The 72,089-nt window shown below is 41.9% G+C and overlaps 2 protein-coding genes across 2 annotated transcripts; both read right to left on the bottom strand.

Moving 5' to 3' along the window:
• Positions 1–2,126: 2,126 nt before the first annotated feature.
• Positions 2,127–17,315, bottom strand: LOC310858040 (uncharacterized protein; the record flags this gene model as incomplete). Its single annotated transcript, XM_083764088.1, has 6 exons — positions 17,181–17,315; positions 16,553–16,635; positions 13,411–13,811; positions 3,331–3,423; positions 2,447–2,883; positions 2,127–2,303 (listed from the first exon to the last, which is right to left on the bottom strand). The coding sequence occupies exons 3-6, from the start codon at positions 13,580–13,582 to the stop codon at positions 2,127–2,129; spliced, it is 879 nt and encodes a 292-aa protein (XP_083620214.1). The 5' UTR covers positions 13,583–13,811; positions 16,553–16,635; positions 17,181–17,315.
• Positions 17,316–26,509: 9,194 nt separating this feature from the next.
• Positions 26,510–52,566, bottom strand: ric8a (RIC8 guanine nucleotide exchange factor A; the record flags this gene model as incomplete). Its single annotated transcript, XM_083764089.1, has 14 exons — positions 26,510–26,654; positions 26,958–27,077; positions 28,143–28,287; positions 28,589–28,733; positions 29,160–29,255; positions 30,394–30,544; positions 31,091–31,185; positions 32,526–32,713; positions 34,325–34,424; positions 34,790–34,870; positions 35,308–35,441; positions 38,288–38,498; positions 44,037–44,084; positions 52,477–52,566. 14 exons carry the CDS (start codon positions 52,564–52,566, stop codon positions 26,510–26,512), a joined length of 1,749 nt encoding a protein of 582 aa, XP_083620215.1.
• Between the last annotated feature and the right edge of the window lie 19,523 nt (positions 52,567–72,089).

Below are 72,089 nucleotides of genomic sequence, written 5' to 3' on the forward strand. Positions count from 1 at the left end.
ACGCGCCTGGACAGGGCAGTCAGTGAAAACCCAATCAAAGCCTCCCTGTTTTCTCAAACAAATTTGACTAAACAAACCCCTCTCTTACCCATGATGCACACAGTGCAGAAACAAATCCTGGCAATGTTAACAGACTGACAAAAAAAACAAAACAAATCAACCTAATGACTGACTAGATCCACATGGTGGTCTCTCTCTCTCTCTCTCTGGTCCACTGGCTAAACACCAGACCGTACATACTTTGGCCCTGAAACACCCGCTTAAGTCCTCAACACACACAGACCACATCTGGGGGAACTTACAACACAAGAGAGAGATGGAAAAACATCTCCGCGTTGGGTTGGCTGGGGTACCTGTAACGACGCAAACGTGTTTCTTTGGAAAAGGTCTATTCTGCAGACCTCTACAAATACTTTCTCTTAATATTAACTTTTTGACTTAAGTACAGAATATCTTGAAGACACATCAACGTGAATCAAAGCTTTTCAGTCAGCAAGATCAATTCTTGTTTATTGTTCGAGAAGTATAAAGGGAATTGCTTTTAAATGGAAAAACAATTTGAGAAAATAAGGGTTTGGCTTGGACTTTCATTACTGAGCAATATTTATGAATACATCTGATCACTTTCAGTAGATTCTTTGATCGACCGCCGTTTGAGTTCAGTAAAAACACATTTGAGATTAATCCCGCAATCAACCAATATATTTGATCTTTTGTTATGCGTCATAATTTCTAGGACTCTTCTGGGACTGAAATGCAAACACTCTTTTATTGTGTCCAAGACCGCTTATTTGGGATGTGCTGACCGAGTGCACATTTCTGTTACTAAGAAGACACACAAACTACACTCCCCGATGTATTGATAAACACCACAGCAAGAGAAAACCACGTCTCCATTATAGAAACAAGTCTGCCGTCAGAGCCAACTATTTTTTCTCTCACTGGCAAATGTGGCAAAAAAAAGGAAAAATAAATAAAAGAAACTCACAGTCCAGAGAAGTCCCTTACTTCTCTACCAGGCTAAATTAAAAAAAGAACAATACTGTCAACAGCCTTATGACATTACATCGCAAAGGACAAAATGTCTTTCCGTTTTATAAATTTTAATTTGAGCCGACCACACCATTTGCTGTGCTTTCTCTCTAACAGACGTTTCGATGACGGTGTCTCCCCAACATTAATTTCATAAGAATCCCCTCCACCCAAATCGGCACAAATTACAAAAGGGAACTGGATAGGAATGTCATCGTGTTGCAAAGGTTTGGCGATGCCGATGTAGAGACCTCAAAAAACAGAACAGTAAAAAGAAGGAAGCCATAAATGGGACAGAAGAAATGCAGCCAGGAGAGAGTGCTCATCTCAAGTCATCCAACCGAGAGGTTCCTCATCCTGGTCTTTTCCCATTGAGGATTCCCCCGAACCATGCAACAGTGGTCCTGAACCAACCAGTGAAGTCTCAACCTCAGCCCACCAAATGAATTGCCCTAGTCAAAGTCAATTTCACCATTTCATGACACAAAACCCACAAAACCCACTTTGTTCTAGGAGAGAACCCTGCAAGTCCCTCCAAAAGCCTTGGTCTGGACATCCATTCCTGAGCACATTCCCAGCCCAAAGCTCAACACAACCGTAAGCCATATTTTATGACACTTTCTCAAAACACGACTTAACCTTCAAATGCGGAGGGCGAGCTCATTCCCCTCCATCACACCCCAGAGTCTGTATACATCCCGTTGATAAGATAATCAACCTGTGTATAGTCCTTCCTGCGATAACTCTCATACGCCTGTTTCGCGAGCACACCGACCGAAACAAGGAAGAAGAGCAGTCCAATAAGCAAGACGGCCAGCAAAGAAGCAGTATCCACCAGGTGGCTGGTCAGATCACCCGCAGTGACCTCTACCATGGCGACCCCACTTCCTGTATTAACCACATGTTTTTTCTGATTGGCGACGGTATTAGCAGTGGTAGTACTGCTTGCAGCATTAGCAACAGTGCTAGCATTCCCCAGAGCAGAACCAGAAGGAGACTGAACTGGTGGCTTGTCAGTAATAGGGGACATTGACGCTCGGGTGGCTACAGATGTTAAAGACGGCTTCTTTGTGGCTGCGGCCGTCACTGTAGTATTAACAGTCGTTGTCGTGGTAAGAGCTGGGGCTGTAGTTACAGCTGTAGGCGTAGTACTTTTTGCTGTTGTCGATACAGTTACTGAAGTAGAAGTGGTATTCTTTGCCGTCGTTGGTAGAGTTGCTGCAGCCGACATGGTAGTTTTTGTCGTCGCTGGCAACGGGGTCGTTGCGTTTCTCGTGGTTGGAGTGTTAGTGGGGGTGGCCACCGATTCGGTTTTATTAGCTTTAGTTGTTGTACCTTGTCCTGGTTGTACGTTTTTTATTATTTTATTATTATTCTCAGGTATAGATGCATTGCTATCAGGCTCTATAGGAACTGAGGCTGTGTTGTTGGGAGACTGGAGAGCAGCGGTAGACAGGTTAACTTGTGGTAAGGAAGGGATAGGTGCTAACTGAGGTAAGACATCTTTAGGCTTTACTGGCTCTTTGCTGGATGGTATTGAAGGTGAGAGAACTTTAGGCGACAGGTCTACTGGCCCTTTGCCAGATGGTGTCGAAGGTGGCAATGTTGGTGGAGGTACACTAGGCTGTTCTCGTAAGGGAGTGAATGGAGGAATGGAGTCGCTTAATGGTTGATTAGTGGACTTACCGTCCGGGTTTAAAGTTTGAACAGTGTTATTGCGTTGTGACTGGTGGAGGTTTGTTTCGTTGTGACCAGAGGATAATAAAGAAGAGGAAGAGGACAATGGGCCGTGTGTCTGTTTCAGAGTTGTCGAAGCAGAACCTGCTCCATTGTTGCCTTGGAAACCACCACCTTTGTGAAGAACAACAGAACACAAGTGTATGAACGTTTGAACACATGAATGAATATAATCATGTTTGAAACGTCTCAAATCTACGATTTCTTTTTGCTAGTAGTCACATACATATTTTGCTGTACAGTAAAGCAGTAAATCCACAGTATAACGAAACTGACCAGCATACTAAATGTTTTGTCTTTGATTTTGATCCAATATATTTATCTCCACCTTATACATCATATCAAGAGTTGAGCCACTGAAAGGAAGCCACAAATCAACCAATTCCCACGTTCGGTGAAGTAAAAGTACAATATTTGGATCCGAGATGTAGTGGAGTAGAAGTAAAGGTATTAGAAATGGGAAATACTCAAGTAAAGTAAAAAAAAAAGAAAGGAAAGGACTTGTACTTAGTTATCTTACACATGAAAACATTGTGGCCTTATATGTTCCTCTGCTCCTACCTGACAGTGGGGGGATGTCTGGCTCTTCACATGGTTCACACCAACAGGTGCCATTCCTGAACGCTCCCTTTTTGCACCCTTCTGTGGCTTGACCTGTGGTGAGGAAGTAAAGATATCAAAGGTGCTCGCCACATGTCCCATAATTCAACGTGGTTTATGACACGTACCCTTTAGCAAACAGTGGGTCACAGACCATTTCTTATGGGTCACGACTCGAGTTAAAATCTATGAATTTCCATAAATACAAATGAATTATAATTAAGAAGTAGTGAAAATAGACGACCTACAAGCTCGCAACGCTGCGCACAACGACACGCAGTGCGCTTGTAGATCTCTAGATTTCTCTAGTTTGGGCCCCGGGCAAACATCCATTCTCTCTTTTGGGTCTCGACCTGAAAAGTCTGGGAATCACTGCTCTATAAAGGAACCAGGTTTTACTCACGGTTTCACGACTAGTACGAATACTTTTTAATCATTTAGCAAAAGTAAGTGGTACTCTGAAAACAGATGCAGTCAATGCTGCTGACAACTTGGTTTTCTAAATTACTAGCAAACATTTCCTGTTACTACTCTGAACAGGCTTTTCTTTGCCAATGTAACTCTGCGTGAAAGCTCCTTGTTTAAACCTTGTTTACTGCTCCAAAAACCTGTAATGGGGAAAAGGACTCAGGAGTACGTCCAACGGCAAAATTAAAACATCTCCTTGACAACAGCGTACAATTCACACAACGGGAACAACACAGATGATGCCGTTTCTCAGCATTCCAGGTGATTCAGTTTTAAATATGTACTGTAATAATATTGAGATTCGCAAAGATCTGTGTTGTCTATGCCTTTTATGCATGCGCTGAAGGCCATAAAGGCCAAAACATGTTTTTATAATTGTTCAAAGATGCACAATCCTTTATAGACCGTCACAGTCGCACCCCCTTTCATGCAGACAACGAGCGGCCCCGGAAGAGAATTTCCCATTCAATTTTCCCCTAGACGTTTCAGAAAGTCATTATTTAAAAGACCTGTAAGCCTCGGACAAAGCCAACTCGGATGGTGACAAATCACGACAATAACATTTTTTTTGGGAACAATAATTAGAAAGAAGAAAAACGAAAAGTGCCCTTTTTTCTTCTAATTATTCGTTCGGCCCAAAATTGAATTTAAAGTCAAGTCATAGACCGTGACGTATGCGGAGTATGCAGAAGTGACGTTTTTGTGGCCGTGATACGTCACCGACTTTACCTCTGCGTTTTCAAACCCAACTTTGTGGGGTGTTCAACTACTGGCCAATCACAGCAGGGCTTTCCTATAGAACTGCAGTGAGATCCATAGTTAACGCGCCACTACGTTTCAAAACCAGCTTTGGCGGCTTCCCTTTCCGTGATGCGATGGACCAATCAGAGCGGCCAGGCCACACAACCTGCCCAGCACGGGGAAAAACACGGTCAGTGGCCTAAAGACAAATCGCTGTCTGCCTTCGTTCTAAATGTACGGTTTGTGTGTCTCACTCAGATCGTACTGCCACATAGACGCATGGCACTAGACGGGACTCATGAGTATTGCACGCACACACACACACACACACACACACACACACACACACACACACACACACGCTAGACTAGTAGACGTGCTCATTCGTGTATACAGCAGCGTGAATGGGCTAAAGGGAGGCATCTTGAAGCAGCCAAACCTCACTCATAACATCCGGATTTGAACGCTTCATGATGTGTGTCTCCTTGCTTTTCTTTCTTTTACTAGTAGTATCTCTCCGTTAAGCCCTCCAGCTCTCCCTCGTGCTTTCTGATGAGGAGACCAGGTGTGTGGAAAAATTAAACTACTGAGCAGACCTTCTCCGGAGACCAAGATGCTTAGAAAATCAGCAACCGAGTGAATAATTTACACTAGCGTTTAGATAACGTCTCCATTCGTTGAACTCCACACTGTCTGCACAAAGGTTAAGGGAACACTTATCCCTTTGAATAATTAGATATTGGAATCTAATCAAAATGACTGATGAAGGCCAATGCAGTCCCTATTTTATGTATTGCATGTACACCAAACCACCATGCTTTGAAATCCAATGCTGGAGAAATGTTACATTATCCAGTTTTAGCGTGACGTTGGCCCTTCGTCCACTATCAGAAGCCATGAGAATATTGCTCATGCCTGCACACATCTATATTGCAGCACTTTTTTCAGGTTTAACTCCACAGCGAATTGAACTAGATATCTTTTTTTTTAAGGCATGACTTTCCCTGGTGTTAATCTCCCATATCAGATGATCCCACTGGTCCCGTAAAATTGGCTCGAGCCGCCTTGCTTTCTGCTTCCAGCCTTTAGTTCAGCAAAACTGAAAAGAGCCCCGCTGAGGTGAACTGACTGAGCCTTCCCGGAATACAGCAAGGTTATTATGAGGTAATTTGCTCATAATACACACTGAAGACACTGAAGAAAATATACCCAGTGAAGGACTAGTGATAACAACGACTTGGTTGTTGCATTTACAAGCACATGATTATTAGAATCCTTAAGATCCGTAAGATCATAATTGTTGCACACGCCTGGTGACTAGCTCTGTGCCCTCTCTGGCCGTGTGAACTTAATTTAGTCAATTTAGCCTGGTTTCACTCGGGTTTTCAAAAGCCTCACATCTTCAATAAAAGTCACATTGGCGGTAGACCTGGAAGCAATGGTGTGGCCTGTCTGTTTCTATTAGCCTCTCGAGACTGACTGTTGACTCCAAACAAATTCAAGGAAAAAGAGGGAACTGTTTTTCCTGTCTTTTTTGACGATGGGTTCTCAGGTTGGTTTCTATAAACGAAACACTGTTATCACTGGTGGTGTGAACAGCTGATGAAATTATGTAGAGGGAAAGAAACAATATTCAGACAAGTGACAACAAATATTCAACTTGTACACTAAACTCAACACGGCGCCAAGGTTATTATAGTTAACTAAATGCCAAAACTCAATTCAAAAACCAATTCAAAGTACATAAATATCATTGTAAAATCAGCTCAGTTTTAGTCCGTCCTCCTCAATTTGCACCGTGGTCGCCAATACCTGGCTTTTCTCAATATGGCAGCTTTAACCTAGATAACACGTTTTGTAAATCTCTTCATGTTATGCCTTCTTTCATCCTGCACCTTTCAGCTTCTTTAAACCACATAATACCTGAAAAACTGAAACTAAGAACAAAACTAAATGAAACACTACGGTAAGCTAAAACTATTCAATTCCTAAAACCAATGAATATTTCAAAACTATATCAGCTCTGGACTGGACTGAATGGAGTGAGACGAAATGTAAATTAGGATAAATACATTTAATAAAGAGAGGCTGCGATCTGAATCAGTTGTTTTTGGCAAAGTGACACAGCTGTGTGACAAAGTATAAATTAGGCTTAATACAGAGAAGCTTTAGTACTACATGGAATGCCAGGGGACTCATGCTTGGTAAATGGTGCATTTATATAGTGCCTTTATCCAAGGCGCTTTACATAGATTGTACATTACATTCACCCACACATTCGTACACCGATGGCGGCAGAAACCATGCGAGGCACCAACCAGCACATTCGGGATCAATTAGGGGTTCAGAGTCTTGCTCAAGGACACCTCGACACCAACTCTGGGGGAGCCCGGGTTCGAACAGGCAACCTTGCGGTTACCATCCGGCCACTCTACCCCTGAGCCACCGCTGCCCCCATTAGCAGAAATGTTACATTACGCTTAATGCAAATGCGAATGAAAATTGCAAATTCAAACTAAGCAAATAAAATGTTCTTAATTTAAATACTATGGTGTCGTGCACTAAAAAAGCTCATCTACAAGCTCACACAACACAAAACGCGTGCTGTGAGTTGTGAGGTTGTAAATCGGCTCATTTGGAAGTGCAACACACCGTTGTACAAGGAAAAGGAATTATAAATCAGGTTTTATTATAGGCTGCTGCTGGTTGGAAGCAGAAGGAAGCTTTGCTGATGAACATGAGGACAGACCTTACAGTAAGTTACACCATGTCTGTTTGTCTCTCTCAACCGTTATCTCTTTCACACTTCCACTCTTTGGGTCTCCCTTTCCCATCCTCTCTCTCTCTCTCTCTCTCTCTCTCTCTATTCCTAGTGAGCTGTTGTGCGCTAATTAGACAGACAGCTGGCTGGTTTAACTGCTTCTGCAGCTGCTCTCTGCTAATGGGCCAGAGACAGAGAGAGCGAGAGAGAGAGAGAGAGAGCGAGCAGTGGAATGTAACTATTTACATTTTTATCATTTACTATGAAAACCTGCATATCTCGTCCGTCAGTTAGTCACCCACGCCTCCATATGGTCACGCCTCGTGACATCACGACTCCATATATGGTCACAGCTCGTGACACTTCACGCCACCATATATGGGCGTTTCCATATATGAAAATCACGACACTGACCTCATCTAACCCTGGATAACCATACATGGAGAAGACTGGATCATCACCTAGATCTGCATAATGTGGAGCCGGCCAGCAACTCTACATCTGACCTCAAACCCTTAGATCTCCATATATGGAGATGACCTGTTCTGGCATTCCATATGTTGATCCCTCCCCACCCATCCTTCCTGTTCTTTTTTTGATTGATTGATGTATTAACAGTTTGCAGAATTACAGTACAACTCCATACAAAAACTGTTAACAGTGAGTGGACGACACCATAAAGCATTACACTCGTTTACAATAGTGCCCACCATTTTCAATTCATCAAAACATTTAGAGACGTACGAATATATATTTTTACTATATAGTAAAAAAATATTCCGGGTGTGTGTGCACGCGACCTCGCCCTCAGTATGCATCTCATCCAGTATCGTCACAAGACTTTCATACATTCTGCATACTGAGAGTACTTTCTACTTGTGTTACTTTAAGTACATCTTGATACCAATACTTTTGTGCTTTTACTTAAGTACATTTTGGATTCCGGAATTTTACTTGCAACAGTATTTCTATATTGCAGACAGTATTGATACTTTTACTTAAGTTAAACATTTGAGTACGTTTTTCCACCACACACAGATAGAGAGAGAGAGAGAGAGAGAGAGAGAGAGAGAGTGGCAGAGAGACAAAGAGGGAGAAAGTGAGAGAGAGATGGATGGGCTCTGCTCAACAGAGGTGTTTTAAAAGTGCTCAGAAAGAGACAGCAGGGGGTTGAAGAAGGCCTGGGGTTAACACATGATAATAAGACTCAGCCATATCTTTGTTTCATCCATTCTCTACTGCACAACTTAATACACACAGCCATGTTCTCTTCACCCACTCTAGACAGACATACAGACAGACAGACGGTATTTAGAGCTGTGGCGTGTGTCATAGCACATATAATTATGACAGGCGGCTAAATCAACCTATGGAAGTGGTTTTCCCATGATAACTATATTGCTATAAATAAAGAGTGTTGGGACGGCATAATGATAGAACTGCTCGTGTGACCTTCTCAATCACGCTGCAGATGTGACACATAATATTGGCAGTGGTGGAAAGTAACTAAGTACATTTACTTTAAGTACTGGTACTTAAGTACAATTTTGAGCCATTTGAACTTTACCATTAGTATTTCCAATACTTTTACTTCTACTCCTGTACATCTCGGATCCAAATGTTGTACTTTTACTTGAACACTTTATTAGTTACTTTGTAGATTTTTTTTTTTTTTTTTTACAAAATATTAACCACTTCAGCCCTATATATATACATTTTAGCAATTCAGCAAAACAAATAGCAGATCTGCAAAATCACAATGCGTCGCGACTCACGTTGCAACGCATTGTGAGCTTGTAAATAATCTGATATTTTCAAAAGATTTGTATAGATTTGAAGACTTGAAATGGGACATTCTGCATTAATGAATACTTTTACTTTTGGTATTTCGATGCAGAGTACATTGAATATTTCCACATTGCAGAAATTCCCTGAAACCTGAATGAGTTGACAGACATAGTCCAGTTCTAACCACAGGATTAGCTTAGTTTAGTTTTACATCAAGAAAGCCACCATATGAGAGTGAGAGAGAGACAGAGAGAGAGAGAGAGAGAGAGAGAGAGAGAGATGGGCCTGGCCAGCGAAAGCACTGCCTGAATCATGGACCATAAACACACACACAAACACACATGCGCGTGTGCACACACACACCAGCGGCGCCTTTCATCCTCAATTAGAAACACATGGCTGCTTTGAAATTATACCTCCACCAAAGGAGGGAGATGCGATTTAGGAAACAGACCAACGGGGACATATGGCTTGAGTTCTTCTTAAAAGAGCGTGATACTAAGCCGCCAGACAACTCCCATATCTTCCAACACATCTCGTCACTCTCCCACCCCATCTGCCCATGCACTCTCACCATCTCCCACCTCCGTCTCCGTCTGTGGCGTGTACCCACCCAAACAACACCACACAAGAGGAGGAGAACCAAACATGCAGGTATGCACATTCCCAAAGGTTGCGGTCCACAGGTCCAGACCAGTGTGTTAGTGTTACACCCATGTCTTTTTCCAATAAAATGATGTTGGTGCACCGCTCACTCATCTGTAGAGAGGACAGTATATATCGTTGTTGCTGTCGGGGCAGAAACCGTGTAAGAAGAATAACCTGTGTTCCATTGGATCCAACAATTATTTTGTCACAAGCTTTTGTTAACATACCATTTGTTGGTTCAATGGTGATAAAATCCACATACACACTAAACGACTTTCACTTTTACAAAGTTTCCAAAATACTACTTTTGCGCATGACATTATGGAGTATGGACATGTGAGGTTTCTGCCTGACAGTCAGCAACCAAATACTGTATAGGAAAAGCTTTTTTTTTCTACCTGGGAACTTCAAAAGACTACCTGAAGTAAAACACTGGAGCACTCTTCCCACAGTAAGATTCTTACTTAGTTAATTTATCAATGTCGAAATGAAAGTATGTACAAATGTAACTTAATGGCTACATTTTTAACGTTTGGTTAAATCAAATTAATAAATTAACCCTAATATTCTTTGGCCATTTTCAGCGAAGATATTTAATGTTAATTGAATGTAGAGAGAAAACAGAGAATATAGTAGTATAGTGTCAACCAAGTATAAGGTTCAAGTGGTTAACACTGATGTTTGTGTAAAATCGACATGTTTATTGCACAGGATGACTGACGCTTTGTCAAACGACTTTGGGACAATAAATGTGTAGACTTGATGCTCCAGCATTTTACACCAGAGTTTTAATTCGGGGAGTCCATTTGAAGTGCCCAGGGTAAAAGCTTGGCCAATAATTTGCAGGTATGCAGGTCCTAGTGAATCCAAGTATACTGGCCTTACTTAAATCAGTGAGACATCACTTTGGCTTTCACTTGGGATATTGTGTAAAGGCTACTTCATCAGCGTGCTCATTATCAACCGCCAAGGGTTGCATTGGCCAAGAGTGTCATCATTCTGAAATTGCAGTATTTCACGATAACGTGGTGGAAAATAAATAAATCGTTATGGGAGCATTGCTTTGTGGATTTATTCTTGCTTTTCATGATAAGCCACGGTGGCTGTAACAAGATGTATTACAGTAAGGTATGTACAGGTTATTCTGTATAACGTTCAGCTCAAGATGTGCATGGATTAGTCTTGCTCTCCTAAAGTAATATGTTACATACAGCACATGAACTGCCAGCTGTATTTTATCCTCCACAACAGCTAAATTAGAGACTGGGTTTGTGTGTTCGAATTGTGTACTTAGGTAATAACTTTCATAATATTAAACCTTTGTTATAAAAATACATCGTAATGAAACAGAACTCTTCCTGTAAAAAGAATACAACCCATTTACACCTGTTGTAACCTATGTCTTTATGCCCTTCAATTTCAATCCATCCAATTCATTTCATGTTTCCATCTGCTACAGAGGCCGAGAAAAAACGTCTTTAGTGAACATTGACAATTCTGTAGTGTGTCAGAAAAACGTTAGGATTTAGATAATTTAGATTTTTTTTAAATGAACACTTAAGTTTTACTGAATACCCCTCAGAATGCTGGCAGACGTTATGAGGGAAAATTTGGTCGGCATTTCATTAAAGACAAGTCACAAATTATGGTGAAAATGGAGTTCCAAGAAAGTCTCCAGTCCTAATCAAATCTGAATGACTGCAATATGTCTGATATTTTTAGTGTGAAAAACTTTCTATTTGGGGAAAGCTTCAAACAAGATCTTCTCCATTGTAAATTACAACCTTTCTGATAAGTTGTGAAATTTCCATTTATGGAAATTAGGTATTTCTAGTTTCATTCCATTGTTCTATCCTGGTTCAAACCACCTCACTTGTCGCTGCAACACATTGTGTGCATTTAGATCTGCTATTATCTGTGAAGAGATTTTTGTCTAGACTGGAGGGGGGGAAAAGTTGCAGGTCAAATATAGAGCCCTGGGGGACCCCGGTCAACTAAAATATACGTTTTAAGTTAAATGCTTAAGGTCCATTTTGTACTTCACTGAACCTTGATGTCATGTTGGTTCCAAATTATCATTTAGCTGGGGACCCCCTGGACCACTCTTAAGAATCAGTGACTCAGAGGTAGGCCTAAACAAACATAACATTTATATGTTGGGCTATTAAAATAAATGCAGATATACAATTGTACATCTGCTCACAACACACTGCATGTAGAAAATAGCCATAATATGCCTAAATATGTCCCAAACCGCCCCCCTCAGGTCTTCCACTGCTCGCTGTGCCTAAAAATGGCAACTAAAAAACACGGTGTAGCAGCTTTCTGCTTCTACAGGCCGACGGCGTGGAACAAACTCCCACTAAACCTTCGACAGGCAGCCTCTGTAGACATTGTTAAAGCACAGCTCAAGACCCACTTCTACACTCTTGCTTTTAGTTAAACTTTTAAACTCCTTGTTATTCATATCCTCACTGTATTGCATTACTGCTATTATTTTAATGTTTTATGCCTTGCTTTTCTTTTTTTCCTCCATTGCTCTGTAAAGCACTTTGAGCTGCATTTCATGTCATGAAAAAGGTGCTATACAAAAAGTTTTATTATTATTATTAATCTACAATATACCGGGTGAGCAGTATGGGTTAGCACCCCAGCCCCGTGAGGAGGAAGCCCAACAAACCTCTGTGAGGCCTTTAGGAGGGCCATTATAATCCACCACTCCTGAATGGAGTGCCTGGTGCTGGGAGTCTGGTACAACGCACCTGGTGAGACGTAGGAGGGGCCCGGACAGGAGTCAACCCACAGAGCCTAGTCCTTCCACGCGCCAGAATTTGGTTCTCCCCGTCCCGGCAGAGTAGTTCCGGAGCAACGGATTGTGTGGCCTTGCTCATTCCCTGATGGACTGATAGAGGGTAGCTACTGGGACGTAAGTCGGGATTTGATCAACCCCGGCTGGGTCGCCTGAGTGAGGGAGGGGTACGATGTTGATAGACCCGAAAACCCCGTTGACCTCAGGAAACATCACTGAGGATACGTCCCAGGATCGACACAATGTATTTTTTAGTTATACAAGCTCACAACGCACTGCATGTGAGATTTAGATCATTTTCAATGTTTATTTTTCCTGTAATAATAACAATCTCTGACAACCGATAATAAGTCTGGTGAAATCTAAAGTCAAGTCAACGTATGGGCTAGCGGAGAACACCTACGCCGACACAAACCTACTCTCCCAGATTCGAAAACAAATCATATAACCATCCCAATATGAAGGACCGCGCTAAAGTCTTTGCTGGTTCTGCAATTCAGTTATTTTATTTTTAGAGGCTAAAACTACTTTCGAAATCATTTTAGCCCTACAATGAATTTAGATATCACCAGGGATTATCAGTAGGGTGATCTGATCGTCTGGCTACATAACTACGGTAGTTCTCCAACAAACAGACGGCAGTGGATGAAGTCAGGAGATCAGTAGGTTGGAAGGTGTGAAAACATGAGCCTGAGCTCTCAGGCTTTACCGCCACCAACTCAATAATGGCACGCCCCAAAATCGGGACGCCGGGTTGGCAAGTAAAAATACCATTCCATGAACAATTCTGAAAAATTGACTGAATTGAATTCCCCGCAGAACTCACATGCTTTTTGACAATCAGCTTCCTGGGTTGTGTTGAAGCTGCCTAGGATGCTGCTGAGGTTGCCGGGGTCTTTCTTGGGCACGGTCAGGCACAGCGTGGTGTCTGGGAGCAGCATCAGCGTCAGGAAGAGGAGGTGGAGACCCACCCGGAGCCGGGAGGGACACAGAGACATGGCGGGCAGGGGGGCGGCATGCACACAAACTCTCAACACAGACAAGACGATCGACCACCACGCAAGCACACACACGCTCACATAAGCACCGATCCAGGTGTATTATTCAGATGGTCCAACAGACATCGCAAACACACACACACTCGTATGTACTCTAGCAGGCGATATACACCGATGCATACACGACGCATCCAATCAACACATGGAGGAGGTCAGCCAAGTTCTGGACCTGCACACAAAAAAGGAGACACAAAATGGATGACATTTACAATAGGAAAGTACTGAGGATTTAATTATACTACATTTTGAGGTCCAATTACATGAACTGGATGATATACGGGCGTATGTGTAGCGGTACCACCACAGAGATATATCTTCCAGAACAAGTGGTGTGCACTAGGCCTGTCACAAATATTACATAACCGCCTAATCGCAATAATTTGAGATAATCGCAATGTTTTTGCATAATCGTCAATCGTTTCCATGTTGAAAAATGCCCATACATTTTCAAACATTTTTAGATCTACAAGCTTACGTGTTAGATCAAATATTTCCGCTATTTTGTACATTTTTTGGAAAGTAAAAATTATTAAATGTGTCAGTGATTTTCTTTGTAATTAAGTTATTTGTCATATCTGCCCTGTGCAATTTGTAATTATGAAGCCTTTAAAGCAGGGATTTTCAACTGATTATGAACCAGGGCGTCAGGGACCACCACCCTGACTGAGAATCAACCTGGGGACCACTGTTGTGTTCCCCTTAACAGCCATTATGTATTATTATATTGGTTATATGGGCACATTTCCTAATAATGGTGACTCAACCAGTCAATCCCGTACGTACAGTGTGTACGTGGGTGTACACTTTCCCGTACAAGTCAACTGTGGAAGTTCTTGACATCCAACTTTCCAGTAAATTACAACATTTACAGTCAGTTACAGTGTCAGTAACCTATTTGTGCAAATAAAGGCACTTGTCACAGCATCGGAGGCGGAGCCCACAGTGTGCGAGCGTCTCCGAGCGTATACTACTCGCCGCTCAGCACCTGCCCAAGTTTGGGTTGGATGTGCATGTTTTTTTACTTTTTTCCGTGTAACATTGACGTGTCATCATACATCACCATTTAGTGCACTCTGTTTTGCAACTTTGCATGGTCAGGGACCACATACAATACCTTCACGGACCACCTGTTGAAAACCTCTGCTTTAAAGGCAAACAGAAATAGAAATTGTGTAACTTTCCAATGTTCAATGAAAAAAAACAAAAAAAACAATTAAAACATTAATCGCAATTATTTGTGAGACAATTAATTGTCAACTTAAATTTGTAATCGTGACAGCCATAATGTGAAGTTGCGTGATTGTGTGTCTAACTACTGCTATGAGGCAGTCATTCCGAAATGTAGTTCAGGGATGCTGAAGCCTGAAAATGGAACTAATTGAAGCACACATCTAATAGGCAGCGACACTTGTCCACAGAGCAGAAATTAAACCTGATGATGCATCTGTGTCACCTTATAGCTTTTAACAACTTTAACCATAATTATAAACTTTGATAAATAGCAGATCTACAAGCTCATAGCAAGGCATCGAATGCAGCGCTACGAGCTTGTAGATCTGCTATTTTTGACAAATTGTGAAAATGTGTGCAAAACTTTGAAAATGTATATATTCTTTCACAGTGAACATTTTTAACTCAAATTATTTGCTTCTGGGGGGTCCCTAGAACAACATATCTTCAGATGGGTCCTTGACTTAGAGACATGTAGAAGTAAGAGTAACCACCAACAAGAAGCCAAATATGTCTCACCATCGCCCTCTACCGTCTTTACCACATAACTGCAACAGATGGGGACTTTTGTTGGCTAGTACACAGCAGTGTCAGTGGTGTTGGTGTCAAACAACATGATGTACAATTAAAGAGTTAACCCATTTTGTGAAAATATTTATTTCAGAAAACTGGAGGATTTTGAAGATTCTTTTTTTAATTTCGAGGTCAGGCCTAAATTTAATCTACCACCATTCCTTCGGGTTAGTCACTTCAGCAGTAATCTCTCAAGACAGATTTAAAAATGTTCCCCCTTTTCTTTTTTGGCTGATGGGTTCCCGGATTGCTTCAGTACTGATGCACCTACAATCACTTACTCAGGTATATACTTCTTTACAACACATTTTTAGAAGCCTCATGCTCCACATTTCAAATGACCACCAACCATTACTAGCTACAGTATTATTTTGGTTCATTTTAACACCTCTCTGTCTACCGAGCAATCTTCGTTCCTACTCTCACCTATGGTCATGAAGTGTGGGTCATGACCGAAAGAATAAGGTCGCGAATACAAGCGGACAAAATTAGTTTTCGTCGGCGGGTGGCTGGCATCTCCCTTAGAGATAGGGTGAGAAGTTCAGTCACACGAGAGAGACTCGGAGTAGAGTCGCTGCTTCTTCGCCTGGAAAGGAGCCAATAGGTGGTTCGGTCATCTGGTTATCTCGGGCATCTCCCTAGGGAGGTCCTCGAGGCACGTCCCACTGGTAGGAGACCAAGACGCAGTTGGAGGAATCACATCGACTCACTGGCCTTGGAATGTCTCGGGATCCCCCAGGAGGAAGTCACTAATGTTGCTCTGGAGAGGGAAGTCTGGAGCTCTCTGGTGGAGCGACCACGACCCGCAACCCGACTACAGATAAGCGGTTGAAGATGGATGGATGGATTTGAACACCTTTCACTCTGGTTCATTTGTCTTATTTGCCGACACTGCTTGTCTATGAATTGAATATGAAGGACCCCAATGGAAATAAGCCATAGTGCTTTCTTCTCTTCTAAAATCCTCTTAGCAGACCTTGTATTTAACTGTACTTTCCTGTGATATTTTCTGCCAACTGTTAATAAAGTATTCATTTATTCAATCAATCAATCACAATCTAAGTGTTAACCTGATTTAGACATGCATACAGACATTATGAGACATACCTTTATTGATCCTGAGCGAAATTCAGTTGCCAGACCAGTACATTTCATACTGTGGAACGTTTATCCAGCTGCCATTGATGGCCCTGTAGAAGCAGAAGTCGTTGAAGAGAGACGTTAGTCATGATGTGTGCACAACTGATCGTTTAGTGACCTGCCTCCAAGGTAAACAGGATTCACATCACATGCCAACGTGGAGAACTATGGGTTCTCCATGGGTGGTCGCATAACACAAGTACATTGCCTGACGGGTCACCATGGGAACAAACCAGCCTAGTAGTATGTTGTCCTTTTTAACAGTAGGCTAATGTGAACTGGTCAGGTCACCCTACCAGTGACAACACAAGCTAAGGAAGTATGAAACAAGACCATATACCATGCTAAGCTAATGATGATGGCTAGCTGTGCGTGAGAAGCTAAACTGAAAGTGGTGAAGGCATACTTTCTCGTAACGGGTATAACTAGCCAAGGATTGCAAGGAATAGTGTCTGACTAAAGCCACTGCAAGCTGTCTTGTGACTGTGAGGATGCATCGTTAGGATAGTTTGTTAACCGTCTACCGCTAACAACAGTTACCACACAAACGCTATATATTGCTAGCTAAATTCTTGGTAATATTCGGATTACTTACCAGTAGTCCTCAATTGGCAATTTGGCTGTCTCAATCACAGCAAACAAGTCTGTTGTTGCTCCGTTGGTGGTATTTCTAAACACTATAAATATTGTCTGGCTTGTACTAGGTATTCATTATTGCAGAGCCAGTCTGTCAGCGGTCAGAGTAAATGATGAGAGTGCTGCTGCGTGCCTGACTGCGACTTCACGTGATTACACTGCAGTTACTACTAAACTCCACCAGGTGGCACCATTGCTCCACGCTTTAAACTATTGTACAAAGTACATTTGAATTCATAAATGTGACAGAATTTCTCACCGACCAATGTCTAATAATACACATTTGATATCCCAAAGGTCATTATGGTTATATGAAAATTATATTGATGTTGACGACTAGTATTTAAATATCAGAAGTTGTCGCTTATCTGTTGGACACGATTAAAGACCCATTCCACCTAAAATCATATTTTTATGTGGTTGAAGTATTCTTGAAGCTTAACCATGAAAGGTTTTTTCTTTTGGCTTGCTCAAAGCCTATAGCATAATACATCTGGCATGCATATAGATTATTTTGGTTGTAAAAAACGAAACAAAAAACATGAATGCTTTAGACATGCAGAGTCCAAAAAAACATGGGTTTTCAAGCTTCAAAAACATAACCACTTGTGTCTTAAACATTTATTTGAAAATGGTTGTTGGCGTCATTTTGGTTTTCATTCAGTCACTTATTTCCTACAGCAGGGTGACTTGACTTTGGGGGAACATAGGTCATTCATGAACTTCTTGCAGCTGGTTTAGTGTTGGATGACCTTCTCTGCTTCCTTCCAAGATGTTCTTTTTTAGTTCTGCCTCGACAGACCTTTTCTTCCTGGTTTTCTTTTCCCCTCGAGGGTACAGCAGGGTGCAACACGAAAACAAGTTTTTAATTGGAATAATTTACAGTATGCTTTTGTTGTAAATGTGCTTTAATTAATACATGTCATGTGCTGGTGGGAAACATCAGGATTTCATTATTATATTGAATGTTGGTAGTACCTTGATCTTATTCTTTTGCACTGTTTGACTGGAGAATAGGCCTCTGGAATGGGCTCACAAGCACTGACTAATGTACTAATAATCTTGATAATTCAGCACATTGGACACTGTAGTTATGTAGTAGACTGAAGACTGCCTGTAAACTGAATTGGGACTAAAATAGCTTTTAATTGTAATTTACAGTAGACTCACTGGGGAGTTTTAAGATGTGTTTGGCTAAGACCCAGAGGACCTTATCAGAGATCCAGTTCATTGGTAAACCAAAACAGTTTCTCTCTCACACACACAGCAAGGGAAAGGCCCCATTTAAGGCCAGAACTTGAAAAACTGCTGTTTGTATATTGCAACCACTACAATCTATGTAAGGGGCCTTGGATAAAGAAGCTATATAAATGCACCATTTAAATGCGTTAGTAATAGTATGTTCATTTTAGGTAGTGCATGTCCTAAACGAAACCTACGGTTTTTTGAGTGAAATCACTGAATATACCTTTAAAGGTATATTCAGTGATTTCACTCAAAAAACCTTAGGTTTCATTTTTGGCTGTGGGACCCAGCCTTTCGTCCAATCAGGATAGAGAGTCAAAAACGAAACCTAAGGGTTTTTGACCCCCAGGGGTTAACTGGGGACAGGGAGGAACTCCTTATATGGTCAGCACACTCTATAGTAGAGAGGATTATCACAACAAAACAAAAAAAATAAGTGATATTTGAATTAAGTTAAATCACTGAATATACCTTTAACCCACCTAAATAATATACATGGGATAGATAGAATATGTTGCTCACAAGTCACAACCATGCTCAGTAGCTCACAAATGTAATGCATGTAAAGCAACTTTACGTTTTTTTCTCCTCACTGGAATTAGAAATGGGATTGTCTCCACCAGGCCGAAGGCATGGGGGGAGAGTATGTTTTGCACTCCGTCTGTCCGTCCGTGTGTCCTTGAGCAGCTAATCTCCGGCACCGTTAACCCGGTCGATGCCAAATTTTGCACACACACTCCCTGGATGCCAACGATGAACCTCTGCACCAAAATTTCCAAAACGGCCTGTTATAGCGCCACCAGGAGGCAAGTTTTTGCACAGTACACCTACAGATTTTGTCCAAACATCGCGCAAATTGGTACACAGTCTCTAGTTTACTTTTGTTGCCCTTTTATCCAACCACCAGATGAAGGCAAGCTGCAATGTCCTACATTCCTATCCTGGTGCCCAGACCTGTGCCCAGAAGGGCACTTTTTCTAGTTTAAAATGTAATTCTCAATCAACATTCTAAGCATGCAGTAAAGGTTATACTTTTAAAAACAGTACACAACCCAGTTTCAGTGAAGTTGGTACTGTACATTTGTTTATTTGGAAAGTGGTCGATAGTTGTACTGGTGTACATCTGAACAGGAAAACAAAAAAAGTGCTGTGGTTGTCAAACTGGTCTCCTCACTTTAGTCATGATGGAAGACAGAAGAGAGAGACTAGAAAGATAGAGATGTTATTCTTGAAATCTTGATTTTAGGTCCCCAGGATGCTCCATTCTCTCTCTCTTCCATCTCCTCTCATCCTCTCGTATCTGTCCAGGTTACTTGTTCTTGTTTTTGTAATTCTCCAGGTTAGCCAATATATAGCCAGAGGGCCCAAGGATAGTGACGAAAAAGACTCCCAACACGAAGGCCTGTTCCTGGAAGAGAGAGAGAGAGAGAGAGAGAGAGACTAAGGATGCAATTTTGAACATGTAAAATTAAACAGGGGAGATGATATAGAATGAGATGCCATGTATGTAATGTATAAGGTGGTACACACATGAACAATGCTACAAAAATGTTATCTGAACCTAAAGCTTTTCTATGGGATACTGCACTAGACCATATGCGGTCTGAATGGCACATGGTTGCAAAAACATCCTTCCATCTAGGGCTGCAACGATTCATCGAATCGGCAACTAATCACTAGTTTTTTGCAATTTATCATAGGTGATTTCCATGCACTTAACCATAGTTTATGGTCTATGGTTAAGTATTGCACTTAACCATAGACTGCAAAGGTAAATTTACAATTTAGGCATTTAGCAGACGCTCTTAATCCAGAGCGACTTACATTTAAGCAAGAACAAAAGCATGGGAATACATCACATAAAAGCATTTATCATGAAACATGCGTAAGCTAAGAAAGTAACAGTGGAATATCTATATAATGAAACTATACATACACTATACATATAAACTATACATATTTACTACTATGCTATACATATGTACTATGGCGTGCTATGACTATATACAATACAATTATAGTGCTGTCTACATAACATGCTATAAGTCTGTGTCAAATGCTATCTAAGCCAACAGAAATGCTATCTAAGGGGTTAGGGTAAGTGCTACGGGCCATGATGGAGTCTGAAAAGGTGGGTTTTCAGGCTACGGCGGAAGATTGGGAATGATGCTGCAGTTCTGACTGCAATGGGAAGTGCATTCCAGTTTTGGAGCCAGAAGGGAGAAGAGTTTGGGACGTGTGGAGCGTTGTCCCGGCGTTTTTAGTGAGGGTACTTCCAGTTTCCCTGCATTGGCTGATCTGAGTGCGCGGGAGGGTTTGTAGGGTTCAATCATACTTGCGAGATATGGGGGAGCCATACCTTTGGTTGCTTTGAATGCCAGCATCAGAGTTTTGTATTCTGTGCGGGCAGCGACCGGGAGCCAAAATATGACACATAACGATTATAGTATCAAGAACAAGAACAATATTTATTTTTAAATGACCTATGTATTTGAGTTCAGAAGAGTTCCTGTTCCTTCTAGACTGACACCTGTGTAGCTATTCTTTAATCAAATGTATGCAGTCAGAATAAGCCTAGACACTATGAGTTGCTTTAATTAATTTAACTTTAGTTTGTCTTTTATTTGAATAGCAGCCTAATAAGCAGCTAATCAAAATACATTTTGAATGAATAATATATTTTTGTTAGTTACCGGTAGTCATTGTTAGTATGTCTAAAATAACCTAAAATATATTTGAAGGTGATATAAGTGTCATGATCCGATTAATCGTTTAAATAATCAGCAGATGAATCGATTATGAAAATAATAGTTAGTTGCAGCCCTACTTCAATCCATGTGGAATATTTATAGCAATTTAGTAATTGTGCCAAACAATGTGGACCCTAGCTGTTTCAAACCAATTATGACAACCCGGGTGTTTTAAATCAAACCCAGCAATGCATTTATCTCTTGGTTATGCATGTTTTTTCCACTCAACAAATGACAGATCAGTGAAGTTGGCATACTGTACGAACATAATAAACAGAGATAGCCGAAAGCAAGAGGAACTGTAATAATGTAAAGCAGGACAGCTGCTTTAAGTGTCTAAAATGTATTCTGATTTCAAAGCAGGAACACAAGACATGGTTTTAAAATCATGACATTACTGCAGTCTCTCCAAGATCCTCCCTGGCAACTGAATTATGGGTCAGCTATATAGCCTAAATACTTGGTCTATAGTCTATACACAATTCTAACCCCAATAATAACGAATGGTTTTCATTTTATAGTATGAGGCTATGAGCCTACTGTACAATGTGCATGTGTATCATGGGGTTTGCGGCTAGTGCCTAATGACAAACAAGGTCATGGAGATCTGGCAGTTGTCCAGATGGGCAACAGTGCTCTTCACTTCAGCCACCATGATGAGAAATCTTACTCCGTACAACTTCCAGTAAATGTCGTGTAAAACATTTTTAGCCTACAGCATGGGGTGTATGGAATGACAGACAAGGCCTATACTCTGTGAAATAGAATGTTGTTGTTTATTGACTTACGACGGTGACTCAGTGACTCGGTCTCAGTCTGGCCTCAGCCGGATTAATTGGCATTGTGCCCTCAATGGCGTAGGTTGGCGTTGCCGGCCAAAGTAGGCCTATTACTACTGCTACTACATTTAACATTCCACGCCACATACAATGAACTGCTTTATATAAAGTCAAGATAAAGAATGTTGCAAACATCGAACAGAAAATGAACTTACTGGTCCAGTCACAGGGTGTTTTGCAGGCTTGCCGTGTAGGTTGGCCCTGGAGACCACCTGTGTCCTCACTGCACTCCTCAGCAGCAGCGCAGAAGCATTCAGAGCAGACATACTGAATTTATTCACTCCCAAAAACGCACAACAACAAAGGAGTAGTCGAGTCGAAGAAGAATCCTCTGCAAGGGGATTAGAGAGAGATTTGATAGAGGATGTCCTTCTAGGGCAGCCGTATGTCTGTTTAAAATAAATTGTGTATCGACGACCTACTAGTAGTACTAGCTACTAAAAGTACTAGTACTGAGAGAGAGAGGCGAGCAGTGAATGAGGTCATTCAGGGATACGTATAAAACGGCGGGGAGAGAGAGGGGGAGGGGAGAGAGAGAGAGCGTACACTGTAACTGAATGTGTGTGAGTGAGTATGATAATAATAAATAAATACCTTTAAATGGTGGAGTCTGAGGGCGTGAGTGATGTCTTTGCAAGAAGTCTCTCGTCTCGACTGCAGCCTACTACACTTCTCACAAACGTTTAAAACACGGAACTGATCCCTAGTCAGATTTTATGTGCAACCTTCCAGAGCCGTCAGACCATGTCGGAATTTAATTGGTCGTCTCCGTGACACTGCAAGTGCTGAGACATCCCCGGCGCGTGTCCTCACTTCACCCAAGGAAGATTGCAGTACCTTCTGCAGGCTGCAGGCGGCGCCGTCACTGCACATGCGGTAGTTATTTTATTGCACATTGATAGATTGATTAAATAACATTTTATTAGCAGATTGCAAGGAAGCCAGGTACAGGTCAATACAAAAACTGATACTGAGGGATAAAACCTTGTTTACTTGTTTACATCAGGGTCCTCGATTTTCAATTCATCAAAACATTTTAAATACATACACATCTATGCAAAATAAAAATAAAAATCATCAAATACACAATTAGTGAACAGTATAGAAAAATAGAGGGGGTGGGGACTTTTACTTTTTTACAGGGGCCCGTTTTGAATTGCAGCCACCCACTCTTTGAGAGCAGTTTTGAAGGAGGGATGCACATTTCTTAATGTTGATAGGGCATTCCACATTTTGGTGGCATATGAGCAAAATTAATTTCACTCCTTGTTTGAGCCGAATCTGGGTTGAACGTGGTTTGTTGAACACTTGAACTCCCTCTGGTTTGTGTTTGTGATCGTGGACTTGTGTGTGTGTGAGACGCAACTTGGCCTGTTGTAGCGCCACCATGAGGCTGATTTGAAAACTGTCAAGTGGCATTTCTTCCTCAGCCTATAGTGGGAATAGGCATGCACGCTTGGGAAGCCGTGGATATGCACGGCTCAGAATGCATTTCTTTCATGTGGATTCCAAGGGATTCGATTTCCCAAAAGTTGTGTTTCCCAACAGTGCCTGTTCCTCTCCGACACTTCAATGTCCACAACTCAGTTATGATATTTATCATGGTGACTTCTCCTTGCACCAGCCATCCAAATACACTTTCCAGTGCAACTATAGTCCTTCATTCAGTCTCTCCATTTTTCCTGTGACCATTTTCCAATATTGGTCTCCGCCAATTAGGACTCCTAATTCCACTGCATCCATCCCTATGATGGGTACATCTGCTATGGGCATTCCTTTTGCTTCCAAGTCCCTCCTTATCTTTCCGTTTGGCGCTTTAATCATAGAAGAGCTCAACTTTGGGTGTTTCCAATAAATGGACATCATGCTTTGATTGTTCTTAATATTTCTCAAACGAGCCTTCACTTTCCTGCAGGTAATTCTCTGGGGTGTTTTGGAACCAAACACATACATAGATAGGCCTATTACGTTTCTTTACCTATAACTGGCAGGTTAAGTGCTCTGGAAATACCCTCTTTAATGAAACTGCGGGTGCCTTGTTGAGATTACTATTTCATTGGATTCAGTTTTCCCCAGGTGTAACGATAGTATGTTTTCAGCAAGCCAGGTGCAGATTCTACCGAGTTCAGAGCTGAGGGCATTTTCAACCTGCAATCTGTCACTGAGGAATGTTGGATCCTATGTACCTAGCATATAATAATAATAATAATAATAATGAATTGCATTTCTATAGCACTACGTGCCTACTCAAAGCGCTTACAATGATTCATTCATTCATACATTGGGAAGTGAAGCGGCGAACAGTCGACGCCAGCGTCCTCACTTCCCACATTCACACCAATGGTGGCGAGCTCACACCGACCAACTCATTGTACACACTGAGGAATGTTGGATCCTATGTAGCTATGTCAGACCTCTTTTAATAGTGGTTGGAATTCTACAAGCTTGAGCGTCTATTTTCATATAAAAAAGAAGTAGCTTATAATGTCCAAAATAAGGATTGATTAATAATCTATTATTTTATAAAAGTATTGATTATCACCATTAAGAAAAAGGAAATCGGTTAAATTGATAGTTCAATTAACTGTTGCAGCCCTAATTTAATGTAAAATGAATGTCCCTTTGCATGGAACAAGTCACAGACTCCCCCACTGTGTTGAAAGAACTATAACCTCTCAGCTTGACTCCTATTATGTCTATTCGTGTAACATGCCTACATATAGAATATGACCATTTAAGGGTGCCATAAAAAGTATCTGATATTGCTGAACGGGCCATTTTCAGCTTTTCAGCTCCATTGGGGTGTGAGAACAGGACTTGTTGGTGTGCTCTGTTCTCTAACCGCCTCTGCAATGTCTGTTGACTGTTTTCATCATGTTTAATTGCTCTGCATGGATTTCTTTATGGCTCACTCAGTGCATTGATTCTTTTCCACAATACTTCCACCATTCTGGAGGATCTGGTTGTCAGACACAGTCTAAAGCATCTGTCAGTCCTGCATGGAGGACCACTATCTGGACCCGGTAGGCTGGTACTACCGGTAGACTAGCCTGGAAACCAGACGAATCTGCTACAGGAAAAAAGAAAATCCCTGTGGATATTAGCCTGGCCACGCCAGGCTACCGGACCAGTTTGTCCTCAGTACACGAGCCAGTTCACTTCATATGGAAATTATGTAAATGAGAAGTTTAGAAATGGTGTATGTATGTATACATGTATTATAGCAGAATGGAACTGCACGGTGATGACGTCACGAGTGGAGGAAGCGGCAACTTGTACACAGTATTGACACGACAGCTTGGTAATATATATATATATATATATATATATATATAATATATATATATATATACTGAAAGTCTTAATTTTTTAGCAGTTAAAACACTTTTTTCAACATTTATAAAACATATTGTTTATGAGAATGTAAAATTATAACACAAGTAAAGTTTTACTTATTTCCACATTTGAAAATCCAGCATTTGAAATTGTGTGTTGCCCTGCCTATGCATTTGATCCACTTGAAGACCACTACACAATTTCCACCATTTTTCCATCATTCTCCAGTCCCATTTTTCAAGAACATCTAACTGTCATTCAGGAAATGTATTTCAGGGCTGCCACTGGCACATAAATGAAGACAGAGACAAGTATATTTTGGATCAGTTTAACTTTTAACTTCACATCAGAATCAGTACGTGTATATACATTCATTATATAAATAAATTAAATATTGATACATTAAATATACTGCAAACTCTGTTTTCATACCTGATGACAGCATTTGTGCTGCACAGTTTAAAATATAACATCTCTCCACTGTACTCTGTAATCTCACATAGTCAAGTGGACTGTATCTACACATCCCATAAGCTTATTAAATCATTCACATACAGCGGATTGCACCCGTACAAATGTAAGAGACCTTAAAGGGCTCAATTGGGTAAATAAGGGATACACATTACAAGCTCATCATGCTTCGGGTGAGGTATACAGACCCAGGCCAGCGGCCCAATATTTTAACTATTATTCCTTAACATTCCTGTCAGATCCTTCCATTTCCTTTCCTTCGGCCGTTCCCCCCAGGGTGACCTAATAGGATCCTTGATTGTGTAAACCCAACTAATTTGACTCTTTCATTCCCCTGGCCACCCTAATCCCTCAACAAGATGTAACTTTGAACAAGTTGGACCTTGAAAAAATTTATCTTAAGGAATTAATGTCACTGCTGCTATTCACAGGACAGCCAACTACAGTTGGTGCTGCCAGTTGTTGTACTTAAAAAATATATATCACAAGGTATCATGTCAAAGTGGTACTCTACTACGGTGTCTAAAACAAATTTCCCCTGTGAGGAGGAGACAATAAGAGAAGTGTTGAGTCTAACTGAGTTTGCGTATTTTCCCGCAGACAGAAAGATCCTGGGTGTTATTTTCAACAGAGAGTTAAATGAACACTCATCCTTCATCCTCGTCGTTGTCTGAATGTGGGGGTTCTTCGGGGTTGAGAACAGGATTGTGGGTCATTTTCGTCAGGTCCTCTGGCTTCAGCTCTCTCATCTTCCCATCCATACCGAGGGCCATCGGCCGAATCACATGGTTCCTACAGAGAGCGAAAAGGAGAGAGTGAATCATTTTGTTTATTATCATCATCATTGAATACATTTTTGAAATGTTATTATTACACACACACCTTTTGTAAAGTATGTTCAGTTTGTCTGTGCATCAGAGTTATGATTTGACTCTGACCTATGTTTTAATTCCAATATTTGGGTGTGGGAGAAAATAAAAACATTCTGAAGTGAATAAATTAATCACTGTGTGTGTGTGTGTGTGTGTGTGTGTGTGTGTGTGTGTGTGTGTGTGTGTGTGTGTGTGCGCGCGCGCTCGTGCGTGCATTGTTAACCTGGAGAGTTTATCAAACATGCGGACAAGCTTCATGGCTTCCAGTTCTTTCTGTTCATCTGTCATCCCCTCCATGGGATTGGGCTGGTCCTCTTCTACAATGCCTGTTACCGGGTTTATTCTGCAGAGTCACAGAGAGAGAGAGAAGTGGAGGGACTGCAGTCTGCAGTACATGTAGACTAGAGCAACTTTTCTCAACCTTTAGAATTTCAAGGATTCTAGTTTGATATAAAATAGGCCAGAGGTTCTCAACCCGTGGGTCGCGACCCCTTAGGGGGTCGCCAATTTTTGTATATATACTGTGTATATATATGAGGAGTGACTGACGCGTCTTAGTAATTCATTTTCAATGAGAGGCGAGTGTTTATTTTGGACGCGCAGAGAAGTTGAGGGGTGATTACGCAAGCCGGCTCAGCCCGGTGAAATAGTCGTGCGTGTGCTCGCTTGTGCACACAGCCGCAGGCTGTTTTTCACGATACGCATCCCGCACCCCTCATAAGCACGCTCGTCGCTGATACAGGTGAGAACGCCTGGGTCAATCGCTCCCCGTCTAAAGATACCTTTAGTTTGGGTAGCAACAACATCTCGGAGGCACATGAACACCCAGCGTTTTCTCATCCTGCCCACCCGAACCTCTGAAGGTAGCCCGCCGAACCCAACAGCTGTCTGTCGTTCTGGCGTGGTATGCAAATTGGGCTTTACAGATACATACTGCCCACTACACCGTCAACGTCTGTTCCATGTCAAATCTAGTATAGTAGAGAGTCGTAAGTACATGTCTGCGGTAGTCTGCTGCAAATGGCAGAAAACGCAAGCGGATCATATAATATAATATAAAATTGCAGCTGCAATTCCGAGAAAAGAAACGTACAAATCACGTCGTAGTAAAACATAATAAGGTTGGAAAATCGAGCGCAAAAATTGACATGTTTCATTGTAGTGAAAAGTATATGCGTTGGCCGGGAATCGAACCCGGGTCAACTGCTTGGAAGGCAGCTATGCTCACCACTATACCACCAACGCTTACGTTCTATTTCACATCGACGCATGACATAACACTCACACTCACACTCACACTCACACTCACACTCACACTCACACTCACACTCACACTCACACTCACACTCACACTCACACACACACTCACACTCACACACACACACACACACACACTCTCTTTACTTACTGTGACTTAGCCTCTCTGTACTCTTCCGTCTCTGAGTCTTCATCCTCAGAGTAGATGCCAATGTGTCTGGCGCCCCCTAGCAGTCCCCTGGCAGCCAACAGTCCTGCAGCGTTCCCATAACCCGTGTACTTAATGAACCTCGCAACTGGAGAGAGGACACCAGATTTGACACCAGTTATTATTGTAAAGGAAACATTAGCAGTTCAATCTCTGGACAATTTCCAACGTAGTTCAACTTAGTAAATACTACTATAGTGCTAACTACTAACATAGTAGTTAGTTAATTTTCTTATTCATGAAACAATACCGTAGGAAGAAATGACGGACAGACAGACAGACAGACAGACAGACAGACAGACAGACAGACAGACAGACAGACAGACAGACAGACAGACAGACAGACAGACAGACAGACAGACAGACAGACAGACAGTAGTTCTTCTCACCGCTTTCCTTGCAGAGAACGAAAAGGAATTCGGCTGCACAGTTCTTGACGTCGGTGTCAATGTGTGTCATGAGACGGACCAGCTTGTTCCTCAGAGTGTGTCCAACCTCTGGCCTGTTGGTCACATCTCGCAGTGGAGGCAAGACCTATACAGTGTAGTAGACGCATGAGCACCATCAGCTTTGGATCACCTTGTTCCAGCCAGAGTTTCAACATGGCCATGGATGACCTCATTTGTTTTTCGAATATCTTAGTCAATATCATCTCCCAATTTAGTTGTTGTGGCATATATGGCAGTTAATGAATCACATTGCAGTCAGTTTCAAAAGCATTGTTTATTTCATTATCGTCGGCTAAAATGCTGATATTGGTCAGCTGACTAGCTGACATTATCTATATTCAAAATGGGATGAGGTTATGAAGTATCATATTGAATACATGCTACAATATTTAATGTAGTATGCATTTAAGACTTTGTTCTATCATATATAGAATGTGTTGGGTGCCTGCACTACTGTGAACCAGGTCAAACTATATGCTATCATATATAGAATGTGTTAACATCAACTTACCTTTGATCGGAGGAACTTCCTGGTTTCTCTGTGGATGCGAGCACTCTCCGTTAACAGGTTCAGAGATGTGAGGATGGTCTCTTTCAGTTTGTTCCCCTGGGAGACACAGACTAGGAATATTAATTAAGCTGTAAAAATGGTCCTTTATCTCAATCTGAGCCCTAAAATGCTTTAGATCGCATATATGCGTGTGTACGAGGAGACGTTGGGTTTTCGATGACTACACACCATGGGAGCCATCGGAGGCTAACGATGGATGCTGAGAAGAGAAGAGAAGAGAAGAGAAGAGAAGAGAAGAGAAGAGAGGAGAGGAGAGGAGAGGAGAGGAGAGGAGAGGAGAGGAGAGGAGAGGAGAGGAGAGGAGAGGAGAGGAGAGGAGAGGAGAGGAGAGGAGAGGAGAGGAGAGGAGAGGAGAGGAGAGGAGAGGAGAGGAGAGGAGAGGAGAGAAGAGAAGAGAAGAGAAGAGAAGAGAAGAGAAGAGAAGAGAAGAGAAGAGAAGAGAAGAGAAGAGAAGAGAAGAGAAGAGAAGAGAAGAGAAGAGAAGAGAAGAGAAGAGAAGAGAAGAGAAGAGAAGAGAAGAGAAGAGAAGAGAAGAGAAGAGAAGAGAAGAGAAGAGAAGAGAAGAGAAGAGAAGAGAAGAGAAGAGAAGTCCCAGCTGTGATATTGTTTGTCCTCTGCTGTCCTCGGGAGGGTTGTCTCTGCCTTCATAATACTGTTCTACAAACAACAGCCACAGCACAGCAACCTCTAGAGAACACCATGGGTCTTCAACAGTTACTACAGGCCAGGGGCCACCAAATGTTTGTTTGTCTCTTTTCTTTTTTCAAAATAATTAAATGTCTGAAAATACACATTATGATTAGCAAAGATAATGTGTAAACAAACATAAAAAAAATAAACATTTAACTGATAGTGATGTCAAACTAATGTATGAAGGCATCAAAGCTGCAGCATCACTTCAGAGGCAACCCCTAGTCACTTAAAAGAAAAACCTGTGGAATATCTCTAAGCTAGTCTCAAATCTCTCAATGGTCAACAGACATTGATGAAACAATCAGCTAAATATGGTGAGCTAGCTTTGATCTTACCAAGTTAAAGGAATGCTTAACTCACAGGGGGTCTTTGGCCTCAAATACATTGAAAGCACCTAGACAATAAGGACTTGGAGGTGGGCGAAATGATAGCATGAGTCAGTGTAATTTAATTGTTATGATAAAAAATATACAGCCCTCACCCGGTCAAGTCTTTTCTCCATGAATTCCAACAGCATGTTGACGGCATCCATGTTGACTCCCATGTACTCAATGGAGCCCTGTTGGACCCTGGGCATCAGCAGCACGTCCAGACAGTCCAGAGGAAGGTTCCCTAGCAGGTTGCATGTGTGACTGACCAGAGAAACCGACATAAAGAGAGAGTCAGATGCTGATCTGGAGACGGTCGACAATGAATATATATATTTTTTTATCCCACAATTTTGTAACCCCATTTTTCATGGGGGGGCAGCGGACTGACCCCATGCTTCCTTATGCAGGAGGAGTCAAGCTGCTTCTTTTTCACCTGACAGGGGGGAGTTTACCTGGCCGGACGTAGCGCGCGGAAGGAACACGTTATTCCAACCAGTTCCTTTCCCCTCCATCAGGCGCCCCAGCTGGCCAGGGGAGGCAGTTTAGAGACCAGGACTACTGCATGTTTTTGTGAGTGTACCCTACCCTAATTGACTGAATGAATAGTGTGTGTGTGACTGTGTGTGTGTGTGTGTGTGTGTGTGTGTGTGTGTGTGTGTGTGTGTGTGTGTGTGTGTGTGTGTGTGTGTGTGTGTGTGTGTGACTGTGTGTGACTGTGTGTGTGTGTGTGTGTGTGTGTGTGTGTGTGTGTGTGTGTGTGTGTGTGTGTGTGTGTTGGGGAGGGGGGGGGCACAGGGGAGCTCCAACCTGTGAAATTCTTCTGTGCGTTCATCTCCATCCGCTCTGCTCATCAGACAGTGTCTCAGAATGGCACCCAAATGTCTGTACTCTGCTGCCTCTTCCTATACACACACACACACACACACACACACACACACACACACACACACACACACACACACACACACACACACACACACACAAAAAAACTTTAGTAACTTGTTACTTTATAGATTTCTTTATATTATTACAAAACATGCATTCAGGACGGGAACCCCTTTTGGTGTTTTAAGCATTATACTTTAGCTATTGAAAAATAGCAGATCTACAAGCGCCGAGCTTGTAGATCTGCCAAATACAGATAATATACAGCTAAATAAAATCACACCCGTGTGAAGTGACTAAGTGAGGGGCGCTTTACCAACCCTTATCATCTTACATCATCGCGATATATCATAACATAACATGCCGACTTTTAGAATCGGCCTTAGGTCTAAATGGGTTAACCATTTTATCCCGATATACTTTGGCTATTTGAAACTAGCTGGTCTACATGCTCACAACATGTTTCTTTACACTGACACTATGTATGAAGACACTATGCCCTGATTTTCATTACAGAATGATCAAAACTGCCAATGGAGTGCTACAGTGATGACAACTTTGAATGAATACCAGACGACTCACCCCTTTACCCCTTTACCTGTTAACCTTTTAATAGAGCACCGAAGTCTGACGTCACTTTCAGTAGAGGGCGTCAGTCCCCAGGTTCATGTATTTTTTTAGTTGCATTGAAATCAAAGGAGGATTTTTAGATTGCTTCATATAAGAACTGTGTTTGAAAAATAAACATGTCATCCCGGCCGCTTCACTCATATGGATATGAAGAATCAACTGACTGAGAGAAAACGCTAATGTTACTGCTACTGAATTAGTTACATTTTCGCTAGAAGCAGACAGTATCATATATGAGTGACTGACTGTTGCAAACGATACAGAGACACCTCCCTGACAATAACGCCGAGACAGCTTGTTTATTTTTGGACCACAACGCTTATAGTAGACGATATTAAGATCACCCCATGTTATTCTCCATAGAGAAATTACTTCCGTGAACCAGGGGAATCGAAGGGATGAGCGAGTTACGTCAGGACTTCGGTGCTCTATATAGGTCTACCTGGTAGAACCACTTATAACCACCAGATGGTGCCGTTTGACCAAATTATATGTTAATCCCCAACCTGCCACATCATCTGTTGTAGCAGCTCATTCTCAGAAAGGACAAAGGTAGAAGCCAGGCTCGTTGGTCTAGGGGTATGATTCTCGCTTAGGGTGCGAGAGGTCCCGGGTTCAAATCCCGGACGAGCCCTAATTTTAACCCCTGGAGGTCCAAGGGGGTCAAAAACATTTAAGTGGTACATTATTTTACGAAAAAAAACCCTATGTTTATCCCAGACAGCACCTCGTCCACTTTGCGCCTGGTTGTGTCGAATGTGATGTTGAACAGTATTTTGAGGATTTCCATGGCCCGTTCCGTCTGCTGCCTGCTGAGCGGGGGCAGCTCTTCAGGAAAAACACCCTCGTACCCTTCTCTGGCCGTCTCCAAGGTGTCAGGCCAACACAGACCCAACGTGGCTTCCAGTTGGTTACCTAGGAGGAAACATAATTCAGTATTTAAGTCCGACGTCATTTTGTAGTGCTACGTTACGTCCGGGTCCAAGTGGCACCAGCTCCCGTCCGCATCCCATTGTAAATAGAATATCTAAACGCGTGAATCTTTTTAAATTGACGTTATTTTTCAGAAAGGAAGCCATTGAGGGTTAAAATGGGTCTTAATGCTTCCAACTCGAGTAGAATTATTAATGTTTTGTACAAGTGTCCATGACAACAAAAATATATGATGTGGAGACAATAAAGACTATTATTATCATTATTATTGAAGGTGGCAACAGTCCATTTGCTCAGTAAAATATTTCGGGGGATATTTACAATGTGTGCAGGCTTGAGTATGTTGAATCTAGTTTGCATTAATGAGGATTTAGTTGACACAATCAAATAAAATGGCGATAGTATTCCATGTGGGGCAGACGGCCTGTCACAGCCAGATTTGGGAGAGCAGCGCAGCTTTGTTGTTGCGAGGAAAGCGGTAAAATGAGACTTTCGTGGTTGTTTGCGTCTCAGATTTAGTCCGACGGAGCGTCACAGTATAACTCCATGGGGACACAAAAGCGACACGAAAGTAGGACCCGGAAGTATCTCAGGAGGGGGCGCTCACGTCACAGCTAAAATACTGAATGGACACAGAACATGGTGTTGATTTTGACAGCATTCTTTTCTATTTAGTTTTCTAGTCATAGTCATAGTCTAAGATTTTCGTCATATTTTAGTCAACTGAAATGTTTTAGTGTTAGTCTAGTTTTAGTCGACTAAATAAATCTGCAGTTGACTTAGTCGACTAAAATGTGTCATGACGGCATCGTAATGGCTGATTTTACACTTGGTTGCATTCTGAAAATAGCCGATATACAACAAGCTCACAGCGTGTTTTGAGCTTGTAGAGCGACTATTTTCACACCTGCGCACAACCAATCGTTTTGTTAACGAAATCTTTTTATAGTCATCATAGCTTCATTTTGTATTTAGTTTTCATTACCGTCTGTGAAGAAAGGTAGCTGACGAACATTTTTCGTCATAGTTTTAGTCGACAAAATCAACACTGGTTCACGGAACATGAAGTGCCGCTTTGAAATCAGTTTTTATTTTCTAGCTTGTGAAAAGCATACTTCACTAAATACCGAGCCTGGTTTTTAAGCCGCAAATGTTTTCTCACAGCCCTTTAAAATGACACTGTACATGCTTATGTTATGCTCTTTTTATTTGTTTGTTTAAGTAAAAAGTTGTTCCCAAAGTGGTGTCCAGGGACCCCCAGGGGTCCTTGAGGGAGTTCCAGGGGGTCCCCAGCTAAATGATAGTTTGGAAACAAATGGACCCTTATGGGTCTGTAACACTGCGAGTGTTCCATTTGTACACTCAGAGTTAAATTAAGATTGATTTTACAATAGAAATTGGGGCTCCCAGAGATAGAAATGGGGGTCCGTAGACTAATGTCCTTGAAATAAAAATGGTTGAGAATCACTGCTAGAGACGTGAAAATCTTCTCTTATGGGGGTCCCTGCAATATATTTTCTAATGGGGGGTCCGCGGGCTGATAAGTGTCAATTTGGGGGGTCCTTGACATGAAATAGTTTGGGAACCACTGACCTAGGAGACTGGTGCCGTGGAGCTCACGGGCCAGCTTAGCCCTGACGTCCACTCTCAAAGCGGTCAGTAGAAAGGTGAGACGCAAGTCAAAGAAACGTACCTAGAGAGAGGGGGACAGGGGAGGGGGTTGAGCATTGTAGCAGACTTTCTTGCTGTCTCTTTTGTTAGTTTGTAAACATGATAATTGCTCATTTTTAGCATGCATTCATTCATTCATTATTCATAACGAATGGCCAGAGATTTTCCATCTGTCCTCTAGAGAAGATCAGTGGTTCTCAAACCTTTTTCATTTCAAAGAAATCCATAACTCTAGTTACAGTGAGCAGTATTAAGAACCAAGGAAGCCAGAGGAGGGCCCTTGGACCCATTTGAGAACCACTGCTGCTCTAGCTGTTATATACAGTAGGTCTCTACATCCATTCCTTCCACACACCTACCTACCTACCTGTCTGTACGCCATCTTACCTCATGGTTCCATGTGGGGTCGTGGCACTGCTTCAGCCTCTCTGCCACACCACTCATCAACTGCAGCTCTGCTGCAATCACCTGGAAAACAGTCAGTCAAACAAACCATTGATCACTTAACAGTATATAAGCTAAAAACCCAGTGGTGGAAAGAAACTAAGTACATTTACTTACTTAAGTACAATTTTGAGGTATTTGTACTTTACTTGAGTATTTCCAATTTCCAATACTTTTACTTCTACTTCACTGTCTCCATCTCGGATTCAAATATTGTACTTTCTTTCTCCACTGCATTTATTTGAAAAAGCTTTAGTTGCTATAGTTACTTTGTAGATTTTGATTATGGCAAAACATACGTTAACTCGGTGGCGCGCTATGAGCTTGTAGATCTGCTATTTTTCAATAGCTAAAGCGTAACATAGTAAGTAAGTAATATGAGTGCTTTTTCCAACACTGGTGCTAAAAACGTTTCTTTCTATGATGATATCAATCTGTATCAGAGCCATAGCGTGACCAACCTGGCCTGTCTCGTTGTGTAGCAGGATGTTACAGATGGACTTCAAGGCCTCCACAATCACTTCCAGGTCAGGGTTTTCCTCCTTCATCAACACATCCATCACTCCCTCTCCTCCTTCCTCTTCTTCTCCTTCCCCTAAGGAGCAGAAAATCAATGAGAATGGATCAAGAAGCAATCTCCTACTATCTTGGACAAAAAAACATTCTGATCTGGGCCATTGATTAATACGTTCCATTTCCGTTTTCAGCGGAATTTCATGTATCCACAATTCTGCTTCACGGCCATTACTTTTATTCTTTTAAATCTTTTTTTTATCCCACAATTTCGTAACCCATTTTTCACCCTTGTGTCAATTATCGAATGTGATCCTGGGCTCTACACACCCTCCGCCAACCTGGGGAGAGCAACGGACTTGAACTCATGCTTCCTTCATGCATGAGTGTCCAAGTCGCTCCTTAACACCTGACAGGGGAGTTTTCCTGGTTGGACGTAACGCGTGGAAGGAAAACGTTATTCCAACTTGGCTGGCCAGGGGGAGGCAGTTTAGAGACCAGGATTACTGCATGTTTTTTGTGAGGGGACACGGGGAGAACATGCAAACTCCACACAGAAGGGCCCTTTCGCCAACCCTGCTTCAGGTATGGGCACTGATGATGTTGACCGGATGGGAACCGCAAGGTTCCCAGTTCAAACCTGGGCTCCCCCAGAGTTAGTGTCAAAGTGTTCTTGAGCAAGACTCTGAACCCCTAATTGCTCCCGATGTGCTGGTTGGTGCCTTGCATGGTTTCCTCCGGCATCAGTGTGTGAATGTGTGTGTGAATGGGTGAATGTAATGCACAATCTCTGTAAAGCACCTTGGATAAAGGCGCTATATAAATTCACCATTTAACTTATCCTTCAGTTTTGTTGTTTTGATCACAGGCAGAGCAGCTCCATTGTAGCAGTCAGGGATTATTATGAACCTTTAGTCAAAGGCAGTGTTAGTACAGATCATAGATTAGATTATGTTCACAATGGTATCCTAGGTAACGGTATCTTGAGTTTAATTACCAGGTTTGGTATTTACCTGGTATCCTAGTTTCTCTTTGCACTTGACCATAACTTCCCCAGTGATGTAAATAGGTTTTCAATGTAATGAGTTTTCAATGTAATGAGTCCCAGGATGCAGCGATGGTCTTTTAGATGAGTCCCAGGGACATTTTATGAGTCCCACTTCAACGATGTTAGGAGTTATATTACTCCTATGATGCCATTTTTTCCAAATTGCAGCATTTAACTCCCATTTCATTTTATATGGTTATATTCATGTAGAAAACAGAATAAATTATTATTACTAAAGCTATCAAAATAAACTAGAATAAGAAACAGTACAGTAGTACAGTAGTGCATCCCGTGGATGGCAGAGGTCGTTGTTTTATTGCATCCCTTAGCTATAAACAGTGTTTTGGGATGCAAAATGGACACTATTTTAATTCCCTCGCATTGCATAATTCCTATTATTCTTCCCTTGCAAACCACAAACCAAGCCAGAAATCCTGTTGTAGTCATGTAATTTACTCCTGCATCACCCGAGTGCCTAATCTTCATTTTTATTTTCTCTTTAACCGACATTATGAATTATGAAGTTGAGTTGTGTCGTTTTATTATTTGATGAATTGATTTAGAGGAATTTTAGACAAGGAGGGCTGAGCCTGAGACAAGAACATATAGCCTATCACAAGCTCTCCCGTTGGCAGTGTTGTATTGGTGATTTTATCTTTTGGGGGGGGGGGGGGGGGGGCGCTATTTTAATAACGTCACGACACGCACGTCGCTTAACACGGTAACACCTACAGTACACTACAGGAGTTAGCAAGTAACCCAATGGACCCTTGATATGCATACAGGCTTATTCCTATGTTAAGTCACACTGGTCTGACACTCGGCAGCCTTTGTAAACTTTTGTTGAGGTGTGAATTTGCTTTTAATCGATGCATGTGTGTGCGAGAGCACTTAAGTTCTACAACCACCTAAAAGAAAGTGACCTAGATGCACTCCATAACAAGGCACTCACACACAGTGAAACTCTAGAGAGATGCCCCCTCAGCCAGCTGGCCCTGGAACTCCGGGCACAAACACAAACAGAGCCACGAGATAGAAAACCCATCGGACTAAACCAAATTATAAAACAGCAAAAGGAAAACTACCTGACACATTGGAAAGAAGCGACACAAAAGCAGAGTAAACTAGAATGCTATCTGGCCCTAAACAGAGAATACACAGTGGCAGAATACCTGAGCACCGTGACCGACCCAAAACAAAGAAAAATCTTAACTAGGTACAGACTCAGTGAGCACAGTCTCACGATCGAGAAAGGCCGTCATAGGCAGACCTGTATCCCGAGAGAAGACAGACTATGCACCCACTGCACACTAAATGAAGTGGAAACCGAGCTACACTTCCTAACCATCTGTCCATTGTACCAAGACATCAGAGACACATACTTCCCACAGATTACAACCACACACGGAGATTTTGAAAACATGACCAATGACAAAAAACTCCCATATCTGCTGGGCGAAGTACAACAATGTGCAAACACAGCAGCAAGATTTGTGGGCTGCTGTGATAGGAGAAGGATATCAAATGGAACACAACCACCCTAAAGACTAATCATTGTGTATATTCCTGCACTATACCTGCATCGAGTGATCTTGGTACATAGAAGTTGATCTATTGAAGATCCTGACCTTCAATATACATCATTTTTGTTTTGATTGTATTGCTGTATTGTTGTATTGTTCGTTCTGCTTTGGCAATGTAAACGTATGTTTTCTCATGCCAATAAAGCCCTTTGAATTGAATTGAATTGAATTGTGTGCGCGCCTGCTCCTGAAAAACCTTTGGTGTGGTGTGGTGTGTGGTGCACTGACCAATACAACACTGCCTGTTGGATGATATTAAAGTCATTAATGACGATATGCCTTGTCTCCACGAATTACCTTGCACTTCCCCTGGCTGATTGTGGGTGGCTGCGGTGTTGACCACCGCAATACCAGCGTAGCGGGAAAGGGTCGCCATGGCGGAGCGGGTGATGAAGGGTTGCAGTGAGTGTTTGTCTCTGGAGAGGATGCGTACGGTCTCTAAACAGGCCAGCTGACAGGAAGGCTGCAGCTCTCTGTTCAGGAAGCCAAGAACCAGCTCCCCCAGATGCTGCACAGGGAGACAATATCTGATTAAGACTCATTAGCACTAGTACGTTAATTAGATATGATCTAAGACACACGGACACGCACGCACTCACGCACGCACGCACGCACGCACACACACACACACACACACCGCATTTTCAAATGTCACAGAAGTCCTTCATATTTCACGGACAGCTAGACGGGCATAGTATCAATCTACTACTGTATATCATTCTAATTTATTGCCGCAGGTATTACTAATTCCGTATAAAACCCTTCTTCAGAGTGCGGTTTACAAGGCCATACACCGTATAATCATCAGTGTTCATTTTGACAAATGAGAATGCAAATGAAACCAAATGGGTCCATTTTGTTACATTTTGTACAATCTCAAAGACGTACTGACAAATTCTTTCCTGCTTTTTATGGTGTGGTTCCCCGGAGTGGAGCCGCCTGTGTGTGTGTGTGTGTGTGTGTGTGTGTGTGTGTGTGTGTGTGTGTGTGTGTGTGTGTGTGTGTGTGTGTGCGTGTGTGTGTGTGTGTGTGTGTGTGTGTGCGTGCCTGCCTGCTGTTTGTGCGTATCGGCAGCAAATTTGCTAACCACTGACTGGACTAATAAGCGATTAATTGGATGCTGCCAGTAGACCGAGGAAGTAAATCTTGAATATTTTTCCACATTCATTCATAATCTCAGATTATGAATGAAAATGTGTGTCTGATAGAATGAATAATTAAATATGATCTAAATACTGAATCAAAATGTTTAAAACTGTCCGGGGTGCACTCAAAAGCCTAAGTAGTAAGTAGACATTAAAATGACCCCATAAGTATTTTAAAGTGAAAAAAATAAAAAAAGAAGAAGAAACCCTATTTATTTATTTGACAGACAATGCTCATTAATCAACACGTCAAATTCATGTAAATGGGCCAGAATTCGCCAGAATCAAATTTCCATCTGTAGTCCCTGAGCAGGCCCTAAAAAGTGATGATAAAACTATCCATATAAAACACATCCAGTACAATACAATACAAGGACAAATAAACATGGTACAGGGGACAGACCAACCACAATGTTATGTGAGAAGTGACTATAAGCAGATTAAACACTATTGCTATACTATTTTAGAAAGATATGTAGCATAAAGCAATGTACTGTATAGGACAAAGACAAATCGGGTAGGCCTAATTCTGCGTTAAGACGGGTTAGATGCAAAGATACCAGAAACCAGAACTTAAAGAGCATTAGCCATTGCAATTAATCACTGTCACAGGCCTATGCCTGTGACAGTGATAGAGACAACACAAATGTATTTGTTATTATCAAGCAGCTGTTGCACACGCCCACGCACACATCCACTCACAAATGCCTATAAACCGCCATTCTGTTTTAGTCCTCTTCTTTTTTATTAGTCATTTTCCTAAAAAAAAGTCCTTTAATAAAGTTAAAAAGCAGTACTATATAACGTTCTTTTTAATGAATACAATATTTGAATACAAAGCCAAGTGATACGTCTAGTTTTAGGTTATGGTGGTGATGGTTATTATATGGTGGTGATCTTGTATATTAATTTAACTCTGGCTTGATCTAATGAATATATGTGTCTTCTAATTTCATCTTGTTGACATTGTGTGATCATTTGCAGCCTGCAGACACTGTGGTCTTCTAAGCTGTCTTGCATAAGTCTTCCCTATAGGCTGTGTGTACATGTGATGTCTGTGGGGTCAGCAGGCTGTGTCTTACATAATGTTAACATGCAGTGACAGACAACTAGTCTAAGCTCAGCTGAGCCATGGCACCTTCCTGGGCATGAGACTCTGATCCGAATTGGTTGACCTTTTGCCTCTGAATGTTAAGGTCTGATTCATACTGTGTCATATTACAGTGTCTTTATCCTACAGTGTTTGTGCGAGCTTATATATGTTATGTTATAATCATGAGTTGCCCATGTCTGTGTACTTGAACTTGAGATACAGTGTATGTATGTATTGTGTACTTCCTGAACTGTAGCATACTTTATAGATAGGCTATACGAGAGACATCTCAGCGGCAGCAGGGTCAGCCTTGCTACAGTAGGCACGTTATTTTGTCTCATATCTTATTGTCACGTCATTATGATCCAACACTATATATGTTCCCTGTGTGTGTAATAAACTTTGTGAACCTTTAGCGTGATACTGTCTCGTGTCGCGTCATTGTTCTCCCGGGCCCGCCGCCGCAGTCGCCGTACCGAAGGAATACTTCAACCGGATCATCACACACCACCCAGCCTGCACACACTACCTGTCTGTCAGAACCAGACGAGGGTCCAGTACTTAGAGTTTACAACAATATAGAGCATTGCAGTCCCGCCCCCTTTCATGACGATGACAGACCTGGAAAAGCATTTCCCAATATGCATTTCTATTTTCTCCCATAGATGTTTCAAAAAGTATGTATTTAAAGACATTTTAAGCCTCGCACTCTATAGCCAAATGGTGTTGCTTAAATTTGGGAAGTAATTCGCAAAGCTGCAGGGATAATAAAGTACATCGCATCTCATCTCATCTCTCAAAGTTGTTCATTCTAATTGGTTAAATTGTCTGCTAGAATTTGAACCTAGAACTGCATGGCAAACAACTTGGCAAAAATGACATGGTTCATTCCAAAAAGTAATAACCCAGCAGCGACGGCATAGCGAGACATCAGTAGACCCCGGCGCTGGGTCTCCAATACTGGTAATACTGGCCCTCGATGGATGAATATTACGATAATATATATTACTACATATACTGTGTGTTGTGTGTGTGTGTGTGTGTCAGGATCTGCCTTCCGTGTGTTGTAGTTGGTGTTCCTGAATCTTATTTTGAAGTGATGCTTTGTGTTTCCTGTCCTCCTTTTGTAGTAGTTTCCTGCCTTGTCTCACCTTCCCTGATTTTTGATTCTTTGTTTCACCTGTGTCTTGTTTTCCCCAGCCAATCCTATTATCCTTGTGTTGATTTGATTTGAGTTCACCTGTGTCCTGTTAATCTTGTCCCTATCTAAGCCCTGTGTTCGGTTGTGTTCTCTGTTGGATTGTCATATAAACTTGAGTCTGTTTGTTTGATGGTGTTGCTCTCCGGCAAACTTCTGTTAAAATAAACTTCCACTTGATTCTGACTTCTTCGCATTTGGGTCCTACTTGGATTACATCCTGACTGTGTTTCTGTGTGTGTGCCGACATACCAAGCATAACAACAACCATCACCCCAGCTACCGTGGACAGGCCTCCAAAACAGCTCCTCACACCACCACCACCCCCATATCTACCATTCATAATATATGCACCCACCACCCACAGATGACCAGACACACCGACAGGAGGACAATCATACTCGCTTCGAGTGAACGCCGATGGGGGGGGGGGGGGGGGGGGGGTGTGCGTGCGTGTCAAACAATGATAAAACATGAATTTATTCATGCATCCTTCCATCCAATTGCTAATGCTTTCTTGGGAAGATGTTATTATTTCAGTTCTATCAAGAACATCTTTCACTACCGATGATGGATTACTATCACAAACTGATTCACTTTTTAACCAATAATATATATACTTGAAACAATAAATATATTTGACATTTCACTTAGTCTGATGCATTTTTTTTAAGTTGTTCATTTTGAACTGATTGATTAGAAAGTGAATTGATTAAGGCCTATTTCTACTGACAGAAGCCCAGAGCGTAGTTTACTGTAAGTGTAATGTCTCCATTTACTTGAATACAAGTAGAGCCAGACAAACCCTTATAGGCTAATACTGTAATAATAAGAATAATAGTAAACTCAATAAACTTGAGTTTTGATTTTAGCAGAGGCCACACCAAAATGACCATCCCCCTCCTGTACACCAGTCCTAATATTTTTGCTATAGCTATTCAGATCATACATAACTCCCCAGTCATCAGATTGCACTGGATAGTGAGTGTGAAAGCTCAAGACCCACTTCTACAACATTGCCTTTAATTGATCTTATATTTTTTATTTTTCATGTCCTCACTGTACTGCATTACTGCTTGTTTTTTAATGTCGTTGCCTTGCTTTTCTTTTATTCTCCATTGTTCTGTAAAGCACTTTGAGCTGCATTTCATGTCATGAAAGGTGCTATACAAATAAAGTTTTATTATTATTATTATTATTATTATTATGATAAAGTAGGGCATTCATTTTTACGAAAAAACGTTGAAATACGGATATACAAGGTTTCCACCGGACAATATGATGCAGCAGTATATCTTCTCCCCTGGTTCCATTATCTGACCTATATATTGTGCACAGTATACTGTATATTCTCTCATAGTGCATTTATCCACAAAATGTCCACATTTCGCAGAGAAATACATTTTTATGTTCTCAATCAGCAACGTCAACATGTACATTTAACATTTGTAAAACCTTGTTGCTTTATTCATTGTGGTGTGTTTATTCATTGTGGTGTGGTCTCTTACTTGTGAATAGAATTGACCAAATAACCAATAAGGACAACTATGTGTTAAAGGTTTTATGACATTCTTTTTCATTTCTTTTTCTTTTTCTTTTTTCTTTTAGGTTTTATGGCCTCCATTACACCCAAAAAACCTGAACTTTGAACATTCAGTGGATTTTCTGTGGTCTGAAGTTTTCTTTGGGTTTTTTTGGGCCTTTTGAGCTACAATGAAAACAGGCAACACAGTGAAACAGTGACATCTGCTGGCAAATCCCATTGACATATATGGGATTTGCAGTAAGTGATGTCACTTACTGCCGGCAAATCAGAGCACCTGTTTGAGCCAGAAAACCCCAGATCACAGAAAATCTACTGAATGTTAAAAGTTCATGTTTTTTGGGTGCAATTGAGATTAGAAAACCTAAAGAAAACAAGAACAATTCCAAAACCTTTTTTTTAATGTCACAATCCCTTTAAGATAGACTGTGGGCTCTGTTTCTCTAGTCTACAGTGTTCTACGACTACAACACAGGACTGACAGCTTGTCAAACCTATACCTCTTGAAATTTCCCTTCCTAAAGCCCCAAGCATGCAGACACAGGGAGAGAAAGAGAATAAGGAGAGACAAAAATGGTTAAATAAGTGAGCATTCTATTTCAATATGTTACGTGTAAAGTTATTGTAGGTAAGACTTAAGACTTGTACAGTAGGTCAATGTTAATTACGGACGTCCAAGCCTCCCCACATATGTACTGTACTGCTGTCAGTATCAGTAACACATTTTTAAAACATCCCGCCAATCTACGTCAAAATTGTCATGGTAGGCCTATGTGAAACACAGATTTGACTTGAGCATGTTGCTAGATAAATATAATTGTAGTATCTTAGTATAATAGAACTGTTTGGACGTAGGTTTCGTAAAAAAAAAACTTCTGTGTCTTATTCAATGCTGCACTAACGCTGACAGCCGCAGCATAGTATTAAAGGTCAATAATAATGGTGGTCCTTTACAGAATAATAAAACATATTTTTTTTCCTGACCGACCATCATAGCAAGCATCCATCCACCCATCCATAAATCCATTCATCATTAAATGTCTGAAAGTGAAGAACGTTATCGTTACCTGTCTGTAAGCCGACTGGTCTGTGCTGAATGTGAAGCATTGGCTCTTCTGCAGATTGGAAGGTGAAGTGAGGTAAAAGAAAATGGAAGGAGGAATAGAGGAGAGAGGAGAACAGGAATGCAGTAGGGCAGGGAACAAAGGTAAACTGTTAGAAACCAGGAGGATGTGACAATGACTGTGGTCATAAAGTAAAAGTAGCCTAATATATTTATTACAACATTACACCAAAGCTGGCCATTCATTGTCAATGGTATTCAATGTTTGCGTTTACACAAATACTCAAGGCTGGCCGTTCATTGTCAAAGGCATTCAATGTTTGTGTTAAGAAAATATTTATGTTACTGTTTACACAAAGCCTCAAAGCTGGACATAGGAGGCGAGGGGCTAGCACCCCTCAAAAACAGCACTCTCTTTTCCTTTGAATTTGAAGTAGTTCGACTAGTCAACAGTCTGTCTCGTGAGACTACCTAGTCCTAGCATATAATAATAAGACATTGTTGTTCCAGAATTATGCCATGACGCTTCATCACCTTTCAAAAGAGATTCAAAACAGTTCTAATGGGAAATGGAAAAGGGGCATTTCAATAATCCAAGACTCTCAAGTTCAAAAAGAGTCTGGATAAAAAAAGTATAAATATAAAAGAGTTGCGCACACAAAATGAATGCTCCCAAAAAGCGTATTAATTTCATACCGATATTCTTATAATCTATAAGACTCAACATATTGCGTATATTATAAGGACAGATATTAAACCATGCATGCAGTGCAGACAGGACATGCCACGCTTATAGTGTCTCTCTGGGATCTGGGAGCTCTTTAGAAAAGGCTTTGAGTGAGCCATGACAACGCTATTTGTGCATCAAAGTAACTAATCCTATTGCCTCCAGGCTCAATTCTCACCCATGCAGCTAAAGACACACACACACACACACACACACGCACGCACGCACACACGCACACGCACACACACGCACACACACACACACACACACACACACACACACACACACACACACACACACACACACACACACACACACACACACACGGATCAGTAGGCAGAGCTGCAGTAGTGAAGCTGCTACTGTATACTGTACAACATTATACTGTACCACCTCTTTGACAGGAATACTGAATACACTATGATATTGGTCTAATATTATTTTTTAACTTCATTTGTTCTGTTAAGCTCTGTAATTATAATTTTTCTATACTTGTTGAAGCACATTTTAACTATGGTTAATGGTTAACAAATTAATATTCGTAAACAACTGTTGAAATGGCAGTTTTACACACTCTAAACGCGTGAGGAATCACCAGGCTTGAAGGTCTGTCAAGAGGAATCAGGAGGAAAGCAAGGTCCCTTTGTTGATCTTTATTTAACGTGCACAGCAGTACACGGATGCTGCAGCACGCAGGCAGGTCTCCCAGGCAAGCATAACGATACAAGCACAGAGTTACAGTTTATATAGCAGTTTAGTCCCACCCACAAGGTGGACCCAGAGGCACCATTTGCTTGCAGACAGGGGGGTGGGAGGTGAGAGGGGAAGGGGGGGGGGGGAGGGACAGGATGAGAAGGGCTCTGTTGATCTCCTGATCTCCAAGTATGGACAAAGGAAGAGACGGGGGGGGACAGGGGGTTGTGGGGTGGGGGGGGACAGGTGAGGATAGATCCCAGGACGACAGAGTCAAGTGTTGAGTTCTGTCGTTCTCACAGCATGGTTCCGAGCTTCAAAGCTCGGTCTGTATAGACTAATTTAAATGTATTCGAATGATCTTCAAATGAGTCTAGCTGATGGAAATTCCTCGTCAAATCCTTCCTCTTGTTAATTAAACAACAGCTTAATTAAACAATTAATTGTGAATTTTCCATCAATATCAAAATAATACATCATAATACATTTGAAGAAAATACATAAAAAATAGGAGTACTTGTAACATATTTGAGCTAAGCAAAATAATGACACATGGGTTTAACAATCGTGGCTAGGCAATCAAATAAACCAAGAAATCCCTAAAAATGATACTAATACAGTACCCTGTTGAATCAATTTGACCTGTATTTAGCACAGCAACATAACAAATAAACAGAAAACATCATATTTCCAAACAATATTTTCTTTCCAGGTATACGGTCGAGTGATACCCCCACTTTTTTTCTTTTTCTTTTTAATTGGGCTGTCTGATAGGGGGAGGTGTGTGTGTGTATGTGTGTTGAGTCTCATGGTGGGTAAGTCACATGGTACTCCTTAGCAGACTTCCGAAAAGTGTCTCTCCAAGTCCATTTCCACTTCACCTTCTTTTTCTTTCCACCAGGATTGGAAAATAAAGGCTTCTTTCTGGCCTTAGATTTAAGAAATGGAGGCGTGAACCTCTCCTTTCCTGCCAACTCTGACAGTGCGTGTAAAAACTTACGGAACGCAACTGCCGGTACTGCGGTCATCTCCTCCTTCATTGGTTGGCCCGCTGGAACCTTCCCTGGGCGTGTAAGTGTGTACACCTCTCCCACCGCCTGTTGAACGAGTAGATTCTTGGCCACACCCTCGACGTCCGTCGCTGGTTTGACGATTAGGGTCGTGTAGGTAGGCTCCAGGGCCTCCGTCTCTAGACAGCCGCCTGCCGCCTCTGTAGTCAGCAGCCCATCCAGGGCCTCCGTCTCTAGACAGCCGCCTGCCGCCTCCGCCCTTGTAGTCAGCAGCCCTCCTGCGCTGTGCACAGGAGATGTCCCCTTGCCCTCGACGTCTGTCGCTGGCTTGTCTCCGGTCCCGGGCTGCTCTGCTCCTGCTGGTTCTGTTCTCCCCACCTCGATGTCCGACGATTCCCTCTTGGTTGAAGGCTGTGGACCGTCCGCGTGGTTCTCCCAGGCACTCCCGGCTCCCACAGGCACCGTCTCCTCTACGTACGTAGCTGGCTGGATGTCATCGGCTCCCCATGCCACTGCATCACCCACAGGTTTCTCCGCCATGGGCTGTTCTGATGCACCCTGTGCGCGTCTCGCTGTCCCAGGCCCTCTTCTTCCCTGCTCATGTGGCGGTGTGCTGCCCTGGGTGATGATGACACTGCTGCGATGGGGCCCTGTCCCCCCATGGCTGCCAGGGGTGGACGGATGCACAGATGGAAGCAAGGTCTGTGGTTTCCGTGTCGTGTCCGCATCGTCACTGTTGGCCAGCTCCGGGCCAGGGATGCCAGTGCAGGATGGACGTCGGCTCTTAGTAGTGTCATTGGACCGAGCGGAGCCTTCCTTGTGTCGAGCCTCTTTCAATAGGCCCAGTGCAGCGGATATCAGGATTACCGCTGGAGTAGACGCCTGCAGGCCTGCAGTAACAGTCTCCAGAAGGCTGAGCACAGCGGACACCAGGATTGGCGTTGGAGTCGAGGGCTGTAGGCCCGTAGCAACAGTCTCCAGAAGGCTGATCGCAGTGGACACCAATATTGCCGTTGGAGTAGAGGGCTGTAGGTCTGCAGCAACAGTTTTCAATAGGCTGAGCGCAGCGGATATCAGGACCGCTGCTGGAGTAGAGGGTTGCAGGCCCGCAGCAAGAGCCACAGCCGTCCGTTGTAGCTGGATGGCAGATTGACCGGCCCGCATGGAGCCCAGGCAGCCCAGGTCCAGGGTCTGCTGTGGAGGAGACAAAGGAGAATTCTGAGGAGCCAGTGGCCCGCTCTCTTCCCTCAAAGAATCTATGTTTGGAAGTTCCCTCATATGACTCTCCCGTTGTCTAAATTGTGCTTCCTCCATCCACATTGACAATACTTTCCTGTGGCGGTCACATCTGTCAAGTTTGTGCGTTTTAACTGACTTTTTCTTTCTCATTTTCTTCTCAGCTTCTCTTAGTAGTCGGTCTAAGTCAAGCAATTTTTTTATACTTAAAGAGCCTTGTTCTGGGAACCCCATCTGTTTCCAGACATCAAGGCAGTCTAATGCTTCTGGACCATATTTTGCAACCATCCCGCTCATGAGAGGAGACCATCTTTCTTTGTCTTCTGCCACTGGCGCACTTTTTTTATTTCCCATACTGACTATCTATGTAACACGGTAATCTTTGTGCTACAAACTTTACTTGGTCTAAACACGGTATCTTTATGTCTTATCTGAGAGTAATGCTATTCTCAGTATAACAAGGTGTCTTTGTGTTTACAAACTTACTTCTCTTTCTTTACTGGACTTAATGCAAAACGCTGTATCTTTATGTTTTCTTTATGTTGTTTTCAACAAGGTTAACAAGGTGTCTTTGCGTTTGCAAACTTGGCTTAATGCAAGGTCTCTTTTCTTAGGCTAGGCTTGACAATAGATAGGTTGGCAAAATATGGTCTTTAGAATTTATAATTAGCTCTTCAATTGTCTGAAATTTGGAAGATTCTCACCGTTTTCAGTGTAGCCACGGGTTTTGTTAAAATCCTGGCGCTGAACTCCGTAGATGCAGCCTGTAGATGGCGTTCGTTGACGTGATGGATAAATCAGTCGGCTTGATCTTCCGGAGCTCAGACGGCACAGGATCCCACTTCTTGACACCAAATGAAATGGCAGTTTTACACACTCTAAACGCGTGAGGAATCACCAGGCTTGAAGGTCTGTCAAGAGGAATCAGGAGGAAAGCAAGGTCCCTTTGTTGATCTTTATTTAACGTGCACAGCAGTACACGGATGCTGCAGCACGCAGGCAGGTCTCCCAGGCAAGCATAACGATACAAGCACAGAGTTACAGTTTATATAGCAGTTTAGTCCCACCCACAAGGTGGACCCAGAGGCACCATTTGCTTGCAGACAGGGGGGTGGGAGGTGAGAGGGGAAGGGGGGGGGGGGGAGGGACAGGATGAGAAGGGCTCTGTTGATCTCCTGATCTCCAAGTATGGACAAAGGAAGAGACGGGGGGGGACAGGGGGTTGTGGGGTGGGGGGGGACAGGTGAGGATAGATCCCAGGACGACAGAGTCAAGTGTTGAGTTCTGTCGTTCTCACAGCATGGTTCCGAGCTTCAAAGCTCGGTCTGTATAGACTAATTTAAATGTATTCGAATGATCTTCAAATGAGTCTAGCTGATGGAAATTCCTCGTCACTGTGCACAGTTGTTTACGAATATTAATTTGTCAGTTATCCATCTGCTATCATCAATGTCATGTATGTTACTGTGATAAAGGATTAAATGTGTCATGTAGATCCAGAAAACAAATAGAGTTCCTAGTTTCCCCACAAATTGGATGTTATCAAAAGTTGGATATTAGTGGAAGATAACATTTTCATGTGCTTTTAAAGGTATATTCAGTGATTTCACTTAATTCAAATATCATTTATTTTTTTGTTTTGTTGTGATAATCCTCCCTACTATAGAGTGTGCTGACCATATAAGGAGTTCCTCCCTGTCCCCAGTTAACCCCTGGGGGTCAAAAAACCTTAGGTTTCGTTTTTGACTCTCTATCCTGATTGGACGAAAGGCTTAGGTCCCAGCCAAAAACGAAACCTAAGGTTTTTTGAGTGAAATCACTGAATATACCTTTAAGTGCTGATGGCCAGATAACCATGAGCAGGCTCCCAATGTCATCCACACAGACTTCTACAAAAGACAAAAGTCTAAAAAACGATATCAAATATAACCAAACTGATTGAACCATTGCATGGAAAAACCTTCACAAATGATGTGAGTGAAAGGGATACGGGTTAGGGTGGGTTACTAGCTACATTTCGATTTTATAGACGATGTGGCATCGCTGCTATATAGGCCTATTTTGTCACAATGTTAGTTTTAGTAGAGTTTTTATCAGTTTCAAGGAAGGTTTGCGCGCACACATTGTGTGTTCTGTGTGTTCTTGTTGTCGTTTCTCTTCCAGTCTACCTTTGGAAGATAGGAATGTATGCTATGATATGGGGTAAAATATAGTTATTAATAACTATGAGCCTAGCCTCGAACCAAAGATATAGGCCAGGGCAGGGTATAGGAAATGTACTTTCCTATTCACTTTTCCGGGCATAACAGTAATTTGTCCGGAGCACGAGCACGAGCACGCACAAATACATTTTAAATCACCTGTAAGTTGGTTTTGGTGAATCCATTTTTGAATATTAGTTAGTAGCCCTATAATGTCTGTGATCTTAAATACATTTCATGTATTCCAAATACACAGCCATAGATCGGTCCTATCCGTGCACGGTTAGCAGACTTCTATTTGGAATAAATTAAATGTAGCCATTTAAAATAAATAAATAAGTAAAGAAACAAGCTACAGAATAACACAAGGTTTGGCTTTCCTGAAACGGAATGGTGGACAACAATATTGGAAAGGTGATTATTAGGTAAGCTATAGACAATAATGTCAGATAATATTGTTGGCTGCTATAGGAGCATCACAGAAAAAGTGAAACAAAAAAAAATGAATTTTAATGCACTTAATTGTCCGGAAAGATGTATTAGTTGTCCCAGACAAAAAGACAAGCCTTAATGTCAAGCCTTAAATGTTAAAATGAAGAAAATACCAGCACTCATTTATATGTCCTTTTCACATGATTTTATTTACCTCTGATGAGAGTGGACAACGTACGCGTTTCGGCCTGGTTCCTCAGCGTCGTCAACGCAGAGGTAAATAAAATCATGTGAAAAGGACATATAATGAGTGCTGGCATTTTCTTCATTTCATCCTGTATTTTCGAGCCTTATTGCAGCTAGAAGGATTTTGTTCCAAACTGGAGTGCTTCGGGTTGTCTGCTTCGGCAGTACTTTTTTCCTCTACTACATGGATAGGGCCATTTATCTTTTATAGAGGGTATGTGACATCATCATAATACCCAGAAGTTATGTAGGAACGCCTGCTGAGTGTTTGTTGGTACAATTTAACAGACAGGTGGAAATAAACATTTGTTAAAGGTAAATTCAGTGATTTCACTTAATTCAAATATCACTTATTTTTTTGTTTTGTTGTGATAATCCTCCCTACTATAGAGTGTGCTGACCATATAAGGAGTTCCTCCCTGTCCCCAGTTAACCCCTGGGGGTCAAAAAACCTTAGGTTTGGTTTTTGACTCTCTATCCTGATTGGACGAAAGGCTGGGTCCCACAGCCAAAAACGAAACTTAAGGTTTTTTGAGTGAAATCACTGAATATACCTTTAAGAGTAAACCCAGAGGTGGAAAAAGTACTCAAATGTTTTACTTTATATATCAATACTTCAATGTAGAAATACTCTGACTGTTACAATCATTTGAAATGTACTTTTAAAATAATTGTAGTGGATTGTACTGGTAGCCTACAAAAGTACATCTGAGATGTAGTGGGGTTAGAAGGAAAAGTATTAAAAAATTGGAAAAACTCCAGTGATGTAAAAGTACCTCCAAATTGTACTTAAAGGACAACTTTAGTTTTTTTCAACCAAGGTTCATGTTTTAGATTGTTATTAGAGAAAGTAAAAGATGAATGTTAATTTTTTTTCATTTGTTGCTTTCTTTCGTTTTAGGGATTTTAGCTGTTTTTGACAGGGGGGGAGGGGCGGGGGCATTCGAGCATGGGCCTAAATATGTATTTTTTTACAACATTTTATGGTGATTTATTTTTGTATTATTTACTATAGTCCTAATAAACCCCAGGAAATTACATCTGGCCACAGAAGATCACAGGATCTACTGAATGTGATCTACCTACTGGGGGAAGGCTTATACTGTGTGTACAGTATAGGGCTCAATATGTCAGTTTGTCACATTCTGACAAACATAACATAGATCCTGTTATCTTTTGTGGTCAGTTGTAATTTCTTAGGGTTTATTAGGACTATGATAAATAATAAAAAAATACATCGCCATAATATTTTGTAAAGAAATACATACTTAGCCCCATGCTCGAATGCCCCCGCCCCCCTGTCAAAAACTGCTAAAATACCCAAAACAAAAGAAAGCAGCAAATGAAAGAAAATGAACACTCACCTTTTAGTTTCTCTAATAACAACCTAAAACATGAACCTTGGTTGAAAAAAACTAAAGTTGTCCTTTAAAGAGCTGTTGTGTGAATAAAAAAAAAAAAAGAAACATTGTTTTTTTACATTTTCACATTTTCTTTTTACATTTTTACAAAATGTTGAAAATGAGTGGAATTCCCCTTTAAGTAGACCTACAGCGCTTGAGTAAATGTACTTAGTTACTTTACTGTCTACTGTCCTACTACTATGGTTAAGACAGAACCAACCGACCTATATCATTCAGAATCTGATTATATGCACATTTCAAAATCACATACACACACACACTTTAATCAAATTCATTCTTCTTCATTAAACAGAATGGAGAATGTACCTACTTCTCCTGAAATCACGCAGGCCTATATATTGGAACATGGTGACACTACAAGGATTCATATTAAATATAATTGTAGCCTATACGATAGTGCTTTTTCAATATATTTTTACAGTAATTGAAATGGAAACGGATCGACGTGATGGATGACACAGTGGTGATGTTTTACCTCCTTGTTATAAGACTGTAGGGCGATCAAAGCAGCGTCTTGGTCCCCTGTCTCCATTTGGTCTATGATGGCATTTAAATCCATTTTCATCGCTGTTGTTATATAGTGTCCCTCTTTCCCTCAATAATGTAAACCACGGCACAGGCAATGGAGACACACGCACTGACTGTCGATGTATGTAGTGTATGCTCTCCTCCTGTGTGATCCTTGAAACTCTCAAGCTGCTGTAGTAGGGATGATGCGATTAGCGGAGAGGATTTGTGCAGAGAGACTTACCTACCGAACCGCAAAGCACTCTGGGACATGTAGTTATTATTACCATGCCGCTCCATCACACATCCATGATCCATTCACATCTGCTTCACGCTTTCGTGGTACAAGCGAGGCCGAGGGCGCAAGTTAACTTCCTACAAACTAGTACAACCTACACGAAACGAAAGGTAAACACATTAAGGTTCTGTAGATGTTTACGCTTACGCCAAACGGTACCTGGCTTTCAGGCTTTCACAATTAAAATATGTTGTATGCTCACTATGCTGTTGTGTTGAGTGAACTGTGTACATTTCTGTCGGATTTGCCAATGAGGGGCCAACAGGTGTTGTTGAGCGAAATTAACGTAGGCTAAATGAATGTTGTCAGTCCTGATGACTCGATCCTGAATGTAGCCTACTAGAGAAGCTTATGGGTATGGCCTCAGAACTGCAGAAGGTGGGTGACAGCAGTAATTAGTAATTACTGTAAACATAAGTGGAAGTTTCAGTACTTGAGTGAATCTGTTAGGTCTGTGTCCTTGCTATCAGTATTTGCCAGTGTGGGTCTATTATCTGACAATATTTGGATCTAGAGAGTTTTGTGTTTTGTAAATTTGCAATGTTTCTGAGCCCTGAGACCTCCAGGGTCAAAATTAGGGCTCGTACGAAATTTGAACCCGGGACCTCTCACAACCTTAGCGAGAATCATTCCCCTAGGCCTAGATCATGCAGTACTGCAGTTGAACTTGGGGTTTCTCCCTTGTCCTTTCTGCAAATGAGCTCCTACAACCTAACTAACCTCGCGCCACCAGGCTGGTCTGTGTTACTAAATCGCTGTGTGAACTGGTCTAGAGTGGATGGTAATTTACGTCATGTTGTTGTAGTCACTGATTTGTACTCATCAGGCAGGAAACCACAACCGGAATAAGAACTACCCAAAATAATTCCCTGTAATGATAATTTTAGGGCCTACCCAATAAAATAGAATGTCCCTGTGGGATAACAAACGTATACAGACGCAAATTAGTCTCTGGAAAGTACACTCTCATTTATATTTAAAAAAAAAATGCATCAAGGATTTTATTGGGTAGGCCCTAAAATTATGATTGCGGGAATTATTTTTGGTACTTCTGGCTTGTGGTTTCCTGCCTGATGACTACAAATCAGTGACTACAACAGGACGTAAATTACCATGCGCTCCTGACCGGATCATAAACCCTAAAAGGAATGCCAGTACAACCTACATGAAACGAAAGGTGAACACATTAAGGGTCTCTGAATGTTTAGGTTTACGTCAAACCTTATAGCATGCGTTTGTGTGATGTTGAGTGATGTAAATTTCTCTCCCGAAGGTAAGCCCTGGATGTCACACAAGTGATGCCATTGCCTGCCAATTAAGTACCAACAGGTGTTGTTGAGTGTAATTAACGTAAATGAATGTTATGTCGAATATAAGTTTATTTTAAAAGAATCCAATTGTGATGGCCATTATGCTTGACTGTTGACAGTGTGGGGAGGAAAACGCTGGGGGTGCTGCCGTGCTGGTCCTGAAAGTTCAAGGCTTATGGCAGAACTCAGAAGCCCATCTGCATCACTGCAGAAGCCCTCTGCATCACAGACAGGTGGGTGACAGACAGCATGTTACTGGAAACATAAGTGAATGTCAGGTCTGTGTGCTTGCTATCAGTATTCTTTTTCCAGTGGGTTCCCAACTTCCCGGGACAGTTATCTGACAATATTTGGGATCTATAGAGAGTTTTGTGTTTAGGTAAATTTGCAATGTTTCTGAGCCCTGAGACCTGCAGGGGTCAAAATTAGGGCTCGTCCGGGATTTGAACCCGGGACCTCTCGCACCCTAAGCGAGAATCATACCCCTAGACCAACGAGCCTGTATTTTCCAGTTCTGCAGTTGAATGGATTCCGGATCATAAGCCCTTCCCAGGCTGTCCAGCCTACAACAGATGCTGTGGCAGGTTGGAGGTTAACATAATTTGATCAAACAGCACCATCTTGTGGTTCTAAGAAGTAGTTATTAAAGTTCCAGGTAGCCCTATTAAAAGTTGTCATCCCTGCATAATACTACTACTACTAGTGATGGAAATCAGGCCATAGTGTCTTAACACTTAAGATATAAGTGTATTGATTTATTTGTGTATAGGCATTATAATACTAGTCAAGTGTGCAATAAGTCATAAAATAAAACAATGTAGTTAAATAATGTACTACTTAAAGGACCACTTCACCACTTTTCAACCTATCTTCATATATTAGGTCCTCACTAATAATCATGATAAAATGGCGCAATTTTTTTCTACTCGGTCTGTGTCTCATAGGAGGGCTGTGGGCAGTTCAGAAACCATCTTCCAGTGACATCATCGATGGGGAATACAAGCTAATAAAAACGGCAGGCTTTCTAGTCCTGGAAAGTTGCAATGCGAAAATGGAAGCCATCATTCTCGCGATAATGAAAATCTAAACATTTTTGTCAAAAATTCTTGTTTAAAAAAGAATCTGCCTAATGATGATGTCACTGGAAGACACAGACTGAGTAGAAAGACATCGTGCCATTTTATCATGGTTATTACTGAGGACCTATTATATGAAGATCGGTTTGAAAAGTGGTTTAGTGGTCCTTACATTTTTTTTGACCCCCGGGGACCTCCAGGGGTCAAAATTAGGGCTCGTCCGGGATTTGAACCCGGGACCTCTCGCACCCTAAGCGAGAATCATACCCCTAGACCAACGAGCCTGGCTTCCTCCCTTGTCCTGTCTGAGAATGAGCTGCTACAACAGATGATGTGGCAGGTTGGAGGTTAACATATTTTGGTTAAACAGCACCATCTGGTGGTTAAGTGGTTCTAGGGGTGTCAAACTGGTGATCCGCAGGCCGCATGCCTATAGACCTATTAAAAGGTTAACAGGTAAAGGAGTGAGTCGTCTGGTATTCATTCAAAGTTGTCATCACTGTAGCACTCCATTGGCAGTTTTGATCATTCTGTAATGAAAATCAGGGCATAGTGTCTTCATACATAGTGTCAGTGCAAAGCAACTTGTTGTGAGCGTCTATTTTCAAATAGCCGAAGTATATACGGATAAAGTGGTTAATGCATGTTTTGTAATAATATAAAGAAATCTACAAAGTAACAAGTTACTATATGTGGAGCTGACTATCATCACCTGGATCTCCTATATGAAGATCACGACACTGACCACATCAAACTCTGGATAGCCATACATGGTTTGACATACTAGATCTGCATAGAGCCATATATGGAGTCGGCCAGCAACTCTACAGTACACCAGTAATAATGAAGTAGTAGGCTATGATACTTGCGTATGACCTCAATGAATGCTTATAACGGTAATTATAGTGTCATAGGCCGATTACAATGTTGTCATACATGACCTTTTAAGTCAATATGACAATGAAACGCTTTTTAATGTGTAACGAGTATTTATAAGTTGTTGTAACTCCAATTATACAGTGTTATAAGTAGATTATAGTTCTATTTCAGTCACCACAAGGTCTGTGTGCCACACTTAGTAATGAGATCGTCAGGGACAAAACCATGGTTGTAATCGTCTTCATCAGAGGTACCTTACTTCAAACACGCAGATGACAGTGAAGTGACCTTTAATAATACCTAAAGAAGAGAGAAAAAGTCCATTACTGCATCAAATGTAATCAACAAACTATGGCCAAATTGTCAAATAATATAATAGTTGAAAATAGCCGATCTACAAGCTCACTACGCCTCGCAACGCGAGGCGTAGTGAGCTTGTAGATCGGCTATTTTCACACAATTTAACTGTGGAACCGAGTCAAACTAATGCCTCAACTCCTAGTGCTTGACAAGTGCTTGTCAGGCTTGGGCGGGAGTCCCCATGCAGTTCCATTATTATGTTGCGTGATTATTTTGGGGAGTCGTGGCCTGAAAAGATTGAGAACCACTGTCCTTGAGCGCACAGGAGGACTTCCTCGACCACTTGCCGACTGTGTCAACGGCATGTTGGCAGAGCAAGGCCAGGGGAAAGCCCTGGAGCGCTTATTGGAGCTGTGGGACCAAATAAGGGAATTCCTGATGCAAATAAATCCAAAGCAGCAGCTGAAAATTTCTGCGTGGTGCAAGAGGAGGCATTTAAATCCACATGACTGACTTTAACGGCCATACTTTAAAGTACTGGTGGCTTTTCCAGATTTTTTTTTTACCAGGAAAGCTGATCAAGGAGCATATGAATGCATTTCAGAGAGAGAGAGAGAGAGAGAGATGTTTCTTATAGACTTCGTAATCAAAAGGTGGGCTCGTCCGGGATTTGAACCCGGGACCTCTCGCACCCAAAGCGAGAATCATACCCCTAGACCAACGAGCCACTTAGAAGTATTTGCTCTGATTGTTTGTTTAAATCGAGCTGCCTGCCAGTGGCTGACAGGCTGTCACTGTGGTATCAGGTTACTCAAATGATATACAACAGAACATTGCCATCTAGTGGCTAGAAGAAATACATCAAAAGATCACACTGTATGTGCTTCATTTAGTAAGTAACATTGATTAACGAATGGTTTACTCACTAAAACTAATAAATAATAAATAAAATGAGATACACACATACATTAGATTAAAATACAAAACTGACAAATTAGATTAAAATACAAAAACTGACAAATTATTTCTTCCAACTTTTAAATGATGCCAACCACCCAGTCACTTCCTATAGGCATTCTTAGATGACATTGAGGGAGAAAGCCAGAGAGTGTGTGACGGTAGAAAATGGGGTAGAGGGCATGGTCGGACGGGGGAACAAGAGTACAGGGAATGGAGCCATATGAGACACACTCCAGGAATGCAGCCAAGCCAGGAAGACAAAAGCAGTGCCACTCTGGAGCCGCCTTTCACAAAGCTGCCTTAGCTTTGAGTAGTGGTGCCAAAGTTTTTTTCTTCTTCTTTTTGTCATGGGAAGTCAATTTTCTGTAATTTGACAAGGAAAGAACAGAAGAAAGAACGATCGAAGGGAGGGAGGGAGGAAGGAAGGATGGAAGGAGGAGGGAAGGAAGGGAAGAAAAAGAAAGATAAAGGACAACATGCAACAAGTGTCCGCCTGGCACTAGTGTGCTGAATGCACAACTTTGTGTGTGTGTGTGTGTGTGTGTGTGTGTGTGTGTGTGTGTGTGTGTGTGTGTGTGTGTACATGTACGTGCGCGTGTGTGTGAATGGCTGATTTCATGGCTCATGGATCAGAAGGGCTGCCAAGCGGAGTGTTGGCTGACAGCTGCTCTACACACAAAGACGCGCACGCACGCACACGTGCGCACACACACACACACACACACACACACACACACACACACACACAGGACAGCAGAAGTGGGGTGCATAACAAGAGGGCAAAAAAGGAGGGAAGCGGAAAAGACATGAAGAAAATATGTCAGATAAGTGACATTAAAGAGATAGTCTTTTAGACTTCATGTGTTCACACACAGATAGAACATATGAAAACAGTAGACAAAGGCTTATAATATTTGCGTGTTTCATTCAAAAGATAACTAACCGGTATAATTTATACAATACAACTTTTTAGGATTATGTTGAACCCAGAGCACCTGCAATTCCCTGCATTAAAAAAAGTAAAGGAAAAACATTGGAAATCTGGCAAGAATACCGGTACCCACTGCATATTCACTTTCATATTTTAGGACTATAAACTTTAGCACGATCTGTAGTAGACCAAGGACATTCATTATAATATTGTGTAGATGGAGTTGACCCAGCTATACCTGTAGGATCCCCATCTAATCCCCCCTAATGCTGCCATCTTGGTCATACACCCCCCCCCCCACCACCACCACCACCTCAGATTTCTTTTTCCCAGGCATGTCAACCGAACCATACTTCCAACTCCAAGTTGATTCTCGAACCTTCAGGCGACCACCACCTCTCCATGACTTTGATTTTCCCTTTGCCAAAGAAAGAAAAATGAGAGGGAATTTCCCTTTTACATTGTTAACATGGTTTCCTTGTCTCTAGCATTGTCGAGCGAGTACATCTAATGATGCCCCGAGGCCACAGTATGGTGTGTGAACCACTTTCAGCAACAGTTACACACAGACACTACGGATAGGTGGGAGAGATACAGAGAGAGAGTGCAAGAGAGAGAAAAGGCCTATTACCTTTCTGTGATCCTGTTCTTTCTTTGTGTTTATGACAGTGAAGCTAAAGGCTATTTCCACTTTCTGATTAAATAACGGACATTACTTGCCAGGTGTCATAACTTTAGACACTGTTACTGGATATGGCCATTGTCCATACAGACACATAAAACCACTTGTGTGATATTATGTAATTATCTGTATGTTAAACATGGTATTGTTGCTGCTATTTATGGCTCATGTGAGCCATGTGAAGTCCCTGCCTGGGGTTCAAACAACGACTTTAACCACTTAAACCCCATATACTGTACTTCATTGTACGTTAAATAGCAAAAAGTGACAATAGAGGGTATGTGCAATGTGCATGCATAAAGTGAGTGGCAAAGTGAGTTTAAAGTCATTTAACATCGTTTAATGAAATCAGATGAGACTTTTGTATAGGCTGTCAAGGCCAGAAAGTAGTTTTTTGCCACTCATTAGGCATTCCCACATAATGTCCGTGTTTGATGATGAAGGAACACGCCTCTATATACAGTACAAGGTCATGACAGACACGACACGTTATGTCTATGGCTAATTCTTCAGAATAGTTTCCTCTTGTTGCTTGTCTATCTTTGCCTATGACATGCCCACGGTAGAGACACTAGATCTAGAGCGGATTATAGGATATAACCTCGTGTCAACAGGCGTCAGAAACTAGAAGATATCAATTCGTCAGAGTCCACATAACTTTAGTGCCTAGCCATAAACCCATGAAGTGCATGTTAGCCCATCTCTAAAAATGTAAAAATGTGGGGGAACAATCCAATGCGGATATATAACCGAATATTAGTTGGGGAATAGGTAGGTGTGGCCCCTGGCCTAGACAGATCACACTAGTCAGTTCGGAGTGAAAACCAGGCTTCCTGTTACAGAGGGGCGGGCAATGTAGGAAGAGACAAGAAAGAAGGAAGATCAAGACAGCGACAGGTACTTGTAAATGTTTTGCTGTGAATAGCAATGTCTGCTTTACAAAACCCTGCACAGTAAACGCCTCAGTGTTACACTCTGAGCCGAATGAATGAACACTGGATTTTACTGCTACGTAACCACGCATACAATTCTGAATTTTTTTGGGGGGTAGGAATGTAAGTTATTTGAAGGAGATGGCGCACTGGATTGGACACTGGAGGACACCATTGCAATAACTGCAATTACCGCTTTCCATTAGGAGAGGGAGTTTTTTTTTATTGATTGGTTGATTGGTTGAATACTTACAGTCAAAGTCATTGTACTCAATTAATCAGTACTACACATATCATACGTACAATACAATACAAATGTACTACAAAACATATTGTAATAAAGCTCAGTAGAATCATGTGGTACATACAGAGAAAGGAGGGGGAATCTATGGTGTTCAAGGAATTACTTGTATTTTGAGGAGAGGAATTTTTCTAGGTTAGTTTTGAGTTTGTGTAGATCTTTTGGTAGGTCATAAAAGACGACGGACATAAAACAAGGATTGTAGCTTAAACTGTAGCACTGCTAGATTCACTGTAAAACTAATAAGGGTCCATTGCATTCAGATTAAACAGAGCCACATTAAAAAAAAAAAAAAAAAAAGTCTCCTTGCTCGCCACCTACTGTACGTCCTGCTTAGAATTATTAAGATATGAGCAGATTTATCGTTTTGTCGGTTCATCTCTTTGAAGTCCGGAACAAGGTAGGAGCTTTTATACCACATCTCCCAGACAAGCGTAAGTAGTTTCCACCCATAGCCCCCTCGGGCTATGGGTGGAAACCGCTTGCGCTTCCACCCATAGCCCAAGGAGACGGTTCTCTGCACTATCCAGTAACAAAACGGATGCAGTCAGTCAACACTTATGCAACACTTGAAGTTTATGCAAGTGTTCACTTCATGTACGTGTACGTACAGACACTGATCCTTGCTCCAAGTGGCTTGGCGAGCCTCGCAGCGCAGAGTTCCTTTAAATGTCTCCAATGAGTAAAGTATCCAAAGGGTTATCCAATAGTAATCAAACCAAACATTGGAGATCCTGGAACTATTGCTACTAGCATGCTTTTTCCCCACAGCTCTCCCTATGAGCTGACATTTTTGATTGATTTTTATTTGGATCTCTTTTAGCCTTTCGGCTAATCTTCCAAGAGTCCAGAAATAAATTAAAACATAACACAATACATTATATTACATTACAAAATAGTACATTTCATTACAAAATTACATTTCAAATTACACTGATGCTAAACGACATCAGTGAGTTAAATGTTACAACATAATAAAAATACCTATACCTCTAATCCTCAACTCATACAGCCGCACACACTCACGCACACACACACAGGCACAGCATATGCCTGCCCACAGACAGATACAATTCATTCACCTATCTATGGTGGACTATGCATGGCAGGGTCGTCCTCTTCCCTGAGCCAGCTGAAAACCTGACCGCATACCAACACAGAAACTAGAACAGAAAAACAAAATCACAGCATGATAGTGCATCAATAAAATCAATCTCAGCTATAGTGATGAGTTCCATAATTTAACTGCCCTAGAAATAAAAGATCGGCCTCCCATACTAGTTTTTATTTTTGGTAGAACATAAATATCTTTGTGTCTTGATCTTGTGTTGACCTGATGTTTATCTCGAACTAATGTTAATTTATTCTTTATGTTTACTGGTTTATTAGATGTTTTTATTTTAGAAATCAATGCAAGAGACTGTTTTCTTATGCATTCAAGTGCTGTGGGCCATCCCATTCTGTTATGCAGTTCACCCGTGTCAATTTCATACCCACATCTTAAGACCATTCTAGCTGCCTTGTTTAGTGTGATCTGTAGTTTTCTCATATCTGTCTGAGTTGCATTGCCCCATACTGCACAGCAATAGTTAACGTGACTATAAATCAGACTACTGGATATTAACCTCAACGTCTCTTCAGATAAAAGCCCTGTAATTCGCCCAACCATTCCTGCCATTTTCATTACCTTTTTGGAGATATCTGTGGTATGAGCTGTCCATGATAAATTGTTTTGTATTTTAATTCCTAGTAGTTTGACTTCTGTGACCTCATTTATCTGTATCCCTCCATAAGATAAGTTCCATGGCCCTAACCTATTCCTTTTTCTGTTGGTGCATATGACCATATTCTTAGTTTTATTAGTGTTCAGTACTAATTTGTTGTTCTCAACCCATTTAACAACATTTAAAATCATTCGCCAGGTGCTCATGCAACTGAGTTTGTGATTCAGCTACTGCAGTGATGGTTGTGTCGTCAGCGAACATGTGTGCATTTGAGTTGGTTAGTACTAATGGAAGATCATTTGTGTATATGATATATAATAGAGGACCAAGACAACTCCCCTGTGGAATTCCACAGGAAGTAGAACGAGATGAGGAAAATGAGCCGTTGACATATACAGACTGCTTTCTGCCATACAGATAGGATTTCATCCAATTGATAGAATTCTGACTGAAGCCATAATGATTTAATTTTTTTTTAAGAATTGTGTGATCAATCAGATCGAAAGCGGCAGTGAAATCTAAAAGTAAAATGGATGCAAGTTTACCTTGGTCGAGAGCATTCAGCCAGGTATCCGTCATCTCAATGAGAGCTGTTTCAGTGGAATGGTTTTTTACGGTATGCATGTTGGGCATGAGTTAATAGGTTATTTGTTTCCATGTATTTCCATATATAATCACTAACTACTTTCTCCAGGATTTTACTTAGAGAGGAAAGTAGGCTGATTGGTCGGCTATTTGACATTGTCAACAGAAAATGAATGGCCATGCATAATTGCATATTCAACTATATAAAACAAAAACAAAATTCGGTACACTACATTTCAGGGTTAAATATTCAACCATTATGTTAACCACTATGTTCCCTTGTTATTTTACATTTTCTTTCAAGACAGGAAATGTCATGGAAATTATGGCTCCAGAGCTGTAAACCGACATCATTTAGTTAGCACTGTATGAATGTCAGCTCCATGGATCCATTTAACAATTAATCTAATCCAAATATTTGACATTAATTTACAAAGGACAACTATATAAAACATTATTGAATCTACATTTCTCCGAATACAAACGGTTTGACTGTTGTGCTTGTGCTGTTGAGTACTATAGTGACAGGGTCATTCACAAACAACAACAACTTCAAAGGAGGAATATGGTATTATTCAATACTCGTCGTGACTGATGATCATCTCCTCTAAGGGTAATGGAAAACTATCACTATTTGCTAGTTCTCTTCATTTGAACCGGGAGCTCCCTGGAATGGGGACGAGTACAGTATTATGATCTGGTAAAGTGGGAAACCTCACTGGGGGCAGTCTGTCCAGGTGGCAGACAGGTGTAGAGGGCAGAACCAGCCCAATGACAAAAAGAAGGGAGAGGTGGAGAGAACTGTGATAACTTTTTACAACTTTAGGTCTTTTTTTCCCCCTCTTTCCCTGCTCAGTGCTCTATAATTACACCAGCTGCCTGGAATTGGTGGGGCTTTCTCTCTCTCTCGTTCTCTCCTCCTCCCTCTTTCTCTCTCGGCTCTCTCACTCTCTCGATCTCTCCACTCCTTCATCTCAGCTTTTCTTCTTTTTTTTACCCTCCCTAAATTCTTTTCATTCTCTTTCTCTGGAACTCCTCCCTCACCGCTGTTCCATGTCGTGGAAGTGCTGCACCTGCCTGTTGTTGACCACACCTACAATTCTGTGTTGTGTGTGTGTGTGTGTGTCTGTGTGTGCGTGCGTGTGAGTCTGTCTGTCTGTCTGTCTGTCTGTGAATTAAATATAGAAAACTTGGTTAAAATTAGTTTCAAAGATCTGTTGCCTTTCTTTCCCTCCAATTTATCTTTTCTCTTCCCTCCTGTTTTGTTCAGTTACCCTGATTACAAAACGAAGCAACTGTCATTATCCCAGTATACTGTATATAAATGGACTAAAGGTTTGTGAAAGTAAGGCTAACCTAACCTCCCACGGGGCAGCACACCTAAACCTAACCTTAACCCATGTCTAACCAATGACTAGTCTAAACTAAGTATGCACCCCGTCTATCCAATGACTAGTCTAAACTAAGTATGCACCCCGTCTATCCAATGACTAGTCTAAACTGCACCCCCATTTTCACCGCAATTGGACACTGCGTTGAGGAGTGTGGCGATTTGTACAAAACGGGCTACTCCTGAAAACGTTAGAAGCCAATCGTAGCCAATCAGGATTGATTATGAGAAATCAAACAAACCCGTCTTGATCACATGACTATGGAGAGCATGTGTACCGATTTGCGAGAAATTTGGATGGAATAGTAGAGTAATATTATAAAATGTGTTTTACATATGTCGGCCTCCTGGTGCTATAAAGAGTAGATGTGGAAAGGTTTTTCCTTGGCCTCTAGGGAGTGTGCACACAGATCGGTGCAGTTATAGGTAAAAACACTAATCGACCAGTTATAGCGCCACCATGAGGCTGAGTTGAACATTTTCAAGTGGCAAGTTTGGCAACAAATTGCAAGTTCCTCTGCCGAGTGAGAATGGGCGTGCAAAATTTCACGGGAAATCACACAACGTGTTCATGATTTGCGGCAACTTTGGAAGCCAATCTTAGCCAATCAGGATGGAGTCTGAAAAATGTGAAAGACCCGTTTCGTTGAATGGTGTACCAATTTGCGTGATGTTTGGACAAAATCTGTAGGTGTACTGTCCAAAGATTTGTGTTGCACAAAGCGGCAATGTGAAAACTTTGGGGCAGAGGTTCAGCTCCGGCATTCAGGGAGTGTGTGTGTGGGAGTAGGGCTGCAATCAAGCCAACGGTGCCAGAGATTAGCTGGTCACAGACGGACGGACGGACGGAGTGCAAAACATACTCTCTCCCCATGCCTTCGGCCTGAATATATGTACAGCAAATGATGCTCAGTGTGGTGTCGAAACAGCGCGTGTGTTCACGTTAACATGCCCCGTCCGAGTTGTTTTCCCCCGTGTGGGTCTGTTACGCGGAAAAGTGTGTCCCAGTATTAATCTGTGTCCGTGTGACCCGGAAGCTGTCCCAACATGCATTTCACTGGTGACCCGGAATAGGACAGACACACACACACACACACACACACACACACAGACACACACACACACACACACACACACACACACACACACACACACACAGGGATCGGTGAATTTAGTAATGATAGTAGTGACTAGTGTGGCTGCTTGCCTCAAACTAAGGAAAAGTGTGTATGTGTAGTAATGGTATTATTTACTACACTGCAGAGTAAAATTGTAATACCATCGTGACAATGTAATTAGCGTGGCGAGTCAAAATCTGTGTAAGACTGCGGTCAAAGTCACGTTCAAACACTTATAGACTAGGGTATGCTCGTGACAACATCATCATACCCGGAAATTATGCAGGAATGCCTACTGAGTGGTAAAAAAAAACGACTTTCTGGCATTGACAACCCATATACATCCAAACAGAAAAGTCCTATGTGATTGCATCGAACAACGTTAAACTCACTTTGCCACTCGACTTGCCTGCACTGGTTCACATCACACTCATCTAAAACATTTGTTTTTAATTTCCTGCAATCAGTAAACTAACTTCTCACAGACAGTAGTGCACGGTAGGTACCGAGCAATGTGCTCACATTACAATATTGGTGATGAACTTGCGTCTCCTCTTGTACCCCAGTAACCATATCTGTAGTGGTCTATTCCCTTGGGTTCCAATCCCTTTGATACCACTTCGACAGAGAGAATTAAATGGTGACCAGGTAATTCAGAAGAGGTTCAATCTAGAAGGTGGGACATGGACTCCTGCCAGTGAAAGGGCAGCGGGGGACAGAGGGGAGGGAAAGGGCAGGTCATGCACATTTCCTCCTGCAAGAAGACCATATGGAGAGACGTGTTTTAAACTCATCATTAAGGCCTGGGAACACGAAGAGAAGACAAGGCGGCTGGAGAGGTTCAATGTGACTCTCGAGTTTCCCCGAGTACTTATGATACCATGTCATTTACACACAACATGCTCAGGTTTCCGTGTTAAAAAGTTTTTAGTGGGCAATCTTAGCGAGGCATGCTATTTCATGACAAAGAGAGACAGCTGTAATGCTCGGTTCCAAATTCTCTGTTTCTCCGTGGAAAGGACAACTGCTTTTCACCTCTATATGGTACAACATGTGGCATAACTCTGTGAGGAAGCCAAAGAGTGTATAGGCCAAATTGTTTTAAGTATTGATATAAGAAAATGAAACACTGGTTTGAGCAGACCCCTGGAACTAAAACTGCTGAGGATATTAAAGCTACCAGCAGGTATTTACGCACACACGCACACACACACCTGCTGCCCGTGACACTGTCAATGACACACACTTTACCCTTGTAGGTACCACCTACACACTTTATGGACCAGCAGGTAGTTACGTACGCACACACACACACACACACACACACACACCTGCTGCCCGTGACACTGTCAATGATACACACTTTACCCTTGTAGGTACCACCTACACACTTTATGGTTACAGATTAGCTACTTCACCTACCTCAGTGTCAGCTGCAGACAGAGCAGGGGGAAGGAGGCAGGAGGCGGAAGATGAGGGTTGGAACCATTGTTGGGATGATGATGATTAGCAGCTGTGGCTGAAGCAACGGAGAGAGAGAGACAGATAGAGAGAGAGACAGACAGACAGACAGAGAGAGACAGACAGAGAGAGAGAGACATACAGAGAGTGAGAAAACAGGATGACATGTAGCAAAACGTCCTGAGAGTGGGTTCGGTCCCAAACCCCGGTTTACACCCCATACTCACTACCAAGGACGAGCGAGCGACGATAAGTCATCAAATGACACGTTTCCTCTCCCAGACTATTTTAATGCCGCTTTGTACCCGTTATTTATTTCGATTGTCGGAAGCTTCATTACGAGTGAAGGAAATTGGATGTTAAATCGGAAACCGACAGCACAGTAGCTTCTCTAGCTGCACCCTCACTTCATATACTAATTTATATATTTGAGGGTTATTCACGGTAAAGTGAGACCCTCGTTACTTCATATTTGTTTCGGTCGTTTGGCCCCTTTCCTACCTTAAATGGCCCCCAGCCCCGGGCCCCGCCGTGACCTTGTACCCCCTGACACTATACCGGGCCTCCTCCCAGCTGTCCCCATCATCTTCCAGGGTTACGTAACAGTCTCTGTGGAGCTTTGGGTATGGCTGGCTCAGTCATCGTGGCTTTTGTGGTGGAAGTGCAGAGAAGCGCATACAGCTGCCAGTCTGCCGTCTGCTCCCCAACTGTACAGTATAGTTAGTAGATGGTCATGACGAGCACGGATTGTCAATGAACTCATCCGTAATTATGTGAAGAAATGAGCCTCACGTCATCCTGAGTTGTATGTATGCCAGAGCAAGTTTCCTCTCAACATTCTAATAAAGCCTGCGTTAACATTATAACTTAATATACCGCATGTATCTGTTGTGATTTCAGTTGACCACCCGAGGGATCCCTTAACACCTTTAATGCCGTGATTAAACAATCGTGATCCAGATCTCACTGTCATGATTTAACTAAACTTTGAACTGTGCTCTTTTTTTTCTTCTTTTTTTGGGGCGTTTTGCCTTTATTGATATGGTACAGTAATTAGACAAAAAAGGGGGAGAGAAATGGGGGAAGACAAAGGCCGACGGGCTCGGGACTCGAACCCGCGACACGTCGTCAGGCTGGATTACTGGCCTAAGTGCCTGGACCGCTCATCCACGGCCCAGGCCTAAACCGCTCATCCACGGCCCAGGCCTAAACCGCTCATCCACGGCCCAGGCCTAAACCGCTCATCCACGGCCCAGGCCTAAACCGCTCATTAAACGAAGTCCACACCCACAACACCAGAGGGAGTGCAACAAACCATGTACAACCCAGATTCGGCACAAACAAGGGACTAAATTCTTTTCGCTCCTATGCCACCAAAATGTGGAACGCCCTACCAACAGTCATTAAGACATGTGAATCCCTTGACTCCTTCAAAACCGCTCTCAAAGAGCACCTACGGATGGCTGCAATTCGAAACTGGCCTCTGTAAAATCTGAATCCCCCCCCCCCCACCCCATTTCCCCTCACTGTATATGTATCTTTTCCCTTTTTGCTTCCTATATGATGAATTCCTGTTCTGTTCTTTAGCTACATAGAAGTGTCTATTTGTATGTCTCTAAATGTTTTGATGAATTGAACAATGTGGACCCTGTTGTAAACAAGTGTAATGCTTAATTGGGTCGTCCACTCACAGTTAACAGTCTTTGTATTGAGTTTGTGCTTAAAATGTACTGTAAATTCTACAAACTGTTAATAAATATTTCAATCAATCAAAAAATTCCTTGGCCCAGGCCTAAACAAGGGTTTATCGAGTGATTATTCAGTTGAGTGCAGTCATGATAACGCCAGGCAGTATTACACGACACATTCTGAAGTGTAATGTACACACAGATACATTGTAGTATTGGACAGTGGACATATATGAAAACGAGGATAATAAGAACAGAATTAACAGGAACAGAACATGCATCTCGCATCATTGTGCACGGACTTTCAGTCTCTCTGATAAAGGAGTCGATGGTCATGGTATCATCATGGATATCAATATGCTTAGTGTTTCATCACTGCAGGTCAAGCAGATAAGGTAATAAATCATGACAATAATGTTTAAAAATGTCAACGTTAATCTTAGTCACCTCACCTCTGATTTGTGATAATCTGAGTAACTATCACTAACAAATTGACCTTCAAATTCAACCTGAAGACGTGGCTAAAAATAAATCAAATCTGTATTCATGAGTAATTATCAGCTCTATTTTATCACTGGTGTCATTTCTCACTTCACTCTGCAGTTGTTCTGTCCCCTGTACAATGTTTATTGTTCCTGCATTGTATTGCATTGTATGTGTTTTTGTATGGATAGTCATTTTTAAGAGCCTGCTCAGGGACTACAGATGTAAATTAGCTTCTGACTAACTCTGACATTTACATACACAACTACTGATGATTGAGCATTGTCCAATTTGTCCCTGACAAACAAACAAATAATTTAAATAAAACCCGAACACAATCACCGCCCCGCCCCACCGCCCGCGGCATGACGCGTTGAGTCATCACATGACTTAACGCGTCTTTTTTTAAATTAAGCTAATTAGTTTGCTTGGGGTTTAGTTGACTATTGGTTTGTATTATAATTACCGATTACCACTAAAGAATAGGAAACAAGTAGGCCTACTGTATTTCCAAGCCTCTGCAAAGAAACACAGAGGTTCACATTCGGTCACACCGGCCGACGTGACCCGTCTTTCACTGAGAAACCGCCCTTTATCTTTTCAGCTGGCTGTTTGTTGGACTGATAAAATGCTGTTTCTGACAGGTGGGGAAGTAACCTGGGGTTTACCACTGGGGTGTAGTGTGAATGTATCTGTATTTGCTTGTGGGTGTGTGTACATACTTCACTTCACCTGCGGAGCTGATAGTATGCTATCTGTGCGTAGGAGGACAAAAAGCCTAACACACACACACACACACACACACACACACACACACACACACACACACACACACACGCCATGTCAGGTAGTAAACTGAGTGTAATGTGTCCGCTCACCCATCTGCCATTGATAAGAGTTTCTCTTGAGTCAGCACTGAAGCAGGCAGATGAGTGAAAAAGAGAGACTGAGACATGAAAGAGAGGAACCAAAAAGGCAGAGATATACTGCGTGGAGATATACGCAATGAAACAAAGAGGAATGGATTGAAAGATGAAGATACAGTTTCAACGTTGAGGGTTAAGAGACAACGACATGGTAAACCATGCGATGGCTCATACCCTACTATTTATATTCTAAGTTTTGAGTGCCTTCTGGCTTCAGTGTTACTGAATGTTTCCTATAGTATAGGTCCAGGAAACATTCAGTAACATTCACATATTATGTGTGCCTCAGAAGTGTTTTGTAAGTGAACACTTGGATCTCTTTTCTCAAGTTCAAAGGCCCAAGAAATGTTGTAGAAAGCAAAGCAGCTGTTTTGAGACCCAAGTTTGGTGTCACAATGTCCTGGTCGGTGTTGTGAATGAGCCTCTCGCTCTAGCAGCTGCCTGTGTGTGCCCGGCATAGGGCAGCAGGTGTAGCATAATATGTACAAAAATGTCCGTCGCGTCCCCCCCCCGGTTCCTCTTATCAAAATGACATTGTGAATCATTGTCCACAGCGAAGGAAAAGATGCCATTGTAAAGTCGGAAAACCAAAATCAAAGGGTCATTCAGGGAAGACAGTGTAAGGAACAAGGAAGCACACAAAGAAACACGTGGACATGCACGTGCACACCCATACACACACAGAGACGTTAACTTATAGTCCCCCATGCAGGTCATTAAGGTGACAAATGCTGGGCACTGGGGGGATTGAGATGCTAATTCACTGATTCACAATGTCAGGACGGAGAGGAGAGAAAGAGGAGAAGAGAGAGCGACACAGACATACACAGAGAGGGAGAGAGAGAGAGGGAGGGGGAGAGAGAGAGAGAGAGAGAGAGAGAGGGGGGGGGGGTGGAAGAGAAGGGCTAAGGGAGAAAGGGGCAGAAGGTCAAAATCTCAGAGGATTTGAGACAGAAAGAAAGTGGGGATTCCACACACACACACCCAGAGAACGAGAGAGAGAGAGTGAGAGTGAGAGATACCTTTGTCACAGAGCTCAAACAGCTGCAGGTGTTTTCATTTGAAGGGGCTCGAGTAATAAAGGTACGCTGGAAGTGGGGGAAAAAAGGAGGAGGAAAAAAGTAAAAAGGTTTCATTCAGGATTTTCCAGCTGAGGGTGTGTCTCTGTGTGTGTGTCTGACAGACTGGGTGCTTTTCTCGTTGCTCTCTCTTTCTCCCAGTGGTGTAAAGTAACTAAAGTACTGTACTTTTTTTTTTTAAGTTTTTTTCCCCACAATTGTGAGATTTTTGAAAACTTTAGTTACTAGTAACTTTGAAGATTTTGATTATTTTAATACAAAACATACAATAACCACTTTCAGCCCCTAGCTATTATACATTTTGGCCATTTGAAAATAGCACGATGCGACGACCGACGCATTGTGAGCCTTTAGATCTGCTATAACAACAAAAACTTGAAATGGGACATCACATAATGCATAATGGGTATACTTTTTGGTACATACCCCTTGTACTTTTACTCAAGTACATTTTGAATTCCGGACTTTTACTTTTACTACTACTACTACTGAGTAATTCTATACTGCAGTATTGATACTTTTACATAAGTAAAACATTTGAGTACTTTTTCCACCCCTGCCCACTTCACATGTCACCCCTCACTTCCCACCATGCAGGTCAGCAGCACACACACAGCTATGGGCTCCAGATACAGGGCCAAAGTTCAAAGTTAAAATGGACGTTCTAGTGTTCTTACACCGCTTCCCTCTAAAAAAGCCCTCGCAGGGTGATGTCTGCAGTGGTAGGCCAGTCACATTGTGAGGACTCAATAGAGAGTTTGTCTTCTGGGTGAGAGTGTGTGTGTGTGTGTGTGTGTGTGTGTGTGTGTGTGTGTGTGTGTGTGCGCGCATGCGTGCGTGTTCTGGTTAGCTAGTGTGGATCTCATTATAGGCAGTCAATGCTGAATGCTGACAAGTTCCTCCACTGAATGAATGCTGAAACCAAAATACTGCCTTCGCACAAAAGTGTAAGGTTCCTTCCTCATTTCTTCCTCATTTCACAAAGCTCTTCAGCTCTCCATAACTACCCCCTTGGAAATGGGTTAATGACGTCATTGGAAGTAATTTATTAAGACCAATTGTCCATAGCTATGTAGCTTGTGCATAATGAATACATGTCATTATCCATCTAACGTGATACCTATCAATCTGTCTGTGTATTCGTTTGGCTGTCAGTGCGTGGAATTAAACATCCTGAATGTTTGGCAAATAGCACTCATCCTGTTTTATGACAAGGACATTGTTAGCAACGTAATGGTTTATCGAACACCGACATATCTCACAAGGCAAAGCATACAAAGTCACCAATGCATTTTCTCACAGATTCTCCCTTGGGGCATTTTTCCCAGAAGTCCAGCATAATTTATTCTGACCCCTCCCCGAAAAGGCCCATCTGTCATGACCCCTTATCCATGATTTGTACATTATGGGTAAGTATTATGGACTTTTCGTCTTTCTTTCTTTCTTTCTTTGCCTCAT

This window comes from Protomyctophum parallelum (genome assembly GCF_964188405.1).
Source record: "Protomyctophum parallelum genome assembly, chromosome: 4".
NCBI classification, from domain to species: domain Eukaryota; kingdom Metazoa; phylum Chordata; class Actinopteri; order Myctophiformes; family Myctophidae; genus Protomyctophum; species Protomyctophum parallelum.